General features: G+C 41.7%; 2 protein-coding genes across 3 annotated transcripts in view; both read right to left on the bottom strand.

Moving 5' to 3' along the window:
* The window catches only part of MFSD4B (major facilitator superfamily domain containing 4B), a 12,294-nt gene extending 8,060 nt beyond the window's left edge, over window positions 1–4,234 (bottom strand). Inside the window, exons 1-2 of one of the 2 annotated variants that reach the window (XM_074948248.1) lie at window positions 4,001–4,234; window positions 1,407–1,575 (exon numbers count right to left, since the gene is read on the bottom strand). In XM_074948248.1, coding sequence (XP_074804349.1) covers window positions 1,407–1,575; window positions 4,001–4,228 — 397 coding nt within the window. In that variant the 5' untranslated portion in view covers window positions 4,229–4,234. The remainder of the gene's footprint in view (window positions 1–1,406; window positions 1,576–4,000) is intronic. The other variant, XM_074948249.1, reaches the window with a different exon arrangement.
* A 13,905-nt stretch (window positions 4,235–18,139) lies between these two features.
* On the bottom strand, window positions 18,140–71,837 carry LOC141984830 (monocarboxylate transporter 10-like). The gene is made up of 4 exons (XM_074948246.1): window positions 71,506–71,837; window positions 39,748–39,891; window positions 28,230–28,458; window positions 18,140–24,100 (listed from the first exon to the last, which is right to left on the bottom strand). The coding sequence occupies exons 1-4, from the start codon at window positions 71,710–71,712 to the stop codon at window positions 23,865–23,867; spliced, it is 816 nt and encodes a 271-aa protein (XP_074804347.1). The 5' UTR covers window positions 71,713–71,837; the 3' UTR covers window positions 18,140–23,864.
* Between the last annotated feature and the right edge of the window lie 252 nt (window positions 71,838–72,089).

Genomic DNA, 72,089 nt, shown 5'->3' with positions numbered 1-72,089 from the left:
GAACAAAGCTCATTTTAGATTGGAAGATTTCAAAATTGAGTTTCATTTCAATTCTAAACAAATTCAAATTTTCAAATGTCAAATTCTTCACAAAACTGAAATGTCATCCTCTGACCAGCTCTAGTGATCACACTAGGCAGTCCTCAACTAAACTATGTTCTCCACTTACTCTCAATGCACAAGTTTAGCTTCCATTAACATTAGTAAGTTATAGGCCACATCATAAATAGGCTCTTAATTCATTGTAGAGTTTCAAAAAGAATAAGCTCTGTTAACAGAATTTATTAATTTAAACTTAATAACCTATGAGATGTGATCTTTTCTCCATTGCTTATCCAACTGAGAATTGAAGGCATGAGAATTATTTCTCAAATTGACAATACATGAAAAATTAAGACAAAACCTAGGAAACAGTTCTACAGCTAACTGTGTTTAGAGCTTGCCATCAGTTCACCTTACTTTTGAATATGATAAGCATGACAGATTTTGCTTTATTAGTTCAGGAATCTCTGTTTCAGGTTTCAGATAAATGTGTCTTCAGTTTACTTACTTGCCTCATGTCTGACAGATAAATGAGAATCAATGAGAAGCAGAAGATTAGTAATAGATTTTATTCATAAATTTTGTGCATGTCAGGGTTTAATGGAACAGATGAACAAGCGGGTGCAGTGTATTTTAACAGAGGTTGAGTTTGCAACTTCTTTTTTTTGTAAAGTTGTAACTCAATTGTGTGAAATGGTATCACTGACAGCAATACAGATGATCAGATGTGAACCTCAGCTGAGCTTCTCTCATTTTTCTCATGGAGCTTGTGATGTGGCCATTATCAAATTTGATTTGTTTTACATAAATATAGAAAAACAAAAATCCAACTCTGCTTCTTTTTGTTTGAGCAAAAAGGCATCTTTTATTCAGTTCTGATAGTCATAGATATGGTCCTTTGCAATTCAAGAGCAGCTATCCTATTAGACTTTCCAATAGACTATTGCTTCTACACAGAAAATATCATCAAATTGTATATCAAATCACTAGAAGCACAAATATATAAAAGGAGACAGGAATGAAACTGACAAATAGAAACAGAATTTCATCATTTTTAATTACATCACTCCTGCAGCAGTGTACAATGTTCTTTAAAGGAGTATGACAATACTGATGATAGCATACATGCAACTTTCATCCTACAAGGCTGCAGGGTAAAGGCCAACAGGATACTTGCAGGACACCCCAAGGTAAGGGAGGTGAAAGCTGGCTTGAGATATATTTTTGAATACAACTTTCACATTTTGTTACTATACCAACCCCTCTGGAAAAAGTGAAGTTTATCACACTTTAAAAAGATATTAAAGATTCATCAAGCTATACATTTGTCACATACAAAAGATTATTATTTTGAGTACACTTACCCAAGAGGAGATGAGGGTTCATGCAGTCAAAGATAATCCCTCCAATCACTGAACCACCAAGGTACCCCAGAGAACGACCCATGAAAATGTAGTAAATATCACTGACATTTTTATTCACATTTGCAGCCAAATCTTGAAATGTAGGTCCCAGGATAGCAATGCTCATACCCTGAAAAACAGTGGGGATCTTTTGTTTGTTCATTTTAGAGAGCGGATGGTAAACAAAATAAACTCTCACCAGCAGCAAGAAATGACATATGTTACTAAGACTTTGTCTGCAAACAAAAATTGTACCATCTTAATTAAGTCACTTTAGAAACTGATTTAGTTAAACAATGCAATCTAATGTTGGGGGCACCCTTATTTTGGTTTTAAAGTGCCAGTTTTCAATTTAACTTATAAGTTGGTAATGAATTTCACGTAAGACAAGGCTGAAATAAGTTGGCAGGTTACTTAGGGTATGTCTACACTACCCACTTTACAGCGCGGCCACAGCAGCACTGTGAGGTGGGCAGTGTAGTCATGCTTTATGGTCGGGGGGGGGGGGGGGGAAGACCTCTCTCAGTGATAAAAAATAACCACCCTGAACGAGGGGCAGTAGCTTTATCACCAGGAGCGTGGCTCCCGGCGATAAAGCGCCTGTCTACACTGGCGCTTTTCAGAGCTAAACCTTTTGTCACTCAGGGGGGTGTTTTTTCACACCCCTGAATGACTAAAGTTTTAGCGCTGAAAGTGGCAGTATAGACAGTGCCTTACATCGTAAACTCTTCAAGGCAGGGACAGTCTTTTTGTCTGTTTTTGTATAGCACTAAGCACAATTGAGTTCTAGTCCTGGACTACGGCTCCTAGGTGCCATGGTAATACTGATGATGAATAAGGCTACAATTTAGTCACGGAGGTCGTAGAAGTCACAGAATCCATGACTTCCAGCAACCTCTGTGACTTCAGCAGTTGGGAGCTCCAGGGTCCCCCACCACCCATGGGGCCAGGAGCTGTGGAGTACCCCCACCGCCTCTGGTGGCCACCGCAGGCAGAGGGGAACCCCGAGCTCAGGGGCAGTGGAGGCCGCATGGGAATTCCCGGCCGCAGTGGGGGAAACCCCGGGGTCCCAGCTCACCATGAGCCCCTGGCCCCCATGGGTGTACCCCACAGCTCCTGGCTGACATGGGAGCCGGGAGCACCCCACAGCTCCCAGCCCGCACAGGCAGCAGACAACCGCCAGAGCTGCAGGCGGTAGGGGTATCCTGCAGCCTCCAGCTCCTTCAGGCGGCTCCTAGCCCCTGTGCAGCTGCCCCACTTCAGGCGGTGTGGGGATGCACAGATCCCCATTTTGTCCCAGATATTTTTAGTAAAAGTCAGGGACAAGTCATGGCTTCCGTTAATTTTTCTTTTATAACTGTGACCTGTCCCTGACTTTTACTAAAAATATCCAGGACACAAAATCTTAGCCTTACTAATGAATAATAAATATTAAATATCACTTGATGTAATCCAAATCTGTTCTACCAAGATCATCTCTAACTTTACATACACATTTTCTTTTAACGGTGTGAAAAGCACCAAGTGCAAAGTGAAATTTAAGTTTTACTTGCAGTCACCTTTGGAATAAGCTTGTGGAGCACCCAAGTGAGTTTCAGGCAGGGAATACTAAGTACCTCATTGTGAGAATAAGACCAAAGGAAAACTTGGCTGTATGGAGTACTTGTGGCACCTTAGAGACTAACCAATTTATTTGAGCATGAGCTTTCGTGAGCTCACTTCATCGGAGCTCATGCTCAAATAAACTGGTTAGTCTCTAAGGTGCCACAAGTACTCCTTTTCTTTTTGCGAATACAGACTAACACGGCTGTTACTCTGAAACTTGGCTGTATGGGACATTCATCATTTCAGTACCAGCAATGTGCTCAGTACTATGCAAAATTAAAGGTTCTTATACAATCCAGTGCTATAGAAACATTACTCCTCAAGCAGCTGAGCACCTGGGATACTTTCACCTGCCTGTGTGACAAACCAAGCCCAAAATACTATCTAGAAATTACCAGGACGCCAACTTGGCTGAGCTCAGCCCTAGGGCTCTATCAATGCGCTCTGTGGTGCCTCATTAGTTTATTACTATCTGAATGGTGTGGAGAGAATGAATAAAGCAGTGTTATTTATCCCTCTACGTAACACAAGAACCAGGGGTCACCCAATGAAATTAATTGATAGCAGGTTTAAAACAAACATAAGGCAGTATTTCTTCACACAGCCCACAGTTAACCTGTGGAAGATGTTGCAAAGGCCCGAACTATAACTGGGATTTTAAAAGATATGGGGCTAGAGGAACCATTGCTTTGCCCCAGTATTGCAGGCCTTGTTCTCACTAGCCCCGCACAGGGACCTGCCCCCGGCGAGAAAGGGTCTGCATATGGCCCTCCCCAACCGCACCGAAGAAGGGGCTGCGCCAAATCACCACCTGCACCAGGTCCGCGCCCCGGCACAGGCGCTGCCGCTCGGGGGCGGCTCCTGGGACAGCGCTGCCCGGGCGGCTTTGCCAGGGAGTCGCTGCCCGCCAGGCGGGAGGGGAGATCCAGGCCCGGCCCACCCCCGCTCACCAGGCCCAGGAAGCCCGCGCACAGCACCCCGGAGATGCACCATCGCAGCAGCAGCGCCGCTCCCGCCCCGCCCCGGCGCCTGCCGCCGCCGGCTACGATCACCTCAGGCCGCGGCGCGGGCTCCGGGAGGAGACTCGGCTCCGCCGCCGGCCCCTCACCGCCCCGCAGCGTCTCCTCCGCCTCCGGCCGGGCGAAGCGAACCTGCTTCTTCCTGCCGGCGCCGGCCATGGCTCCGAGTGCGGGGAGCGGCCCGGCCCCGCCCCCGCGGCGGCCACCGAGACACCGGCGCCTCCACGAACGTGACGCGCGGAACGAGCCAGGGACTACAACTCCCAGCGTGCACCGCGCCTCCCCGCGCACTCGCCCCGTAGCTGTGGGACCTAGCCGCCCCGCCTACCCCGGTGCACGCCGGGAGCTGAGCGGCGGGCTCGCAGTCGCGGCCCGCGTGTAGACGTTGCCTGGCAGCCGGGGGACCCAGGAGGCCGCTTGGCCCAGGTACAAAATGGCGGCAGATTCGCCTTCTCCTCCCTAGTCACCAACCTCGTTGTCGCTTCGTGGGCACGTGAGCGCGCAGCACCGAGCACAGCGGCCGGGCGCGGCGCACGTGGAATGTAAACCTGGCCGCCTTGGCAAGCCCTGGGGGTTACAGCTCACTTCAGACTGCAGGCCGTGGAAAATACAGGGGGGAGATTTACACAGAACATGAAACAATGGGTGTTACCATACAAACTGTAACCAGAGTGATCAGGAAAGATGAGCTATTCCCAGCAGGAGAGAAAAAAGACCCTTTTGTAGTGATAATCAAGGTGGGCCATTTCCAGCAGTTGACAAGAACGTCTGAGGAACGCGGGGGGGGGAATAACACACTCCCAGTCTTTATTCAAGCCTAATTTAATGGTGTCCAGTTTGCAAATTAATTCCACCTGTAATTGTTGAGAGGTACTGGCCCATTGAGCAGCCCTGCTCCAGGCTCTGTTCCTAACTCTGCCACAAACTTCCTTTGGGAACCTGTTTGAGCAAGTCACTGACAGGCAGAAGTTTTCCAAAGGCACGCACTCATTGTGTGTGCCTAATTCACGACACCTAGGACCAGTTTTTATCAGTAATGAGCACTCACTAGTAGTTAAAATAATGGAGAGTTGCAGCTTCTCAGTGCTTCAGACACAGCTGGTGAGGCACTGAGAGGCATCACTGCAACAGAGCTCTTAAACAATAAAGCAACCAAAATTCGTGAACACTTTCAAAAATGTTAGCAGTACCAGCTCAGTGCCTTTCTTACCTTACCCATAAATGGGAATAAGGAGGCAGTTTCACTGAAAGGGTGTCCAGCAGACACATTCAGTAAAGCTCCACTTCCACAAAGTCCACTAGCACCTGATTAACTGCTCATCACACTGTTTCAAGTCCCCTTAAAGTCAATAGGGTTTTAGTTAAGTACCACTTCAATGCTTTGATGATTAGGAATAAACTTAAATATGCATTTACATAGCTGCCACATCAGCTCTGTGTAAGCTGGAAAGCTTGTCTCTCTCACCAATGGAAGCTCGTCCAATAAAAAAATATTACTTCACTCACCTTGTCTCTCTGCTATACTGTAACATGGCTACAGCAACACTGCATGCAAGATCTATGACATGTTCAGATAGTTTGATCTCCAAAGGCTCATAGCCCAGTAAATTAAAACCATCTTTTTTTCATCAAAACCCTTAAAAGCCTTTAGGGCTGCCAATTTCCATGCCTAATTTCAACTCTTGGTTCTCAGCTATCAAGTTATTTACAAAAAAATGAGATCATGTTTTATAATGGGGAAAGTATCTTTTTTCACTCTAATCTCACTCAAAAACAGATTAAACATTTTCCCCCCTCAGACTTTCTAGAATTATTTACCCTTTGATTAAAGGCCATGTTTGGAAAATTTCAGCCTGAAAGGTGTACATTTCAGACAGTTGTATGGCTGGAAATGGAGTTATAATGGAAACTATTATAGAACAGAACCATAAGGGGTTGTGAACAGAGACTACTGGAGGGAAAAAAATCAACATTTTTCTGACTGAATTATTACTGAATACTTTGAAAGCCACTGTTTACAATAGAATTACATTCAGTTTATAAGGAAAGATTACAAGTGATGTAGTTACTTGGCTGTGTTGTATTCCAGTGGCTGGCATATACCATTTGTGAGCTAAAGTAAATATAACATCTCCCCCTTTCAGGTGCTCACCCTGATTAACCTAGCAAATGCCATTTTGGACCACACTGTACCTACAGTTATTCTGAGTACAACTCTGCATTCCAAAGTCTTAAACTTCATATTAGGAACTAAACACCCTAACTCTCTACGAGAACATGCACACACAGAGATATTATATAGTGTATATTTACAGAAAGGGAGGTTCCTACACTCGCTCAGATTTGGAAACACCTAGCCCTAATCTAAACTGCCAGAATTTTATATATATTTTACCTGTACAGAGAGTGAGCTTTTGAATAACAGTGTCTGAAAGATTTTGTGGGTCTCTTAGGGTTTGTGTACATGGGGAAATTGACTGGCATAGCTGTTCCTAAATAAGTACAGTTTTCCATTATAGCTATAGAATAATTTATAGTAGAATAACTTCCATAATAAGGCTTCAGAGTAGCACCCGTGTTAGTCTGTATTCGCAAAAAGAAAAGGAGTACTTGTGGTACCTTAGAGACTAACCAATTTATTTGAGCATAAGCTTTTGTGAGCTACAGCTCACTTCATCGGATGCATTCAGTGGAAAATACAGGGAGGAGATTTATATACACACAGAACATGAAAAAATGGGTGTTATACACACTGTAAGGAGAGTGATCACTTAAGATGAGCTATTACTGGATACAATTAACTTAGGCTTGAATAGAGACTGGGAGTGGATGGGTCATTACACAAAGTAAAACTATTTCCCCATGTTTATTCCCCCCACACACACACAAACACTGTTCCTCACACGTTCTTGTTAACTGCTGGAAATGGCCCACCTTGATTATCACTACAAAAGGTTTTCTTTCCCCGCTCTCCTGCTGGTAATAGCTCATCTTAAGTGATCACTCTCCTTACAGTGTATATGATAACACCCATTTTTTCATGTTCTGTGTGTACATAAATCTCCTCCCTGTATTTTCGACTGAATGCATCCGATGAAGTGAGCTGTAGCTCAGGAAAGCTTATGCTCAAATAAATTGGTTAGTCTCTAAGGTGCCACAAGTACTCCTTTTCTTTTTCCGTAGTAAGAGTCCACACAGGGAGTTCTTCCAGCATAGCGATAGTGTTTTAAATGATCATCATACCTTATTCCTGAATAACTTCCTCTTAGGCAATGGTATTATGTTTGAATATAACATAGGACATTAAAGGCCTGATTTTCACAACTATAGATGCTAACATAGCATAGCACATTATGCATATGATTATCCATGATTGTGTGCAAACTGAGTACTTGCAAATAAGCAAATATGAAATCCTGTGTAGAAATACTCTACTAGCAATCTCGCTAGTTCATTCAATTTAGATGTGATTGTCTGGACAGTTTTGAAAATCAAGCCTTAACAGTACAGCAATTTATAGCTTTATGTTTCTTAGAGGGGCTGAGCATCCACAGCTTCATATGAAGTCTGAGGAAGCTGCAGGTGCCACCATTTCTGAAAAAAGGCCTTCTAATCTTCAAAACAAAGTTCCTTAAAATTTTCCCTCATTTTCTTTCCTCAATAGGAGTGTCCAAAATCCAGGTAACCTGAAGTGAACGTGGCAGAATATCTTTCAGATTCAAATACTTTAGTTGTGTGGTTTTATTTTATTGTATTGACTTTTTGAACAATAGCTTATCATATTCAGCTAATTTGTACTTGCAATATTATTGTATGCAAACTGGAATGGAGACAAAAAAGGTTACAGTTTAGTTTGTTAAGCTGTTGTGCTAATAACAACTTGATAAATGACTCTTGTACTCAGTCTCAGATTACTTAACAAACCGAACTTTGTTTCCTATGTTGAGTGTCATATTATGTTTCTGGTGGCTGCTAAGATGCATACCCCTGCCAGGTCCTTCTTTTATTCTGTCCTAGAGCCAAATTCCAATAAAATAACCCCACCCAATACATTTAGCTTTCCCATTACCAAATCCTTCCAGAATGTATTTGAGGAGCTCAAATGTATTTGCTCAAATGTATTTGAGCAATATTATTTATTGCTCACCTGGTTCTATAGGAGCTTTCCTTACAATTTTTATTTTCTAGCAGGGGCAGTGGCAGTACAGGCTTCTCTATACCATCCAGTGTGCCTCATCTCTGTTCTGCATGAGAGAGAGCTCTTCCTCCTTATTCATTCAGTCCTTGACTGGCAGTCCAGACTGCCAAAGGTCACAGGGCTGTCCATAAATTATATAACTTTTTTTTAAAAAAATTTCAAGATGCTCCCACCCCTTCTAACACTTTGTAACAATGAACCAAATTCACAAGATTAAAGACCCACCCCAAATGAGTTACATAATTTATGGACAGCCCCATAGATCAAATTTGATACAATAAAACTTGTCTGAGACCAACCTTTTTAGCCAGTATCCTATCTTGAGACCACCAGAAAGTATTCCCAGTGTATTGTAGTACAGTTTTGTGCCACCTTTACCAATAAGCTACCGACCCTTGTGACTATTCAAGACAGTTTTTTCTATATCTTATTGTAAAGCTAGAGGAAATTACCTTTTGAATCACCTCCACGTTATGCTATAACCACCACCAATGCCCTTTGTAAATCAGGGCATTACATTACTTCTCTAGCAGGACCTCTTATGTTTGGATATTTTTGTAGTTCTTTTTTATGTTCTGCTGGTGAGTACCTGCAGGGTTGTGCCTTTCCTCAGCTTACTCCTCTTTACACCATACGTTTTAGTGCCTCAGTGTTACAGCTGTTTACTACATCTATTATCTGTTGTCTTGTATTTGGATCACAAGCTCTTCAGGGCAAGGACAGCAACTTTGCTGTAAGTTTTTACAGCATCTAGCACAGTGAGGCTGGGGCCTGTAGGTACAAGCACAATACAAATAAATACAATATAATGATTTCTTCAAACACATCTCACCTATGTTAAAAGAACGTAAAGGTTGCAAAGTCAAGCTCTCAAAAGTTAGTTTTGGCATTTCCTATTTATGTAACTTTAATCCAGCCTCTTCTGTACATAGGTGTTATAATTTTGACAAACATCAGTCAGTGTTAAGAGGTAGAAGTACAACCCCTCTTCTGAGACACAGTCCAGTGTTAGGCACAAGAAAATGTCCCTTCTCATCTTGCAACCTTCTGTCTCATTCACTGTCTGGCCTGGACACTGCATAAGATAGAGAAGTATTATAGAATAAACAATATGTGCTCATGTAATTAAAGTCTGCATACATAAGGGGCTCAAAGTAAGATTGCACAGGCTACCTTAAGTTGGCATTTCTGAACTTCTGAGAGCTTGACTACAGGTTGAATGTTCTAATGGTTCTCTTCTGTAGCTTCTGTGCATCCCCCTGTTTGGGCTACTTGGACCCTCTCTATTTGAGAGCTTCCCTGCAATGCCCCAGATTGAGGTAGCCCCTCTTCCAGAGTGGATCACTCAGTCTGCCACATCATTCAGCTCCTTTGGCCTCAAAATAGGCTTTGCCCACTCAACAGCCTCACCTGCTGAGGCAGGTTGGACTTGCCTTCCTCAGCTGTAGGCTCCCATGGGTAGAACCTTCAAGAACTGGTCTAGAACCACCTGGTCTGTGATTTTCTCTATGGAACTAGTGTCTGGGCATAACCCAGACCACCAGGCAGCGAGGTCCCATAGTCTCTGAGCAACTACTTGTGGTTATGCTCTCTGTGGGAAGAGTTCATCCCAGAAATGGTGCTGGCATGCTTCAGAGACAGTTTCAGTCTATCCAAGAGATCAACCTTCACCACAGGCTATGAGTTTGCCTGCTTGTTGCTCACCACTTGTTGCTCACCAACAGAGCCACCCAAGTAGACTCTTCCCAATACACTGACCATTCATTCAAAGATACAGAGGAAGGCCTCCTGGGCATTCTCCGGCTCCAACGTTACCAGTCCGGGGACCAGCCAGCTTGAGCTACCCTCTCCAATACCCTCTCTGAAGTCCCCGGAGCTTTTTAGCCCAGCTGCTTCCGCAGCCACTCCTGTTGCTGGGCATCCTACTACCACTGTTGAGCAGTAAATTGTGCTGCTTGCTGTTTTTGCAGGCTTTCCATCAATTACAGGAGCAAGGTTTGAGTGTGTTGCTGCTGCATCATCACCAGCAGACAGGTCACCTCCTCCATCTTTCCAAGTTACTCAAAGTGGGTGAAGCGTCAGTCAATACTCACTGGCTTCAATTTCCCCTCAATTCCAGTGGCCAATTGCCTGCCCATATTCTCCACCATGTTTTACGGCATGTTGTTACCAGACCACCCCATTTCTGGCATTATGTGGTGCAGCAGCCACTCAGTCTGTTTCCCTGCTGGTCTTCACTGCTTCACCCCACCTCCACTGTATTCTGGGTTGCACAGACAACTCTCCATCTTGGTAATTTACAGTTCTACCTGTTCCAGGCACTCAAAGTTCAAAATAAGAAGGAAGCAACATAAACAAATGCTTCCTTTTCCTCCAGGAGATTTGCTAGGCAAAGTCTGATTCTGGCCAGCCTTCTGTCCTACAGTGAGAGTTCCACATTTGCTCTCTTTCTTCTGGATTACTGGCCTAGCGGATAGGGAGGAAGCAATAGACATGATATACCTTGATTTTAGTAAGATTTTTGACATAGTTCCACATGACGTCCTCATAAGCAAACTGGAGAAATGTGGTCTAGATGAACGTATGACAAGGTAGATGCACAACTCGTTGAAAGACTGTAATCAAAGAGGAGTTATCAATGGTTCGCTGTCAAACTGGGAGGGCATAGCTAGTGGGCTTCCGCCAGGGTCCGTCCTGGTTCTGGTACTTTTCAATATTTTCATTCATGACTTGGAGAATGGCATGAACCATATGCTTATAAAATCTACAGACGGCACCACGCTGGGAGGGGTTGCAAGCACTTTGAAGGACAGGATTAAAATTTCAAACAAATCACCTTGACAAATTAGAGAAGTGGTATGAAATTAACAAGATGAAATTCAATAAAAACAAGTGCAAAGTCTAAACTGGGTGGATCACAAATTGAATATATGAGTCAACAATGTGATGCAGTCACAAAAAAGGCTAATATCATTCTGGGGTGTATTAAAAGGAACGTCACAGGTAAGACAGGAGGTAATTGTCCAGCTTTCCTCACCACTGCTGAGGCCTTAGCTGGAGTACTGTATATAATTCCAGGTGCCACGCTTTAAAAGAAGATATGGACAAATTATAGAGAGTCCAGAGAAGAGCAACAAAAATGATAAAAGGTTTTGAAAACCAGACCTATGAGGAAAGGTGGAAAAACTGGGCACGTTTAATCTTGACAAAAGACAACTGAAGGAGGACCAGGTAACAGTCTTCAAATATGATAAGGGCTGTTACAAAGAGGGCAGTGACCAGTTGTTCTCCTTGTCTTCTGAAGCTAGGACAAGAAGGAATGGGGTTAATCTGCATCAAGAGAGATTTGGGTTAGATTTTAGGATAAACTTTCTAACTATATGGGTAGTTAAATTCTGGAATAGGCTTCTAAGGAATGTTGTGGAATCCCCACCATTAGAGGTTTTTAAGAACAGGTTAGCCAAACATTTGTCAGGGATGGTCCAAGTTTACTTGGGCTTGATGACCTCTTCAGGTCCCTTCCAGCCCTACATTCTTATGGTTCTTTTTAAACCCCTCCCCGAAAGCTTGCTTCCTACTCTAAGTGTCTTAATGTGGGCTAATTGAGCCTTCTGTAACCAATTAATCCCCTTCCTGCCTTGCATGGAGGCTTGTGTGCCCCATTATACAGCCCTTATCAGTCTATTAAACAGATGAGTCCCATCATATTTTCACAAACATAGGAGATGTCGCTTTTATCCAAGTTACTCCCTTTATTCCCAGCCAGAGAGCAATAAATGGAAGATGGGTGCCTGGAACAAGCAAGCCTTTGATTTCTGGACTTCCATCCTGTGATGGGTTCTCCCTGGTGCCATCTGGAACTGGGGTACCAGTGAGCCCTTTGACCCACCAGCCTGGGCTCCCTCTCACACTGTACTGCCGTGACAAGTTGCAAAGCCCTCCAAGCTTGCACTTTCACCAGCATTCACACAGGTAGGGACACACCCAGCTGCAGTCACATGCAGAATCTCTAACCACCAGCCTCCCTGCCTAGGACCCCAGAGCAGTACCATCCTGCCCTGGTCAAATCTGGCCAGTATATGGGTTTAATACCCGGTCCACGTCTCCCTCAATGTGAAGAGGACCATGCACACTTGGGTTTGGATTAAAACATAAAATAAGTTTATGAACTACAAAAGGATAGATTTTAAGTGATGGCAAACAGATCAAAGCAGATTACCTAGTAAATAAACAAAAATGCAAACTGAGTTTAACATACTAGACAAGTGGGATATGAATTAGCAAATTTTCACCCTGAGTGATAAACAGGCTGACAGATTCTTAAGGCACAAGCTGCCTTGGCTTCACAGCTTGGATTTTCCCTGGATTTCATACACAAGCTAGCAATCCCTTAGCCTGAGTCCATCACTTCCCCCCGTTCAGTCTTTATTCCTCAGGTATTTCCAAAGGTGGTGTTTTAGGGAGAGTGAGGTCATCCCATAATGTCATTTTCCCCCTTTTATATCTTCTTCCCACTTGGTGGAAAGCTCTTTTGCTGTGAATTGGGTCAAACGGTTCCGTTTGTGTAGTGCTATCTCAGAGGTTTCTATTGTACACAGTTCCTGGGGTAATCCTTCTGCTTGTGTCAGAGGGGTAGCCGTGTTAGTCTGTATCAGTAAAAACGAGTCTTTGTGGCACCTTAGAGACTAACACATATATTTGGGCATAAACTTTCATGGGATAGAACCCACTTCATCAGATGCATGGAGTGGAAAATACAGTAAGCAGGTATAAATATACAGCACATGAAAAGATGGGAGTTGCCTTACTAAGTGGGGAGTCAGTTACAATTCCTGATGTCTGATTTGTGTCCGTTTATTCTTTTGCATAGAGACGGTCCGGTTTGGCCGATGTACATGGCAGAGGGGCACATGATGGCATATATCACATTGGTGGATGTGCAAGTGAATGAGCCCTTGATGTGGTTAGGTCCTATGATGGTGTCCCTTGAATAGATATCGGACAGAGTTGGTAACGGGGTTTGTTACAGGGGTTGGTTCCTGGGTTAGTGTTTCTGTTGTGTGGTGTGTAGTTGCTGGTATTTACTTCAGGTTGGGGGGCTGTCTATAAGTGTGGACTGGCCTGTCTCCCAAGGTTCACCTGCACATCTACCAATGTGATATATGCCATCATGTGTCAGCAGTGCCTGTCTGCCATGTACATTGGCCAAACCGGACAGTCTCTATGCAAAAGAATAAATGGACACAAATCAGACATCAAGAATTGTAACATTCAAAAACCAGTAGGAGAGCACTTCAATCTGCCTGGACACTTAACAACAGACTTAAAAGTCGCCATTCTTCAACAAAAAAACTGCAAAAACAGACTCCAACGAGAAACTGCGGAACTGGAATTAATTTGCAAACTTGACACCATCAAATTAGACCTGAATAAAGACTTGGAGTGGCTGGGTCACTACAAAAAGTAATTTTCCTTCTGTTGATATTCACCCCTTCTTGTCAACTGTTGGGAATGGGCCACATCCTCCCTAATTGAATTGGCCTCGTTAGCACTGACCCCCCACTTGGTAAGTCAACTCCCTTCTTTTCATGTGCTGTATATTTATACCTGCTTACTGTATTTTCCACTCCATGCATCTGATGAAGTAGGTTCTATCCCAGGAAAGCTTATGCCCAAATAAATTTGTTAGTCTCTAAGGTGCCACAAGGACTCAATAAGCCATTAACATTGTTTGGCCTTTTTACTGTTGTACCTAAAAGGCTGATTGTTGGTGTTTTCAACCTCACAACATGTTTCAGTAACACATATAAGCCAAACTTCACATATGATGATAGCACATCAAATCCAACAAAATGTTAATGTCTAGCAGATCAAGACTTCTAGAATATACCTCATAAGGCATACATTACACAAAACATATCCTAATTACATGATAGTGGTGAATATTGGGGTGCCAGGGTGTCTCATATCCCATGCCACAGGTATAGGTATTCTAATTAGAACACATTTTACCTTTTTAGGTTACCTATCAGCATATCTGACCACTGGTAACATGGTATTTATAATTAGCATATTTTACTCTATTTGTTCTTTAATGTTTAAGAATCCTATTCTGCAGGGTTTGTGCCATTCTCCTTTCTCAGTTATATATCCTAAAGGGAACTAAAGGAAAAAATAAAAATAAAGGTTGAAGAATACTTTTTCATATCTACAATGATTAGGGGACATTCTCCGACATAAGAATTACTTAATTCCTTTATTAAATGACATCCATTGTATCTTCCTTAATATTACTCATACACTTCATTTCCCATTTGTTTACATAATTTCATAAATATTCCCAGTTACTGTTTCTGATCATTCTACAATTTATATATACATTGGACTAGTACAGTCAGAGGCAAATCTTCATCCTATTGAAGACAATGGCAAAACTCCCATTCAATTCAATGGATGCAGGATTGGGTCAAGGAGTCCCAAGATCATAGAAAATGTTCTGCTTATCTGTTGGCAATATGCTGACTATAAAGGGAGGAAAAGATATCAGTTCAGACAAGCAGTTATTAGATTGCATAAAGGTTACAGCATAGTCATGCTATTCCTATTCACATTCAGAGTCAGGAGGAAAAGTATGGACTGCTTTGGGTGGGGAATGTGTGCCATATGGCATGGTTAACAAACTTTTTTTTTATTAAAAGTGACCTAGAAAGGAAAAATAAAATTAGGTGTGCACTTGTTTGTTTCTCTATATTGTGTAAAAGTCAGACAGGTTTTTCTTGTTGATTATTTGTTGTTTTGTTTTTACATTTAAAATCCACATCCATTCTAAGATGGAAAACTTGTGGAAACTGGAGAACTAGGGAAATAAGACAAGTCAGCAGAGTGTAAGCTGAGAGAGAAGGAAAGTTTTAGTCAGATTGTTTGAACTTTGTGGCCCAGATCCACAAAAGATATTTAGGTGCTCAAACTCCAGACTTGGGCACGTAGGTCCCAGTTTTGGCTCTGTTGTGACCCACAAAACTCTTGCTGAACCAGGTAGGTGCCAAAACTCAGTGCCTATGTTTTCTGGTTAAAAGTTCCCTTAGTGTCTATGTTTCTGCCTCTGAGCATTTTAGGCATCCAGACACCTATCTCCCACTTAATCCCCAGAGTGATTCACAAATAGGGAGAAGATAGGCATTCAGATGCCTAACTTGCAGGCAGGGCCTGATCTGGCAAGTGTGCTCAGAGGCCACCTACCAGAGGGAGAGAAAGAGGGTATGACTCCATATTCCAGTGATCAGAGCACCCATCCTCACCCCCAGCAGTTTTGACTTTGATTCTGAATTTATGAAATGATGAGCCAATGACATTCTTTGGCTCAGTGTTCTACTCAGGATATGCTACCCTCCCTCTATAAGGCTATAGTTCAGTATGCTGTGTTCAGTTTTAAATTACCACTTTATGCTTCTTGTGTAGAGTATTATTCGTCTATTTGAATTTCATTTTCTGAGGAATTTTAAATATAGACATATATAACCACACAAGTGTATGAAGTTTGCATTAAAATTTTATTGCAATTTTTTCGGGGGGGGGGAGGGGGAGGAGAGGTTTCACATTGTAGGAGTCTGTCAACCCAAAATGGTTAAAACAGTTCATTTTGCTGAAGTGATTTATTTCTCCTACATTCCACTACATATTACAAAATGGATAACGTAAGAATCATGGCCTTAAAAACTTAATAAAATGCACTAAAATGTAAAGAGGAAAATTCTAAAATACCAAGTAAGATCAAGAGCAGTGATATCACTCAGCACAGAAATCTACATTTGAATATTTATGCCAGTACCTTCATATTCTGGAGAAAGAAAAGCAGAGCCAGAGTTTGGGTGTACAGCACACTCTGAATGTACATGTGCTCTCCCAAAACAAACATTTTCCTTTCTAATTTTTGAGGATAAAAAAGAAATAAAGAATAATTCAGCTCTCAGATATAAGTAATATCAAAATGTTCATGTCTCTGATAGCCACTATGACTTCAGTGTTATACCATTTACACTGAAAATAAAACCAAAGCCATTGTCCTATTCAGTAATATTGTCAATTTGTTTTATATCAAATGTACCCTTTTGGATACATAATAAAGGAATATGAAAATACATTTTTACATATACTGGAGATGTATACCTGACAGTTCATATTATACAGATGTTTAAACAAGACAAAATTTTATCTCAACACTGACAATTGCATTTAAAAATGGAACTATCTTCAAATTAAGGTTGTTTGATTTCTAAAGGGTCCATTCATCCTTCCAGGTACACATAAATTTCACTCATAAATGATGAGGTGCGCCCATATGCATGGAGGGAAGAAAAGATTAACAGGTTATCAAAAGATTTTGAACTTACCTCCATGGTCTTATACATGCAGTTAGCATATGTGAATATACTTATGCGGTTTTAACATTAAGTACTTTAATTGGTTAAAAGTCATAAGATATTAAATGATTTAATGATGGAGTTTGAGAGCTAGATTTTCAAAAGATTCATCTAATTGTTGTTAAAAATAATGTACAATACAAATTAGATTTTATTAGAACCCTATGTATTAACCTTCTTGTTAATCAGCTTGCATGATAAATTCAAGTATAAAAATTACTTACTGAAAGAAATACCAGGGAAATGATACAAGAAGTAGGTTGTATGGGTTTCTTGCATTTGGGGAACTTTTATTTATTTTCATTTTATCTTCTTTGAACTTTTAAAAAATAAGTGTTTTATGTAGTTCTGCATGAAATTGGTTATCATGAAAATGAGGGACCTGAGTGCTGGCTTTGAGCCAGACCTAGTGTGGTTAGACACTGTACAAGCTTTACCACACAGCTCTGTCAAGACAACTCATGTCTGTCCTGCTGTTCCAAAGGGTATACAACAATCTTTTGAATTGGTCCCTTTTGAAACTTCTTTTAGCACACTACATCACTATTTATGATGTAGTCCATAATTGATAATATACATAGAAACTGTAATTTTCAATGGTTTTCCAATTTTACAACTGTCTAGTAGTACAATATTTTTATATTGTAGAAATAAGAATGAAATTTAAGTTTAGCAATTGTCATCAAGCAATGTCATATATAACTACTGAAAGCATTACTGCCCACTGCAATATTGAAAAATAGATTTAAAAATTTTTATAAATATATAGGAGTTGAAATTGCATAAGCTATTTAAATAAGATATCTTTCATATTTTACAGATCTTTGGCTGAATACAAAGTTAAATAAATTTCCACATTCTTTCTTTATATAACTGGTTTATAATGTCAAAATATTGGACAGGGACTATTCTGGAGTTTACCATAAATCTGTGCATCAGAAGGGATAAGATGAATGTATAGCATTAATCCAAAGCATGTGGATGTGCAATGTTTAGTGGCTGGGATTTAGCTTAAAGGATATTTCAATTCAAGTTTTAAAACACAGACATGAGGAGGTCTGGTCAAAGTTTCAGAAAAATGCAGCACAATTTGAATGTGGTTTGCACTATATTGTACCAGAAAGCATCAGCCTCTACCAATGGTTACTTACACCGGAATTATTCAAATTCATGATAAGTGCACTACTGAAGAGCCTCAGCACAATTCATGTTCATGATGCTCACACTTCTGGTACTCACAGTCACTGCCAATCCACAGGCTTGGGGTATGGGACATGAGCATCTGAAATTCTACAATGTGTCAAAAAGAAAAAAGAAAAGGAGTACTAGTGGCACCTTAGAGACTAACCAATTTGTTTGAGCATAAGCTTTCGTGAGCTACAGCGGTTAGTCTCTAAGGTGCCACTAGTACTCCTTTTCTTTTTGTGAATACAGACTAACACGGCTGCTACTCTGAAACCTGTCAAAAAGAAAAGACTCTCTTCCCCAGATCCTTCCTGGGGATAATAGAACTACTAATGGAGAAGAGAAATGCTCTTTGGTATCAAAAGGTTTGAGGCTTTCCTCTGAAAAGCAATGAAACAAAACCAAGCATACAGAATAAAATCTACTTAACAGCAAAGTGTTTGGACTCTGCTGCAGACTAGAAATTCTGTAGTACCTTCATTTAAATTAAAAATGGAGATGATGTTAAAATAAATATTATGACTATCATGATCAGTAGATTATCCCCTGCTAATTATTTTGATATTAAAATGTACATTGTCTCTACACTATCGTTTTGCAGTATGCTAGAGATTTTTGTATCCATAATATATAAGCTGCGTCTTAGAAACTGAAAGGCAGAAGATGGAGATTTGGTATCTGGGTATGGAATAGTTGGGGCTTTTGGTATCATGTAGTTCAGGATTGTGTATAAGAAAATTAGCTAGATATTTCAGTGACATGGAGGAAATGCTGACACTGAAATGGTAATAGGCTTCAGTCACTGAGATACACGGGGCAGTTCACATTGCTTAGAATTATTGTTTCAGGTCATCTGCAGAGTCAGGAAGACAACAGTACTTTGGTTTACACTCAGTTCACATCTACAGTGTTCTCTTTGTAATCATAAGAAGTAGAAACAATTTTTTTAAATAAAAGTTTAGATTATGGACCATAACTGGGGACAAAGACATGGAATTGTTATATTCACATTACCTTGCTTGTACTGCTACTGAACGCTGTTAAGGGACATTTTTCATCCCATGTGATGTTAGTTCTCATTAGTTCATTTTAATCTTCCACCAACCCTATCACTGTGATTGAGGTGGAGGGTAAGGGGAAAGGGTTCCAGTTAATTTGTCTTCCCCAATTGGAAAAAGAGAGGATCTGGCAATGCCAATGACACCTAGTGTTAGCTCTTGGTGCATCAATGGTGATAATCCCACTTCACGTGGTACATGTAAGTGGAGAGTGCTGCTTTGATTAATGTCTCACTGCCTGGGAGTTTTAAAAGAAGCCAGTAAAAAATTCAAAAATGTGCCTAGCGATTTAGGAGCCTATGTCCCATTGCACTTTTGAAAATTTTACACTTGGAGATTAGGTTGCTATCAGGCTGGGAAAATAGGAAGATTCCTTCAGTCCAGGTGACAACACTAGCATGACTGCAGAATAGATTTTTCCTTTTATCTTCAAGAGCAGTGTTTGTTAAGGTGAAAATTTATATCCCTAATACTGAGGAAAGGCCTAAATTAATTTCTATGATTTATTAAAAGTTATTCATGAGGAAATATTTTCTCTTTTGTACTGCCAAAGCCAGCCAAGATTAAAGTACTGGTTGGGTGATAAACTGTCAAAGTACTGTTTAAGTTTATCAGCAGCTTTAATGTATGCATCAAAATGTGCAGAAATCCTAAAAATGTTAGGGAAGGTTATTCCATCATAATTTGCTAGTTTACAAGAGTGTCTCCCCTAGTCTAATTTTACTTGTCTCTTTTTTACATATAACCTTTCCATCATATAGCTGGTATGTTTTGTAAAACCCTGTTAAATCATAAGAGGGAAAATATTGATAGTGGGTAAAAAAAAAAAAAAAAAGTGCCTAAGTGAAAGTCAATGATTTAAGCTCCTAAACCATTCAGGTGATTTTAAAATGTACCTAGTGGGATTAAAGTGAGTCAGGTTGCACCATGTATTAATTTAAAATTAAATATAAATCCAAGTTAAATGGAGCATATCTAATCAGAATACTATTGTAAATAGGTAAATAAGCTATACTTTTTTTTTCTATACACAAATGCAAACATATGAGACAGGAGTATATCAGATGAAAACATAAGGTGGTCTACAACGATACCCATGATACTAAATAGGGCCACTTATGAACTACAGTTACACTACTTTATTCTGAGTAATTGAGATTTTGATTACAATTATTTTAGCACCATGAACAACAGGAAACATTCAATCCTTATGTTTCTAATGAATCAGATTTAGAAAGCATGGAGTTAATGCTAGCAATATGAATGTTAACTGGTGTCAAAATAATACACAAAATACAATGTTTACAAATACAGTCAACCACTTGTCAGTGTCTTCAATATTAGCACGCACAGTAGTATAAAATATAGCCAGTCTAAGATTACTATACACAATTCTGAAATTCTTAAAAATGTTTGACACCTTTCATATATAAGAATAAAAGGCATATTGAAAATGTCAGCCAAGTTTACACTAATAAAAACATTATGTGGAATTATAAAGGTGCTATACTTATGTCATTATTAAAAAATAAGGACCTAAATTAAATTTCCTCAACTACTGGGTGTTCAGACAAAAATTTGCTTTTGAAAATGGTTCTTCTACGCTCCATTGCATACATCCTGTGTTTGATTCTGGAACCAAAGCCATAAATCTATTACAGTTAGATTCTTATACCTTGCCTATCATTGTAGTATCTGAGTGCCTAATGAGCAAACCGATTTCTATAAGCCAAAGCTACAACATTCAAGTACTGAGTGCATCGGCCGTCTGATATCCAGAATCTCTGTTGGGAATTTCAAAATCTATATGCCCAGATCATGTGCAACAGTGAATACATGTGAAAGGGAGAAGATTGCTATTGTTTATCTTGCCAGAGATTGGATAAGCTTTCAAAAGAAATTGATTCCATGGCTATCTAAGTAGCTTTTCCCATTTTTTAACTTTCTTTTTAAAATGCGAACACCAGAATTGGATACAGTATTCCCACAATGATCAATCTAATGCTATCCACATAACTAATGCCACCTCCCTATTTTTACTCAATATTCCCATTTATATATTCCAAGACGATTTTAGCTCTTAGTCACCACATTTCACATTCAGTTCATCATAACTCTCAAGTCCTTTCTTTCCAAACGGCTGTAAACTCATCCTGTAATTGTGACACACATTCTTTGTTCCTAGATGTATGACTTTGCGTTTGCTTGTATTAAAACACGTTTTTCAAATGGGCCCACTTTGCAGAGTGATCTGGATCACTCTTTATCATTATTTACCATTACCCCACTTTTGTGTCATCTGCAAAATTTTTGCAGCAATAGTATTATATTTTCTTCCAGATAATTTATAAAGATATTGAACAACATTGGACCAAGTACAGATCCCTGCAGGATCCCATGGCTCCATCTTCTGTTCAATTCTTGACCATTTCAAATAGAATTTGTGCTAGATGGTTATTCTTAGCTTTTTGCAAACAAGTTCTTGAAATTGTCAGCACTGTGATAAATATTAATTTTTCATTTCAAAAGTCAACTGAAATAAATACAGTCGTTTCCACATAGGTTTCTATGCATTATCAGTGTGTATTGTAATGATAATATGCAATATTGAACAACATTACTTGGAAGGAAACACAAGAACAACGTGATTGCTAATGTAATTTCTGTAATTAAAGAATCGTGGGAATTTGAACTAGCAACATTACTTACAATGAAAGGAGATTTTCAGAAGTACATGAGAGATTTAGGAGCCCAAGTCCCATTAAGAGTCTTAAATTTCTTAGGCATTTCTGAAAATCTTTCCCAAGGGGTGGCCAATCTGAGCCAGAATTTACCAATGTACATTGCCAAAGAGCCACAGTAATATGTCAGCAGCCCCCATCAGCTCCCCTGCCCCGCTCCCAGTGCCTCCCACCCACTGGCAGCCCCGAGGATCAACGCCTTCCCCTCTTTCCCCGAGCACCTCCTGATCAGCTGTTCTGTGGCATGCAGGAGATTGGGGGGGAGGGAGGCAGGAGCAAGGGCACAGCAGGCTCAGGGGAGGGGACAGGAAGGGGTGGATTGGGGGAAGGGCCGGTGGCAGAGCCTGGGGTTTAGCAGCGAGCACCCCCCGCCCCAGCATATTGGAAAGTTGGCGCTTATAGCTCCAACCCCAGAGTCGGTGTCTATACAAGGAGCTGCATATTAACTTCTGAAGAGCTGAATGTGGTTCCGGAGCCACAAGTTGGCCACCCCTGCCAAGGGGTATAAATATCACTTTACCATTTCCCATTTTAATGCCAGATTCTGACAGCCTTGCTCATGTTGAGTAGAAACTGAAATGAATCAATAATACTATGCAATTGTGAATAAGGGTTACAAAATCTGGCTCTTAATAATTAGGATACTTACGTAATTACTTTCAATGGAATTTTTTTGTAATATTTTCAACAGATAACACTTAACAGCTTGTTTGCTAAGTCATACCTAACACAGGAAAACTAAAATAGATGGCGATGAGTGCGCCTGGGTAATGAATATCTATTTCAGTGTTACATTGCATTGTCAATGCAAATCCAAACAGAGGCAATATATTTGCAAGTGTAATCATGATAAACTAAAAAGCACTCTGTTTTGTTTAGATTTTTTAAAAGTAACTTTCAGAAGAATAGGTTTTTCAGAAGTATGGGTTTGACAAACTATATATAATACCTAGGAGTACACAAGTAATAAGAGATATGTTAAGGATAAGTAATAAGAGATATGTTAAGGATAAGTAATCGTGCATGCAAAAATTCTCTACTATTTCTTGAAAAGATGGAGTTGTATCACATGTGCAAATTTTAAAGGCCTATAATAAAGCTGCATATTCAGTTAGTGCAAAATCTCTTCCCAATGTGTTTAATGTTGCTTTAATAGCTCTTATGTATAGAGAGCTATTTCCATTTATTGGTATGAACAATTGCTTCTTATTGCACACTTAAAATGTATCCCTTAAAGATGTCTTTTTGTTGTTTTTTGAAGAGTCAAATCCTGAAAAAAAACACAGAAATTCAGAATTTGGCTTTGTCTAACTCATGGTATTGTACCCAAGTATTGCACTTTGTATGGTTTTAAGACTAAGAGCTATTCCGAAGTTTACCTGAAAAAGAACTAGATTCACTGGAGCACTGGGGGACAAAGGATGATGTAATAATGGTTTAACAGCCTTAATTCTGAATTTATTTGCCTGTGTGAGTTCATACCCTTCACTTTTTGAGTGTTTACTATATGTATTATCACAAACTTATCCTAAAATGTTCTATGTTCAGGCTACTGAGAAATAAACGTAGAAGTGGTCCAGAGTAGGTTTAAGCAAATGGAGCAGGTTGGAGTATTAAGAGAAAGTAAAGCTGAGGATCTGTTAAATAATTTAGCTCCCAAAGCAAAATAATTTCAGCAAGGATTAGAGTTTAGAGGATCAAAAAAAGATCACTATTCATTATCATAATAAAGAGTTTTAAAAAGTGTTAAAATGGCATAAGAAATTAAAACAAAAGTCAGTCATAAGAGGTACTAGAAATTCCAGGAAAACAACACAAGAATTTGCCTCTACTTGATGGACTAAAATTATTGAAGCCATCCTGGAAGGGTCAATGAATCAAACTAAACAGGTTTCACACTTCCAGAAGCATGCTGTGATCGATTAGAACAATAATCTCCTTAAACACAGAATCACTAGCAGGTGCACACTGATACTATAAAACCTCAAATGCCATAAAAATACGGATTGAAACTAGACTCAGGGACTCCTAAGAAAGCTACTCAGTGGTACAAAAGATTCTTAGCTCTTAGCAGTTTTGTTCTGCAATCTGAACACACGTTCCATTAAAAATAATATAATATTTTCAACTCAAAGCCAGAATTATTATCTAGCTCCTGTGAAAATGAATTCAGTCCAGTGGAAAGATAAAACATCAAACAACAGATTCAGATTCTTTACTGGGCTTTTCTGATGTGCCTGAGACTGAAGTGCTTTCATTTTCCAGCATTTTCTTAGTTGTTTCTTCATCAACAGCTTTTTCTTTCTCTTTTGGCTTCTTCTTTTCGTGAACCCATGGGATGAAAGATAATATAATTCCTCCAATAATGGGGGGAACTCCAGCCAGGTAAAATGCTACATCATAGGTACCTAGGTAGTCACGCAGTATACCTGGGGGAATAGAGAATTATCACTAATATGTAATGTAGCAGCTGTGGTTTTATTCAAAGTATGCTTATTCATAGATTCAGAGAGTTTAAGGCTAGAAGGAACTATTTATGATCATCTAGTCTGGCCTCCAGCATAACACAGGTTGTATACAATTTCACCTAATGATTTATTTATCTAGTCCAATAATGGGTGGCTGAACTAGGGCATATCTTTTAGAACGAGATCCAGTCTTGATTTAAAGACTCCAAGTGATGAAGAATTTACCCTTGAAAATCTGTTCTAATGAATGAAAATCTTACCCTCACTGTTAAAAACCTTATTTCCATTTTGAACTTGTGATTGAAACTTCTAGCTACTGAATCTTGTTATGTCTTTGATAAATTAAATAAGATACCGTCTCCCTCTGCAGGTAATAATAGTCTTTGATCAAGCTGGCTCTCAAACATTACATTACATATGCTAAAGAGATTGCACTCCTTCATAGTTTCTCTTTGTAAAATGTGCTTTCCAGATGACAAATCATGCTTGTGGCTCTTTTGTGAATCCTCTCAAACTATTCAACATCCTATTAAAGGGTTGACACCAGACCTGGATACATTATTTCAGCAGTGGTATAACAATGCCATATAAATTTGGGCATGGCTACACTTGCAGATGTAGAGCGCTGGGAGTTAAACCAACCTTCGGAGATCACAGCAGGGAAAACGCTGCCGTGTTTTTACACTGTCAGCTGCAAGCGCACTGGCGTGGCCACATTAGCAGCTCTTGCAATGCCACAAAGAGCAGTGCATTGTGGTAGCTATCCCAGTGTGCAAGTGGCTGCAACGTGCTTTTCAAAGGGGGGTGGAGTGTGACAGGGAGTGTGTTTTGGGGGGCTGAGAGTGTGTCAGCATGCTGTCTTGGAAGTTCAAACAGCAGCAGACCCCCCTGCCCTTCACACACACTCACAACAGCAGCATTCCACAGTAATGGCTTGCTTTGTCCCGGAGCAGATAAGCATGCCAGCTGTCAGAAATGGAGCTTTGAAAGGGTAGCCGATTTCAAAACAATGAGAAGAGTGGCCACTTGACTTCAAGGGATTATGGGACATTTGCAGAGACCCATCACAGTGCAGTAATGCAACACCTCATTCACACTGACGCCTGGGCATTTCAGCCGGGGCGCAGCAAGCTTTATGCTTCTCGTGGAGGTAGATTACTAGGAGCGCTCCAACGGCAGAGTCCAGGCACTCTACGTGCCTTGCCAGTGTGGACACATCGGGAGTTAGGGCGCCTGGGGCTGCTTTAACGAGCTCTAACTTGCAAGTGTAGCCAGCCCAAAGAGTTAATATCCCCTTCCTACTGCCGCTCAGTATTTCCATACTGTTACATCCAAAGATCAGGTTAGCAGAGCACCACATTTGGAGCTCACAATCAGCTGGTTATCAGCAGTGGCCCTGTGATCCTTGTCATGGTCAATGCTTTCTAAGGTGTACTCCTTCAATTATGTAAATATTGCCTAAATTCTTTGTTCCTAGGTGTATTGCTTGCATTTGGCTATATTAATATGCATTTGGTTGCATGCAATTTACCAAGCAATCTAGATCAGTCTGTACCACTGCCTTTATCATTATTTGGCAGCTCACCAATCTGTATCATCTGCAAACTATCAACAGTGATTTTATATTTTCTTCCAGATATAAAAATTGTAAACAACCTTTGGCTGAGAACCAATTGCTGTGGGAGCCCACTAGAAATTCTCCAAATTCTGGCTTAAGCGACTTGTCCAACATCCTATAGGATATCTGTGACAAAGCACAGGACAAGATTCTAGGTCTCCTGCAGCTCAGTGCCTTAAGTCACAGGATAACCTTTTTCTTCTGGGCTATCTGTTTGCTCTTAGGCTAAACCTGGGAACTTAGACATGCAAACCATGTGCCCTCTGAGCGACAAACCCTTTCCCAAAGATTGAGTGTCATGTTCAAGTTGTGTATCACGGGAAAAACACTGAAGTTTGTTGTCCTGCTTTACTCACTTAATGGGCTATAATTTAGAAATAGAAAGATTAAAATAAGTTGACTTCTCTCTAGGGAGCAAACCTTCACCCTAAAAGTCATAATCTTTAACTTTCACAAAGAAACAAATAAATGATGAACTTGTAAGAGTGAATATTAAAAAGTATAATGAACGTTTTGTTTATTAGTACATTTTACTACACAAAAGCTAACATTTTAATCTTGAAAAATATGTCCAAGTGTAAAATCATATTTGGCTTCTTTTGACCTTAGAACGAGGTATCTTGCGTTACAATTGATGTCATTTCTGTCATAAATGTAAACTAAAATTATTAACCCAGGCAAAGATTTAAAAAACATATGTAGTAATACAATGACGTTAGCGGGCCACATAAGGCCTGGTCTACACTGGGCGGGGGATGGGAGGGGAATAGACGAGCCAAGTCGGTCTAAGTTATGCAACTTCAGCTACGAAAATAGCATAGCTGAAGTCGACATACTTAGAGCTACTTACCATGGTGTCTTCACTGTGGTAGGTCGACTGCTGACGCTCCCCTGTCGACTCCGCCTGTGCTTCTCACTCTGGTGGAGTACCGGAGTCGACGGGAAAGCGCTCAGCAGTCAATTTATCGCGTCTTCACTAAACGCGATAAATCGACCCCCGCTGGATCAATCGCTCTGGAGGTAAGTATAGACATGCCAAAAATATCAATGATAGTTAATTAAAGTAATTTGAGCAAGTTTTTAATTTAGTCTAGTTTAAATTTTTGTTTAATTATTATCCTACAATAGTTCTCAATTAAATTACATCCTACTAGTCTTCCCTTTTTAATTATTATTAAATATTTATATTATGGTAGCATACAAAGGCCCCAATCAGACTGAGTGCAAGCAAAATGCATGAATGCTAAAGACGGTATAAAAAGGAGCAACAACATTTTATTTTTCTGGGGAACTTGTGTTCCTTTCAGACCTATCCAGCCTAAACAACATTACCCTTATTATACCACACACAAACTTTAAAACCCTATCTGCAAGGATGTGCATTATGCCAACCATTCTACTATCCAGGAACTGGACTCTTTGGGTATGTCTACACTGCAGTAAAACACCCACAGCTGGCCCATGTCAGTTGACATGGGCCAGTTTTGAGTATTTTATTGCAGTGTAGATATACCCTTTGGAGCCAATTCTTTTGTTTTTAAGAAGCAATTAAGTGAACTGCAGCCTCTCTCCTCACATATGCATGTGGTAATTTCGGAACCCAGTGAAAATTGCTTATAGTTTCTAAAAGTATGTCTACACTGCACCCTCCTTTCAGCAGTGTGTAGAGTACATACATAACATGCCCCTCTAGCACACATATAAGCAGCAGTGTAGATTGTGAGGCACAGCTTAGGTGGGTACAATAAAGCCACACCTGAACCCTTTGAGTATGTATCCAACTCACTCAAGCAGTGCCTCCTCCTGTCTATAATGCTATTTTTAGCAGGGTAGTGACCCACTGCTTCCCCACTGCTGGAGCCTATTGCCGGAGCCTTTCCTTGTCACAATGAAAGACTCCAGCAGAGGGGAAAGATTCTGGCAGTTCCCCACTGCAAAACCTTTCCCCACTGCTTCCCCCCACCAAAGCCTTTCATTGACACATATAGCTACCCATCGCAATGTGGATGGAGCCTGTCTTTCACTGCCGCAGGTAGTTATACATATCCTACATGCTGCTGCCAATGGCGTGCAGTGAAGACGCAGTCAAAGTTGGTTGTACATACGATCAGAGGACTACAGGTTACGGCCTGTACACTCAGAAATGGGGAAAATACCAGATCATTAAACCCAACCTGAAAGCCTGTGTTTCCTTTTGGGAGGGCAAACTGTTATACCTGTGTGTTTGAAGACACCAAGGACAAATAAGAATTCAAGGACAAAAGTAAACTAGGAAAACTAAAGGTAAATCAATAATCCAGGGAAAGAAGATACCCTACCAAACAAAATGGCACACAACTAACCTTCAGCATTTGTCTTATCTTAAAAGCTTGTGTCTCATCTTGAATTCAGAATATGAATATTTGAAAAATCAAATTTAATGTAAATAGATCTATGTTAGATAAACAGACTACAGACTGTCCCAACATTTACCTGCAATGGGTGGACCAACTATCATAGGTACTGACATGAGTCCTAACAGGAATCCTATGGCCTGGGAGACATCCTGTGCACCGACTAGCTCAAAGGCAATAGGAGCCATGATACAAATGAAGCAGCCATCGAATAGACCCATGAAGAGGCAGACAGCAATGAGACTTCCCAAGGCATGGCACAGTGGAATCATCATGGACATCAGGCCAATTAAGAAGAATGAGATCACCTAGACAATGTCAAAAAAATAAAAAAAACACATCAAATCAATGAGAGTTCTAAAATAGGGAGTAAATGCAGGCTTCATAACAACTGTGAGGAATTAAATTGGCTGCCTATATTAATTGTATTAAAAAAACCCAAAAAAACAAAAAGAACCACAAAAAAGTTCCTTGCTTCCTGCCAAAGTTTCTACTACTTACTCCACAGTAATGATGGATGACCCAGTTTCCATGTACATCAACATTTAAAAAAAATTTGCAGCTGCTGGGAACTATCCAGCTCCTCCTCCCCATCCTGGCAGTGTCTCCTATTTGCGAGCTGGGCTCTGCCAGGTCCAGCAGCCCTAGTAGCAGCTAGCAGCTCTGCAACCCATTTGTGTGGAGGGAAAAGGAAATTCTGCATAGAACATTAATTTCTGTGCAAATTCTGCATTGCGCAGTAGTGCAGAATTCCACCAGGAGTATAAACCGCTTTCAGGCATTGTAACATGATGTAGCATATTCAGGGAATCGGGGTGTTGTGAATTATCTGCAGAGATCAGTACTTTTCATAGGAATGCCAGGACAGAGGAAAGGGTTTTTCATGGGGGAGGATTTCCCAAGCCTGTTATGTACCATTAAGAGGAAGTTACTCCCTTGTGCAGTAACGATGGTTCTTTGAGATGTGTGTCCCTATGGGTGCTCCACTGTAGGTGTATGTGTGCCCCTGCGCCCCTGATCAGAGATTTTTGGTAGCAGTGTCCCGTTGAGCCCGCGCATGTGCCCTCCCTCCCTTGTGGTCTGCCTTGAGGCTATTTAGCACTGCACGGGTGAACACCCCCCCCGCCCCCCCCCCCACACTTCCTTCTCTACCACAGAGCCCTATGGAGAACTCCGAAGTAGAGGAGAGGAGGTTGAGTTGTGGAGCACCCATAGGAACACACATCTCGAAAAACCATCATTACTGCACAAGCTGAGTAACTTCCTCTTCTTCTTTGAGTAGTGTCCCTATGGGTGCTCCACTGTAGGTGACTCCCGAGCAGTACCCACCACTGGAGGCTGGGTCTTCGGAGTGGAGTGTTTTACTACAGAGAGTACTGTGGAGTCGAAGATGGTGTGAGCGTCCAAATCTTCAGTGATCGCATAATGTTCTGCGAAAGTATGGGCAGAGGCTCAAGTCGTTGCTCTATCAATTATTGAGATAGGGGTATCCCTACGGAATATGATTGAAGTAAAAACTGACCTTGTGGAGTGCATATGGACTCTGGACGGAAGCAAGCTGCGCCCTTGATAAGTGATTAATATAACCAGAGACCCATTTGGATGGTCTTTGAGCCGATATCACAGAGCTTTTGGATCTTTCTGTGGACAAAAGGAAACGTTTAGGGGATTTCCTGAAGTCCTTAGTCCTGTCCAAGTAGAATGCTAATGTCCTTCTAATATCTAGCACATGCACAATTGTCTCCCAGTTGTCACAATGTGGTTTTGGGAAAAAACAGGGAGACGGATCTGTTGATTCACATGGAAAGTGCAGAGAAAGTAGGGAGAAACTTGGGATATGGCCTTGGAGTTACTTTGTCTTTTTTTAAAAGAAGTCAGTGAACGACGGATATGCCATCAGGGCTGCTATTTCTCCTACGTGCCTAGCTGAGGTGATGGCAATTAGTAATGCTGTCTTCATGGACAGGTGTAAGAGAGAACAAGTTGCCCTGGACTCGGAGGGCAGTCTAGTCAAAGCCCTGAGAACTAGGTTAAAGTCCCAGATGCGGTGGTGTCAGATGCGGGAAGAGATTCCCAATACCCTTAAAGAATCTATGCATTAGTGGGTGAGTAAACACCAAGTGGGAAGCCAATTTCGCTGCGAGATGAACCTTAAGGAAGCTGAGTGAGAGTTTAAAATGTAGTGCAAAATCAGAGAGAGGAAAGATGAGGTTGGGTCTGTGTGTTTGACATGACACAAACTTGGAGTCATTTCCATTTTGTAGATAAGTATGTCGAGTGGTCAACTTTTGGTTGTGTTGCAACACATCTTTCAGCTTGTCAGAGCATTCTGCCTCTAAGCCTTGGAACTAAGAAGGAGTCAAGCCTGGAGGTGGAGGACCCATGAGTTGGGGTGAAGGGTCAGCCCATTGTTTTGAGAGAGTGGGTGAGGGATGGGCTGAAGAGAAACAGGGCGGCATACTGCCATCTGTGTCAGGTAAGGGAGCCAGACTAGTCATGGTCAAGAGGGGCAATCAGAATAACTCTCGCTTTGTCTCTGAATTTTCAACAGAATCTTGGATAGAGTAGGAAACTGCGAAGAGACATACAAGTGGGCCCTGTCCCATGGGAAGATGAGGGCAACTGCCAGTGAATGTTTCCAGAGGCGGGCCCTGGAGCAGTAACAAGGACCTTTCTTGTTCCGTTAAGTAATGAAGAGATCCACAGTCAGGGTTCCCCAAACGGCGGATATATCTTGAAGTACCTCTGAATTCAGTACACACTCATTGTGGTGAGAAAACTGCAACTGAGACGGTCGGCTGTGACATTCTGTATCCCTGGCAGATAGACAGCTGAGATGAGCACATTGTGATGGGTGCATCAATTCCAAAGTTTGAGTGCTGTCTTGTAGAGGGAGGGAGATCGGGCAGCTCCTTGGCGGTTTATACAAAACATACAGGTCACATTAAGTCCATCATGACCTTTGTGTGTTGTTTTTGATGAAAGACAGAAAGTGTGCACAGGCACTCCTGACAGCCCTTAGCCCCAAAACAGTGATATGGAAGGTCATTTCTGTGGAAGGCCATTTGTCTTGAACCTTGTGGTTGTGTAGATGATCTCCCCAGTGTATTAGGGAGACGTGTCCCAGGGTGGTGAACGTGGGTAGCGAGAGGAATGCTCTTGCTTGTACTGCATCAAGGTTGGTACTAAGGTTAGTATGCCGCTACAATGAAGAGAGCCTTGGAGAATACCCTGTGTGGAGCAGTCTGTACTGAAAATCATCCTGCCCCAAAGGTAAGCAGTAGGAAATCTCCTGTATGATGGTGGTATTGAGATACGGAAGCAGAAACCCTGTATGTTCAGGGCTAGAAATCAATCTCCTTGCTTTAGAGCTGGTCCTAACTGCTGTGAAGTAGGGCAAGGTGACTTCTGAGAGGCGTGACAGGTGTATAGATGGCAGCTGGTGCTGTAAGGTATCATTGTTCAGGCCCTCAACTAGCTCATCAAAAGTGCTTATAAGAGGCAGTTTGAGAGGTCACGAACTGGGGTGCAGACTGTTCCCACTTTTGAGCCCTGGGCCTCTTACGCTGTGGCTCATAACAGCACTGAGATGGTGGGTATTGAGAAGATTGTGATCTGTGGTGTGGTTGAGAGGTATATCTTCTCTTCTGTCCCACAGTGTAGATTCCTAAGGAGTGTAACGTGGTCCGAGAATCCTTCAGTATGTGGAGAAAAATCTGTCTTCTCCGCAGTCTGGCCCTTCAAACTGGAAGTCTGTAGCTCTTTGGGCAATCTAGAGAGGTGTAGCCCAAAAAACAAAAACAACACAACCCGCCTCAGTTCCACTGTCATGGAGACTGGGCGGGCAGCTGTAACAGCTACATCCAGTGCTGTCTCTAGGCCCAATCTGGCTATTAACTGACCATCTCTAAGAATGGCCTGAATCTGTTCTTTTTGTGTTTCTGTTGGATCATATTAAAGAAGTTCTGTATTAAAATCACAAATGAGTTTGATTCCCCATAGTTTAAATTCCAGGGTATTACTAATTAAGAGGTCTCTTGGTTTTTGGTACTGTTTCTCTCCCTCTGTGTGTGAAACTTGCAAGCTGCTAATTGTGTTAGTACATTCTAAGACAGAGTCTTGCTCTCAAAGCAATTCTTTGTAACAATAACTACTCACACAGAGAGAGACTCAAAGCAATACTCTGTAACAACAGAAACAGCACCCAGAGACTCCCCGCCCTTTTGTTGTATTCATCTCGCTTTGTTAACAATTGTGATTAAAATAGAGATAGAGGATGTATGCTTGGTGTGGATAATAACTGAATGATCAGGGAGGTGCCAGCCTAAGAATCCAGTGTCCATCGGCTGAAGAAGGCGTCAAGTGGAAATAACCAGAGGACCCCCAGAGGGCAGACTGGAATCCACCCAACAGCCTCAAGGATGGGAGAACCAAAGAACAAGATAACATCTGGCAGCACGGAGCCGTCAGGAATGTGCTATCTGCTGATTGATTCAGCAACAGCATGATGAAGCAATTCCCATAGACTAGCATAGGAAGAAATTCCTATAAAAATGGACTCTAGAAAGTGAGAACTTTGGGGTCTGATTCTGCAAACCAACTTCCAGGAGCATCAGATGTGCATCTGACGAGGCCCTGCTCCCTCCTCACGTCCAGGCCACCTGGCCAGTGGCTTGGCATGAGCAACTCTAAGGCTGGTAACTATGATAACAACCTTGCAGAACCTGTGTGTGTGTGTGTGTGTGTGTGTGAATAAATATGAGATTGAATGGAATGTTATAGCTATAACTAACTGTTTACTATGATTCTTTCTGTATTCACAATAAATGTGGTATTTTGCCTTTTCCCCTTTAATAAGATACTGCTGGTTTTTATTTTATTGGTATAACATTTCCAGTAATGTTCCAGAAACACACTGGGTTGCCCATAATTAATAAAATTTTATTTGGCCATGTCAGTTTGATAATTTATGACTCTAAACAGTAATGTTGTCGACAAATATGCCATCTGGCCAAGCCTGATCATATGGAGTTGACTTGGCATCATGTTGCTTGCTTCGTGCATTAACCACATCCACTATGATGGAGTTGGGTTGCAGATGCTGAAAACAAAGTCTGCCTCTTTGGGTAGGGTTTTTTTTTTGTTGTTTTTTTGTTTGTTTACACTCTGTTGCTGGATGGTGCGATGGAGGCTGATGTCTGCCAGATGACTTTGGTAAGATCTAGAATCGCCTCATTAATTGGGAGGACAATTCTAGATGAGAAGGTGGTATGCAGAATTTCCACCAACTTGTGATGTGTATCTGCCACCTCCTGAGGGAATCTGCAGCTTGTCTGCCAGCCTCTTGGTAAGATCCAGAAAGTTCTTAAAATCTTCACCTAGTGATGAGGGGTGGGCAGCACAGCCTCATCTGGGAGAGATGAGAAGTGTGCTGGAGGGGGAGTTCTCTCTTCAGGTTCTTTTTCCTGTTCTGAAAAAGCTTCCTCCTGCGCTGACTCAGGTGTTCTGGACAGCCAGGCTGTAGCAAACCACCTGGTGGACTCTCCCTGAGAGACACCGGGGATGGTCACGACATGTGTGTGTACATCGCCCAAGAATTATAATATGACCTTTTTGGGGCAAGGGAGGAAGGCAGGCATGGGTGGTGGGCTTACCTCAGGGGGCCCATACCGAGATTGTAGGTTGGCTTGATGGAATTGGGGAGGGCCCTTGTAGTTTGACGGTGGGCCACGATGAGGGCCAGGGAAATAATCTCCTCCTGGCCAGTGTCAGATTCTTCATTGGGTAAGGGTGGCGCTGACTGGGGTATTGGCAGTATACAGCCCGGTGCCAAGAGCGATTCTCGGTGCCAGGATGTGCTCGATACCGGGGTCCTGGTACGAAGTAATGGGGATTGCGGTTCTTCCCCAATCATCAGGTCTCCAGGGTACCAGAGCTCATGCAGTACCATGGGTTCATTTGGTACCACAGAGGTATGTCTAAGGTACGTTGTCAGTACCGATAGTTGGGCGGAGCACTCCCTAAATGAGAGTTTGTTGTGCCCAGTACAGAAAGTTTGTTGGTGCCATTATTTTAGAGATGTTTCAGAGTAGCAGCCGTGTTAGTCTGCATCCGCAAAAAGAAAAGGAGTACTTGTGGCACGGTAATTGTCTGTCCTTGGGTACTGAGGCCACAGGTCTCCAGAGTACCACAGCACATGTGTTACCATGGACTCATGTGGTACCACAGAGGAATGTCTGTAGTATGTTGTCAGTATCAATGGTTGGGAAGGTGCAGAACACTTCCTAGATGGGAGTTTTGTTACACCTGGTACCAAAGGGTTTCTCTGTGCCGCTCTTTTACAGATGGTACGGTAATTGTCCCCTCACCTTAGGGGGCGGTACCATTGCCTGACAGCGAAGCCCCTCGGTGTGGTGGGGATGGTGTGCATGGTGTGGCAGCAGCGCTCACAGGAGGGTAGAGCTGACAGCAGGAGATCCCTTCTTGGGTGCCTGCTTCAGAGCTGCCACGGTGCCACAGCAGAACTCACAGCAGGGGCCCCCTTATTGGTGCTGTCATCCCACCGAGGTGGCCGCTCTGGGGAGCTCCACTGGCTGGCCAGCTACTCGGAATGCATATGTTGGGATCGGTGCGGAGATGGCGGCACTGGGGAACCCCTCTGGCCAGCCAATTGCTCAGAGGAGCTCTTTTTATGAGCCTTTCCAGGGGGAGTCTGCTGGTGGCTTTCCCCCCCCACCCGACCCCTTTTGAAGTGAAGGCTCCGGGGATGGTCCAGGATCAGCACCCACCGGAGTCCCCTGCAGACTGAAGTGTTTTCTCCATAGGGAGGAATTTTTACTTCAGCTCCCAGCTCCTGTGAGGCTGCCATTTTAGCTGTGGCAGGTAAAGCACTTCTGTGCAGGTCTCCCAGGCACAGTGAGTGTCTGGCCATTACAGGAACTGACTCCTGACAGGAGAGGCACCGCTTGGAGCAGAGAGAGCCAGGCATGCCCCTGGGCAGGGGTTTGTCATCCTCTAGCAGGGAGGAATGCAGAAGAACATCGTCTTTACTTTTTTTTAAACTGAATATAAAAAATGATGAGTCTACAGATGCCTGGGGGAAGGGGGAAGGAGGCTTTTCCTTTCTCTCTCTCTTTTTTAACCCAAAGGAATAAAATTAAAGAATTTTGCTAATTTTGTTTGTTTACAATTGCTGTGCTAATGACACAGATAAGGAAGGGACAACTGCTCATTCCATCTGAGGCCAAAGGTAGTAGAGAAGGAAGTGTGTGGGGGGTTTCCTCCAGTGCAGTGCTAAATAGCCTGGAGGCAGACCACGAGGGAGGGCACATGCGTGGGCTCAACGGGACACTGTTACCAAAAATCTCTGATTAGAGGCGCAGGGCCACACACACCTGCAGTGGAACACCTATAGAGACACTACTCAAAGAAGAACCACAGAAGACTTTTTAGGCAGTGTTTACACTAGGGAAATTTACAAAAGAATTCCCACTAGTTCTAATGTGACTTCTGCAGAACTCTTGGGAGCCAAAGTATAGACAAGACATTGCCAGCCAGATTAATTTTTGCCACCGCTTCAATTAGACTTGTTTTTCAGAAGGTTTAACTAAAACAGTGGCAGAAATAGGTCTGGCTATCAGAGACTTGCCTATATTACAGTTTCCACAAATTCTAGTACTAGATCACCTCTCTAGGAGATAGAATCATGGCTGAGTGTAAGCAGAGGACTGCTGATGTAGTCCAATATTGTTCTTCTAAAAGCAGTACAATTTTGCTCCTATAAAAGCAAAATCTCTGTGGTGACATAAAAACATTGTCAATAATTGTCCCTTCCTCCAGTTGTGTTCCAAAGCAACTTCCACTGGGCAAGGAAAAACCAGTGACCATTTTAGACAAAGTGGTGGTGACCATTTTAGACAAAGTTCAGATTAACCAATCATTCAAGTATAGACAAAGATGAATCAACCTTATCCGTGACATTTAATAGTTAAATAGTAAAAGGCTGAGAAAGACAGAATATGATAAGAATCCCTTGATCACAATCACTGTTAATTGGAAAAGTCGTAACGTGGAAATACATTTTACATAGAGCCAAGAGCAAATAACTAGCCCATGGAGGAAAGATAGATTCAGAAAGCTTTATATCTCTTCTTTTTGTCTCCCACTATCCAGAATAGACCTCAAGTTCTAGGTGTCTTCCCCCCCCCAAAAAAAATAAAGAACAAAACCATAAACACACACACACTGATTGATCTTACAGTTAGGGTTGTACTCAAGTGCATTTTGTTTGCTGTGGTTAAAGCAGAAGTGAAAATAAAACGCTAACCCTGATAGGCTAAAAGACTCAGGTGGCATTGTCGTGGAACCAAACAACTTGTTTAGGAAGCAAGTGTCTACAAAACAAAGCAACTTTCCAAAGAAGGATAAAGAAAATGTAGCAGATAGCTAAAAAATTGCAAAGGAGAATCCTTGTAAATCATTTCACTACAAGCTGGTAGAATCTTAGTGGGAAGTAGATATCTAGTTGCATTAGTCAGCCATTTAATTCATAACTAGAGTTGCTGAAGATGTTAGATACTGGCACATTGTGGATAATACTGTTGTAAAATACTGCCCATCTTTCTGTAGCCAAAGAAATCTCACTTACCATGATTATCCACATCTACTCTCTCAATTAAGATATATAAATGTGAAGGATGAAGGAACGCTGAATTTACTGTTGGACTGTTTCAAAAACTACCAAACCACTTTGGAGAGATGGTGAATACTCACTTCCCCTCTTAAAAGTGCTGCTTTGAGGCAGAAGAGACAGATGCAGGAGACTGGCTTAATAAGACAGAGAGAGCACACATGTCTCCTCTCTTTAAATTAGTTGAAACAGAAGAGCCTTAGTCATTTAATTAGTAAAATCTATGTTCTGGAAGAGAAAGTCAGAGTTTTTACCCTAGCCATCTAAGGAAATTGATGCTTCAAAATAAATGATGCAGCCACAGAACTTAATGAGTATTATTGCAAGTTTGACAACTATCAGATGAAGAGATAAGATTGTGGTGGCTTTTAAACTACGTGCAACTTCTCTTTTCTGCCTATTTGCAATTGGTCATAGCAATAATAAAATCTCCTAAGTGTTACAGTAGGTTATAAATCAGCCCAAAAGTATGTTCGGTGTTCCTTCATCCTCCCCATTTGAATCTCTTAAATGTGAGTAAGCGTACATAGCCATGGTAACAAAGATTTGTCCATCTAGCAGAACTGTCCATTGAATGCAGTACAATTAAAATCCATTAGATGTCTCTCTTGTTATTTCTGAATGACTTTCTCTTCCCATTCTTTTTTGAAGTGGTTAATATTACCTAAAAACCCTTCAGAACTAGAGCTGTGCAAAATATTTGCATTAAACCTCAAACCTACTCATATTTTCCAAAGCTTTCACAAAACTATGTTCATGAATATGAAACAAAATTGTTTGCACAGCTGGGAAACTTGTGAGCCTCCACTCTCCCCCCAAATTTAGGTGTCTTTGTAGGCTTGGGGGCAGTAATATGCTTCCTTGTCCTTTCTGCATGGGCCAAGTAGCTCCTTTTGCCGCTTCCCTGGGGTTTAAGGGGATGACAAACAGCCACTTCCTCCATCGGGATCTTTAAGATACATATCTAACATTCACAAGGTCTTATTAGCATAGGAACAGAACATTAAGGAATAGGGAAAACATAACTTGCTGCCAAATGACACTAGTTGACTCGGGTCAAGAAAAGCCCTAAAATCTTTAGTGCAGTATCACCAGGAAACCATTCTTTAGCATCCATACCCTAGGTATTATAGGGTATGTTTTCTAGCATGTAGTTGTTAGGGAACCCCAAAACAGTTCTCTAGCTACTATGCTACATAGATTACAGCATGTCTCTGAACTTCAGCTCAACAGAACCAGCTGGCAACAGAAGAGTTTTCTCGCTATTGAAAGCAAGGGTCCTTAGCACATCCTGTTCCCTCAGAAACCTTCATCAAAGGGCTCACAAAGGCATCTGTTCCCATAACTACTGCTCCCTGAGCACATTACTGGGAAGGAAGAAGTCACCTAAAACCTCCAAAGAGCATGGGATCTATGGCCACCTGCCTCTAGGAGGAAAGAGTGAGGTAGATCACCAGCTCCTCCTCCTTGAAAAACAAAGGTAAAAAGGAGTTCTAAGATTTAGAGAGTCATGCACTTAGTCCTGGAGGGCCCTGGTATTGGTAACTGCATATACATTCTGCCTAAAGGTTTGAATTTTAAAAACTTAAAGGAATTCTGTTCACTTCCAGTTCCTGCAGACCAAATTTTAGGGTTTAGTTCATAAACTCCCTTGCAAACCAAACTCCCAAGGGTTTGAATGGTTTAATCTATATAAAAGGATTCCAGGAATATCATTCCGAAGCCTGGAATGTTATTCTGAAGCCTAAAATGTCAGTATAGAGGGCTGGGTAGGGAAGGCTGTGCCTCCCCAAACAGCCTGGACCCTGCCCCCTATCTGCCCCCTCCCACTTCCTGCCCCTAACTGCCTCCCTCAGACCCCCACAACCCATCCAACCCCCCCCCGCCCCTTGTCCCCTGACCACCCCCTCCCGGGACCCCCACCCCTAACCATCCCACGGGACCCCACCACCTATCCAACCCCCCTGCTCCCTGTCCCTTGACTGCCCTGCCTCCATCCACTCCCATGCCTCTCCAACCCCCCCGTTCCCCATCCCCTGACTGCCCCCGCCAGAACCTCCGCCCCATCCAACCGCTCCCTGTCCCCTGACTACCCCCTGCCCCTTATTCAACCCCCCCGCTCCCCATCCCCTTACCATGCCACTCAGAGCGGCAGGAGCTCGCAGCCCTGCCGCCTGGCTGGAGCCAGCCACACTGCCGGTGTGGCAGCATGGCTGCGGGGGAAGGGGGACGGCAGGGGAGGAGCTGGGGGCTCAAGGGCTGGGCAGGACGGTCCCGTGGGCAGGATGTGGCCCATGGGCCGTAGTTTGCACACCTCTGATCTAGACAAATGCATTTTCCTGTAAGTATAATGCCTTCTTCTAGTTGGCAGGGCAGACAAGCTGCCTGCTTTGAAATGTTCTCTAACTCAGAGGAAAAGTAATGCACATAGAAGGATGATGATATACCAAAAACAGTGACATTTGCCTCAAAAAAGTAAAGTTTCATGCAATCACACAAGTTATTTTGAGGGGCACACAACTTCACACGTTGCCACTAGAGTTGTACTCAAAAAATGCTGGTGAAACTAGTGGACAATTCTGGTTTCAGGAAGGCAAAAATCACAGTCATTTTGCTTCCCATTTTTCCCAATGAAATTGAAAGTCAGTTTTGGAATGCACAAAAGTCTTGCTATGTCACAGAAAAAGAAGCATTTTTTCTCTGAAATTTCTCATGAGAATTACAGTTCTCAATAGGGCAAGTCTGCAATTTTCCTGCAGCAAAAATTTCCAACATTTGTTAGTAGCAGCAAACATGTGCACCTCATTTGTGCATTGCACACATACTGCCAAAAATATTAACTAGCAGAATAAGAAAAGGTACACAAAGCTGACTGTTAGCCTACTGAATCATCATGCAGAAGCTGTACCTGTAAATAAACTTTTTTTGCACCAGGAATATAATCTGCAACTCTGCCGAAGATCAATCGTCCGACTCCTGAAGTGATGCCAAGACACAGCAGAAGCACCTCTTCTTGTACATTTTCACCAAGCCTCTCTTTTACATGTTTCATCTGTTTAAAAAAATAAAAATAAAAAGAGGGGATGGGCAGAGAAAATGATGTGGAAATAGAATAGTAGGAATAAGAAATCTTTGAAAAACAATTTATAATCCACCCGCCCCACCCCCCGCTTTCAACAATGTTTTAATTCTCAAAAAGTTCACCAATTCTGTTTTGGAGGGGTTATAAAAAAATAATTTTTTAAACTGTTTGATCGATGCCACATGAGATACTGACAATAGAAACTATTTAAAAGGGTGCTGGTCAATTCTATTCTATTCGCAGTTATTCAATGACAAGGCTTGCTTGACCCAACAAAGCAAAAGGTGGACTTGGGGATCCAGGACCTCTACTCCCAAAGAACTCACTTCCCTGGTCAGTATTGCTCACACTGTCAGGTCTGAAGGTAAAACACAGTTGGTGAGTATCACCACAATAATCTTTTCTCTAAGACAGGAGATGTCCTTGCCAATTGGCTGAGAGCAGAGTGGAGATTATAGACATAAGAGACGCCTGCTGTATTAGCAGTATTGCTAATTCCAACCCTTTCAAAAGTCATGAGTCAATGTGACACTGGCAGACCAGGTGCCAGCTTGTACCAGAGCCCCAGGCCAATTCACTTGTGTATTAGTATATAGATCAAAGTGATTGTTAAAGGTATAAGAGTATCTGGTGTTTAAACTTCATGAAAACTGGTGGGATGTTACTTGCATTGTTTTCACTTATCCGTATCCCATTATAACACAGTAGCAAACCTTTACATTGTATACAGCCCTGTAACTAAATAACCCATCAAATGAGAAAGAAGCCTTGTGGAATGCAAATGAAGAACTTTAACAGAAAAATGCTAATTTTGAAGCAAGTGGTCCTCATGTGTGATGACTGGAGGTCAAAGACTCAAAATTCATTCCTCATGCCACCATCAAAAGAAAAGTCCACATAGGTAGTGACACTGTCAGCTTGTTTTCAGTGAGAAGCTACAATTATGGATTCAAGGAAAGATCCTGCATCTCTGTACTGACTGGACCCTTATAGGGAAGTGTACCTGATACAAAGTGGAGATCCCCAGAGACAATCTGCATACCTTGAAAAGACTTTGGAGAAACTGGCAGTTTATTACATAATTTCCACCATTTGGAATTACAAACTGTGACTCACCTGTGCATATATTTTACCTGCTTTAACCTCTCAATAACTCTCATTTCCTTTTCTTAGCTAATAAACCTTTACTTAGGCCTGGTCTACACGGGGGGGGGGGGGGGGATCGATCTAAGATACACAACTTCAGCTACGAGAATAGCGTAGCTGAAGTCGACATACCTTAGATCGACTTAGAATCACTTACTTCGCATCCTCATGGCATGGGATCGACAGCCGCCGCTCCCCCGTCGACTCTGCTTCCGCCTCTTGCAGTGGTGGAGTTCCAGAGTCAACATCAGAGCGATCGGGGATCGATTTATCGTGTCTACACTAGACATGATAAATCGATCCCCGATAGATCGATCACTACCCACCGATCCAGCGGGTAGTGTAGACGTGGCCTTAGCTGACTATAGAACTGGCTACCAGCATTGTCTTTGGTGTAAGATCTAGAGCAGGGGTTCTCAAACTTCATTGTGCCGTGACCCCCTTCTGACAACAAAAATTACTGCATGACCCCAGGACGGAGGACTGAAGCCTGAGCCTGCTCAAGCCCCACTGCCCTCGGGGGTGGAGCCAAAGCCAAAGCCCCACCACCCCGGGTGTGGGGGGGAAACCCTGAGCCCCACCACCCTGGGCAGGAGGGGACAAAGTCAAAGCCAGGCAGGGGGCCTGTAACCTGAGTCCTGCTGCCCAGGGCTGAAGCCCTTTGGCTTTGGCCCCAGGTGGTGGGGCTCGAGCTTCGGTCCTGGACAGTGGGGTTCTGGTTTTGGCTTAGGCTCCAGTACCCAGCAAATCTAAGCCCACCCTGGGAACCCCATTAATATGGGGTCACGACCCACAGTTTGTGAACCGCTGATCTAGCGTACCAATTGATCTGGGGTAAGTGACTGATTTCTTGGGACTGGAAGCAACCTAAATGTGATGTCATTTTTGGTGTAAGTAACCATTTTATCACAAAGTTCAGTTTGTCTGGGTGGCAAGATGGACTGGAGCGTCTAAAGGGACTGTCTGTGGCTCCATGGTAAGATTATTACAGTGATCCAGGAGTTCACTTTTGTCACTGGCTTGGTGAAATCTAATTATAAAACACACCACCATTTTGGGATGTTTGCCCTGAGGTAGACGGCGTGACAATCAGAACTTAAAAAAAAATCAAGAGATTGGCTTAAAAATAAGTTTGGGGTTCTTTTTATTTACCTTCTGGTATCTGAACCTTCACAGTATGCTCTGGTCACAGTTTCAAGCTTTATTTCTCAATCATGAGGCTAGAAACTTACTTAAAGGTGAGATTTTCACATAATGACTTGCCTCAAGGAGCTGGGGCTTTAAGAAAAAATGCCATGTATCACGAGTTTTTCAAAAATATCACAAGAGTTGGCAACACTGATTAGTCAGAGTGGGGTACCCTGCAGCAAGTGGGGTGAGAGGATCCAGAAAGACCACTCATCTACTGTGCAGGAGACACAAGAGGCACTCTCTGTCCCCAGACTTCTGCAGCAACAGTAAAATCCTACTGGATTGAAGATAATTTCTGAATGGGAAGAATGGAACAAAATGGAGAATAGTATAGAGAAGATGGAATGAACATGGATTAAGGATGGACACACACGAGGAAAAGCATGGATAGAAAAAAAAGTTGTGGTCTCAATACAGGCCTAGGAATCAGCAACTGTGAACATGGTTCTGACACCAACTTGTTTCTTGGATAATAATCTGACATTGGAAAATGCCTCAGTTTTCCCATCTGTAAAATGAGAATACTACCTACTTCTCAAGGATGTTAGGAAAATTAAATTTGCCACTCTCAACAGCAAATTGAAAAACAGACCATATAAATTCTAAAAATTAGTGTTAAAGAAAATATACAGGAGAAGGGGAGAGACGAAAACCAGAATGAAAGAATATAAATATACACACAAAGTAGAGTGAACATTTAAATAAAAAATAAGTTGATGAGTCTGTGATGGAATACACCCATGTTCACACCCTATACACCATTGTAATAATCGTTATACAAAGTATATATCATTTGAAAACTCATAATTGGCTGGTCAGTATTGTCCTGATAAAACGTGTGTGACAACACTATGTGAAGTTATAAGATTCCCCTATATGATGTTATTAGCACATGCTCCAAACCCTACAGCCCTGCCCAAGCAGAAGTCGGTAAACAGGTCTGTCTTAAACAAAGGAATGTGTGCTTGCTTTAATTTGCATTTAAGCAGTAAACAGAGTCATCAAGCAGGAAGGGAAAACAAAAGAAGTTCAAACAGGTTAAAAAAAAACAGCAAGGGAATATCTTCCACATAGACTCTCTGTCTCCTGGTTCTCAGCTGGAAATGTTTTTCAAGAAGGGGACTGAAACTATAAAAAGGATGGACAAACACACCAAGTTACCCCTCTCTTTCTCCTTACCCACCTCATTCTCCTCACCCGAGAAGACAAAAATAAACAGCCATTGGACTCTGAGGGAGAGGTCTTTACTGGAAAGTTTGGTCAGTAATCTGCTGGAGCATGTGGTGAGAAACTTTGCTTGAATCTAATATAGTTTGTTAAGTTAGGCACTAGTAAGCATTTTATCTTTATTTTTCTTGTAACCATTTCTGACTTTTATGCCTTATTATTTGTACTCAAAATCTCTCTCTTTGTAGTTAAACTTTTTTTTACCTTTTTATCTAATCCAGCGTGTTTAAACTGAAGTGTCTTGATAACTATTTAAGATAACAAACTGGCATATTACTCTCTTAAAGGAATAATGGACTTAATATATTTGTAGTGTTCAGGAGAGGGCTGAACAGTACAGGACATACATTCCTGGTAGAAGATCTGGGACTGTGGTGTTGTTGGGGTCATCCTGCAGTATAACCAAGGTTGGCAAGAGCCAGGATGTAGCTGGCAGGCTGCAGTTACACACAGATATTCAGGGTGTGGCTTGCATGCTGGAAGGCTGTTTGTGAGTGTCCCAGATGGGACCTACTATAGCAAGACATTGTAAGGCACCCAAAGTTGCAGGGCAGGGATGACAATGCCCCTCTCACTAGTCTGGATTGTGCCCCAGTATGTCAGAGTCAGAAAAAGTTCTTGAAGAGAAATGAGTGATCAGAAGAATAATCTGGAGGGAAAACTAAGAATTTTAGAAACTATTAAATTATTAGAAAAATTAGACTAAAACAAAAGTTGAAACAGAAAGCAAAATTTACACGACGATATACACAAAAAGGAATGGAACAATGAGTTAAGGGATGGAAATGGGGGAAAATAGGATCATAAGGGGACATGTAATACATTTAAAAAAATATTTTACAAAGTTTGCTGCCAACATGTTACAACATAAAACACATGAAAATTAAACATTTACAGTCCGTGTCATGGGACAAGACTGTAGGAGATGACAGAGTACTGGGGAAACCTGATTGTGGCAGAAGACAGCCACAATCAGAAGACACAATGGAGTATCACCATCCAGTTGGTGTATATCTAGTGGGGATCTACTGAAACAATGGTCAGTTCTTGGCACAACGTTATTCAATATTTTTATCAAATGATAGGAAAGAAATTAAAATCCATGCTGGCAAAGTTTGCAGAGGACATAAAAATTGGAGGAGCGGTAAATAATAAGGAAAAGTCAGTTCTACAGAGTAATCTGGATCACATGGTAAACTAGGCTCACTCGGACAATGTATTTTAATATAGCTAAATGCAAGGTCTACTATTTAGGAACAAAGAACGCAGGTTATGTTTACAAGATGGCACCCTAATTTGGAAAGCAGTCACTCAGAAAAGGACTTAGGGGTCCTGGTGGATAGCCAATTGAACTTGAGCTCCTAACACGATGCAGTGGCTAAGAGAGCAAATATGATCCTTGGCTGTATAAGCAAGATAACATTGAGTAGAAGTAGGGAGGTGTTAATACCACTGTATATAGCATTAAGAGACCTTTATTGAAATACACTGTTAAGTTGTTGTGTCCACACTTCAAAAAGGATGTTGACATATTAAAAAGGGTTCAGAAAAAGAGCTACAAGAATCATAGAAATGTGGGGCTGGAAGGGACCCTAAGAGGTCATCTAATCCATCCGCACCCACCCCATCCACACACACTGAGGCAGGAACAAGTGTACCTAGACCATCCCTGATAGATGTTTGTCTACACTCTTCTTAAAAACCTAAATGACTTGAGATCAGAAAAATGGAGGTTACTTACCTGTAACTGGAGGTTCTTCAATGTCTGTGATCTCAATCTGAACTCCACACATCTTTCCTTGGGCGACACATATGCATCATGTGCCTGAGATCAGAAATCTTGCAAGCAGCATCCACTGGTCCATGCCTGTGCCCTGGAGCTTCTCGTGTTCAGCACAAAGGATATGAAGTGAAGTGTGGACTGGTCTCTCTGGTTGCTTCTCTACTGCAAATCCAATCATGATCTGAAGCAGAGGGGAAGGAGGGCAGGTAGTGGAATACAGACAAGGACCACACATCTCAAAGAGCATCCAGTGACAGGTAAGTAATTTCCATTTCTTCTTTGAGTGCTGGTCCCTAGGTGTGTTCCACACTTAGCTGACTGGTAAGCAGTAGACAAATAGCAGGGAGGAGTGAGGATGCAGATGGTATAGATGTCAGTAGTATTGCCATTCCAAAGGCTGCATCTGCAGAATAGGCTTGGACTAAAGTGTAATGCTTTGTGAAGGTGTGGATAGAACTCCAGGCTGTCGCCTTACAGACATCCAGCATAGGCACTTCTCATGGAGATACTACTGAGCTAAACTGTGCTGTAGTGGAATGGGCCCTCAGCACATCTTGGGGAGAGAGATGTGCCAACCAACAGCAAAGGAATATACAGCCAGAAATCTGCTTAGAGAGTCTCTCAGCAAATATCGCTTGTCCCTGAGTTTGTACTACTAAGGCAACAAATAATCTAGGCATTTTTCTAATTGCTTTTGTCTGTCACAGATAGAATGCCAAAGCTCATCTGACATCAAGAGAATGAAACCTCCTCTCCTCACAAGAGGCATGAGGTTTTGGAAACAAAACTGGTAACTGAATTGATTGCTTCATATGAGACTCTGAAATTACCTCAGGGATAAGTTTCAGGTAGAACTGAAGGGATACGTTCTTTTTATGAAAAGTAGTGTATGGTGGATCATTTATAGGTGCCAGCAACTCATACACCCTCCTGACTGATGTGATCGCAATGCAGAAGGCGGGACACTGAACTTATGGTCAGTATTTCAATGGGTGGCTTGGTTAAGTATTGAGAGTACGAAATTGAGGCCCCACTACATTGCCTTCATCATTGTGGGAAGATCCTAGTGAAGCCCTTAAGGAATTTAGTTATCAGGTGTGTAAAAACAGAATAAATAGCCCTCTACCCGAGGGTGAAAGGTTCTAATTGCTGCTAGATGGACCCACAGCAAGCTAACAGAAAGACCTGATGTCTTGAGAATGAGGAGGTAGTTTAGAATAACAGGAATACCTGCTGTCTCTGGGTATAACTGGTTTTGTTGTGTCCAGGTGGAGAAATGCCTCCATTTAGCGAAGTAGCATTTTCTGGTGGAGTCTTTTCTGCTGTGATTGAGAATAATTTGAATGGCCCTCGACATGAATGCTCTAATTCTGAATCCATCCAAATACCAGGCCATGAGGTAAAAGAGTCAGGATTGAGATGTCTGATCCACTATTCTACTGAGTTAGTAGATCGGGGAAGGGTTGGATGCCTACAGGAGAACAGGCTGACATTTTTAGGAGGTCCGGAAACCAGAACTGTCAAGGCCATTTGGGTGCAATGAGAATGGCTCGCGCTTTGTCATGACAAATCTTCTGCAGGATCTGGAGTACCAGTGGATGGGAGAAAAAGCATAGCTCAGGTGGTCTGTCCAGGACAGCAGAAGAACATTGCTCTTGGAGTCCTGATTTAGTGCTGCTGTGGAGCAGTAGATGTTGAACATCTTGTTCATCACTGAGGCGAACAAGTCCCAAGATAGTGTTTCCAATGAGTGAAGATTTCGTTTAGCACTGAATTGTGCATCTGCCACTCATGGTCAGTAAAAAAGTGCCTACTGAGAGATTATCCACTAGCGAGTTTTATGCACCTGGGAGGTATGTTCCTAAGTGTGTGATGTGGCTCCAGATACACCAGTTCCATAACTGAATCATCTCTACATAGAGAGGAAGAGATTTCAGTCCTCATTTGTTTGTTTATACAGAAGACAGCCATAATGTTCTCTGATGTTATTTGGACATGTCAGGACGATATAAGAGAGGAATCCATTGCAGGCTCAATAACTGCTCTCAGTTCCAAGAGACTGCTATGCATCGTGGCCTCCTGAGGTGTCCATACACCTTGTGTTGTGTGGTCACCCATGTGGGCTCCCCAACATATGAAGGATGCACTCATAGTTATAGCTGTGTTGGGTGCACACAGGAGGATAGGGACTCTGGCATGAACGTGCTTCATGTTTGTCCATCAGGCAAGGAAGATAGGACACTGGCAGAGATTGGCACCTCGGTATTCATGCTGTCTGTCTGGCAAGTAAACAGATTGAAACCAGGACTGTAGACAATGGAGGTGTGACACTGAGCCAGAAGGAGTGAAGCATAGCCGGCTAACTAACTCACATTCAACCTTTAGAGACATATAAGTAGATAATGATTGTATTTTTTGTGTTTACATATATACCTCTACCCCGATATAACGCAACCTGATGTAACACGAATTTGGATATAACGCAGTAAGGCAGTGCTCCGGTGGGGCGGGGCAGCATGCTCCGGTGGATCAAAGCAAGTTCGCTATAACGCAGTACGATTTTTTGGCTCCCAAGGACAGCGTTATATCGGGGTAGAGGTGTATATCATTAGAGGCTGACAGTGTAACCAAATGGTTCCTGTCTGTCGCTATATTCTGTTAATTCAGAGATAAATAGGAGATGTTAACATTTAGATTAACTGTAAATGTAATAATTGTGACGTTGCACTCCATGTGTTTTACGAAAATACGCTAATGAGTAAATATAATGTAGCTGGAATATGCTTTATGCAAAAGGTCTCTTGTAAGGTATCATTACAAAGCTTATAATGACTGTGTTCATCCTATTTGTATGAATGTATCATTCTTGTACCTAAAACTAGAAATGTGAAGTATTACTCTGAGGTCCTACTGTAATTATGCAAAGTGTGGACCATTAATGGTGGCTTAGGATCTTGATGGCTCCCATTAACTAAAACAAGGCTCTGTTTACTTGCAAGCCTTTCTGTGTTCGTGTGAATCAGGACAGAAAGAATGGAGGCTGGGGGTCTCACATGACATGTGACCATGTCACCTGGTACTGGAATCCATCTTAAATCTGGTGCTTTTCCATTTAGAAGGAGGGGCGGGGAGGGACCCAGAGAAACAAAAGATTCCCGCGTTGGGCCAAAGCTATAAAAGAGGATGGAACACAACAAAGGAGGCTGCCAGTCATGAGAAATCCCTAGTTACCACCTGAGCTGGAACTAACAAGAACTGTACCGGGGAAAGGATTGGGCCCAGACTAAGGAGTCATCTAGTCTGTGAAAGAAGCTTATTGGAACATCTCTGAGGGTGAGATTTACCTGTATTCAGTTTCTTAATGTATTAGGCTTAGACTTGCATGTGTTTTTTTATTTTGCTTGGTAACTTACTTTGTTCTGACTGTTATTACTTGAAACCACTTAAATCCTACTTTTATACTAAATAAAATCACTTTGGTTTATTAGTAAACCCAGAGTAAGTGATTAATACCTGGGGGAGCAAACAGCTGTGCATCTCTCTCCATCAGTGTTACAGAGGGCGAACAATTTATGAGTTTACCCTGTATATGCTTTATATAAAGTAAAACAGATTTATTTGGGGTTTGGATCCCATTAGGATCTGGGTGTCTGGGTGCTGGAGATAGGTAACTTGCTGAGCAGTTTTTGGTTAAAGTCTGCAGCTTTAAGGGCGTGGACCAGACCTGGGTCTGTGTTGCAGGAGACTAGTGTGTCTGGCTCAACAAGGCAGGGTTCTGGAGCCCCAGGCTGGCAGTGGAAAATTGGCTCAGAGGTAATTCCAGCACATCAGGTGACAGTCCCAAGGGGGTCTCTGTGACCAAACCCATCACAATAATATCATCGTCTTTATTTCTCTTTGAAGTATGTAGTAAATTACCTGTAAATGGAAGGAGATAGGCAGTTGCCTTATGCTAATCTATGCAGCTAATTACCAGTGGTGCTTAGGAAATAGAAGGTCTTACTTCAAAGCCACAATGATCACCTATTGTTCACCCAAGGAATATCTGCGGTCAAGAGGCTGTCAATAGCCTGCTAGAGATCTATACAAGAATTCTAGGGCCCTGATTCTGTTCTCTTAGATCTGTTTAAGCTTCATAGGGGAAGTTTGAGTAGCAAGAATGAGGTCTCCAGCTCCAGCCTGGATCACCCTGATATTGGATTTTGGATTATAACCTAATTCTGAAAGAACTTTTTGCAATTCTAAAGCTCATCTACTATAAAACTGACCTAAGAATTTTATTAATGTCTGTATGTATAATGTTCTTTTAATCAATATATTTAGTTTAATAATTAATAAGAATTGGCTGTAAGAGTGTATTTGGGTAAGATCTGAAATATTCATTGCCCTGGTGGGTAATGTTTCTGATTCTTTGGGACTGGTAGAGCTTTATATGTGATGAACAAGATTTTCAGTAATCCTCATCATATTTAACTTGGCTGCCTGAGTGGGAGCCCAAGACTGAGTTGCTTTAAGGGAGCTGTATTTTTGGCTTCTGGGTAACCAGTAAGGTATTGTAGAAGCTGTTTTGTTGCTGGATTGGTGAATCTAATTATTAGAAATAACCACCAGTTTTGGGGATTGTCTGCCCCATCTTTGCAGTTTGCCCTAATTGAGTAAACTCAGTGTGGCCCCCTTAGGACCTCAGTCACAGGAGGTGAAACCTGGTGAACAGCATTAAGTAAGAGAGGATGTGGCCTAGCAGGAAAAGACAGATCTTGACTGTAGTTTGAGGTCTGCAGAGGACTTGTCTTATCAGGCTGTTCCTAGCCTGGAATCTGTTCTAGGGAGGTAGGCCCTTGCTGAGGTTGAGTCTAGGGTTACTCCTATAAAGTCTATGGTCTGCATGGGAGTCAAAGTAGCCTTCTCCATGTTTATGTAGAGATTCTCAAAGATGCCAGAAGGTGAGGCAGATAAGATTCCCAATGGCTGGATTTGCCTGTTAGGAGACAGGCATCCAGATACAGCAAGACAACGTTTCATCTCAAATGTGCTGCCACCACTGACACCTCCTTTATGAAGGCCTGTGGTGATGCTGCAAGACCGAATGGGAGGACTCTGAGCATGTAGTGTTCCTGGCCTACCAGAAAGGTCAGGAACATTCTGTGGGACATGAAAGTAAGCAACTTCAATGTTGAGAGCAACGAACCATGTGTCTTTTTCCATGGAGGGAATTATTGATTCCAATGTAACCATGCAGAATTTTAATTTGAGAATAAAAATATTTAGCTGACTTTAAAAAGCTCCCATCTCCCTTTTTCTTGGGAAACTATGAAATATTGGGAGTAGAACTCTTTCCCTTGATGCTGATATGGCATTCACTCTACAGCCCCTCATTGGAGGGGAGAGTCCAACTCCTGACAGAGGATCTCCTTGCAAGAGTGGTCCTTGAAGAGGAGCTAGGAAAGGGGTTTGTGGGGAGCTGGGTAAAGAAACTCGACAGTGTAGCCGAAGAGGATGATACCTACTTGTCCATTGTTACAGCCATCCATTTGTGGAGGAAATATAGCAGGCAGCCACCAAAGATTCAGAAAGCAGTTGGGAATGCATCAGTGATGGTTTGCAACTCTTGTGCATCCTGTCAAAAGTAACCATTGAGTGGTGAATGAGGTTGGCTGGTAGATGTTGAGGTGGACAAGGCTGCATACCTCGGTCTTTGAAACTTCTGATGCTTGCACAGTGGTTTGTATGGTTGTTGGTGGAAGAAAGGCTGTGGGAGAGGCCTTCATTTGTACACCTGTCTGTGATATTTCCTCTTTTGGGCCCAGGGTATAATGGCCCAGGAAGTGAAAAGTTGTCCTAGAGTCTTTTAATGAATGCAAAGATTCATCTGTATTCTCATTAAAAGAATCAGTCTTGTCAAAGGGCAAATCCTCTATAGTGTTCTGAACCTCTCTGGGGACCCCTGAAGAGCAAAGCCACAATTCATATTGCATTACTATGGTGGTTGCTATTGCTTGACATATGGCGTTGGCTGTGTCCACTGCAGCTTGGAGCAAAGTTTTGGCCACAAGTATACCCTTTTCATAAGATCTTGGAATTGAGCCCTAACCTTCTAAGGAATTTTATCTTTAAACTCCAAGAACTTGGACTAGTTCAGAAAATAATACTTAGCTAACAGGACTAATTTATTATTCTAAACTGGAGCATAGTGGATGAGAATAATTTCCTCGCCAGCAGGTTAAGGTGTTTAGAACACTTGTCTGCAGCTGTGGTCTTATGGAGTTGTTGCTGGATGTTTTATTGGCTGCTTGTACTACTAGGGATTTGGGGGCAGGGTGTGTGAACAAAACTTCAGCACTTTTCACAAGCACAAGGTATCGTGTCTCAGTCCTTTTGAGGGTAGGGATGTGTTGGGCTGAAGGATGTCCAGAAGCTTATGTTGCATTATCATGGACCTCCTCAAGCAGGATCTGGAATTTAGTTGCCAGCCTCCGCAAGAGTTCTTGGCATTGCCTGTGGTCAGCAGGTGGGGATGGAGAAGATGGGGTGCTTGCCTCATCACGAGGATGATAAGCCTGTAGATACTGTCGGTACCGAAGGATCCAGCTAAATGTCTTCCTCCTCCGCATACTCTGGCAGAGCTGTTTGCTGTTATCTAGGCAAAGAGGGCTGGTGAGACTCTCACACAGATCCAGGGTGCCATACATAGGGATCCCGTGGGCCCCAATAGTACCAGTATGATGAAAACTGGTTGTGGAGAGGGGCACTCCAGTGGTTCCACAGATGATAATCCTGTTTAGGCAGAGGACAGGTCTAAGACAGTCTAGAAATCCAGTCCAACTAACCTCCCATTGTGACTGTGATGGTATGTCCTGGACATCTGATTCAGCCGAGGAAAAGGTCGGATCTCGTTCCATAGGTAGTACTGTTAATGCCGGTGGATGGAGACTCCAACTCATGGATGGAGAAGGGGAGTAGCTCTTTCTCCTCAAGGTGGATTCCTCCTCTGGTGTTGAAATGCCCCTCAGAAGGACTGGACCCGAAAGCAGAGGAGATTGTTGGTATGGCAGGGCAAAGATTTCCTCCAAAGAGGTATACGTCTTAGTCTGTCTTGGAGTGTGAGGGGGTCACTACCATCAAATCTGGTGCTTCCATGGACTTAGCTGTCAGTAGGTCCTTACAGGATCAAACCAGTACCACTGAGAGAAAGAATGCTGCCTCAGGGAGGAAATGCTACATTTGGGAGCAGTCCGCTGTAGGGACCTGCTCTTATGCCCACGAGGTGTTTTTTATTCTCATACTGGGACTTGTCCTTGGTACCATCGGGGCATGCACGGTGCTGTAGAGGGAGTCTCCCAGGCCTGGATCAGAGTTTGTCCTTGGTCTCATGGCTTTCTCCATGTAGCTTCTTCCATGAGGCAGTGTTTGCAGGCATCCTGGGTGCGGAGCAGAAAGGACTTGCCGATGGAGCAGTGAGCCATGATGTGTGCCTTGCCAACCCTGTAGAGGCACTGTTGGTGCTTGTCATTCACAGAGAATGAGCACAGGTAAGAGACAGTTTTTAAAACCTGGGATGTGGGGCATAGGCCCTGGGGCAAAGGGGGAAGATACAGGCCCCCACACAGGGAAAGGAAACTATACTAACTTAGCTAGCTAACACTAGAGAAGACTATATACAACAATATAGATTGAAGCAGAAGTCACTCACTCTCAGGAAAAACTAAGAGCATGAAGGAACAGAGGGTTCTGACTCAGGCCATGCAGCAGCAAAAGAGAACTGGAGAGTTATCAACTCGCACTACCTATTATACCCTCAGCTGCGAGCAAGAGGAGACACACTATGCACATGCGGGTCAATGGAAACTGGTAAGAAACACTTCTGGACTTGAGTGCATGGCACGCATGCACACCCACATGTGGAATACACATAGGGACCACCACTCAAAGAAGAATCGAAAGTTATTGGGTTTGATACAGGAATTGCTGTGTGAAATTACATGGCCTGTGTTATGCCAGAGATCACATTTATCTCTTTTGTAACCACAATTAATCTTTTCTATGTAGGTGAACATAATGGCAGACAACTAGCTTGATAAAAGAAGTTAACTTGGCACTAGTTTAGGGTTCGATTCATTTTCCTGCATTGCTTCTAGGCCAGGAAAATGGTGCACTGTTATTTCCTCTAATTCCCACAGATTCTTCCCTCTTCAGTATGAAACCAACCTCACAGCTTTTCTTCTGTTGTGTGCTTTATTTTGCTGAGCACTCTTTTGGGTATTCATATCTGACAGTTCTACATCCTCCTCCTTTTATGAGAATTTAGTTACTTAGGGCTTGTCTACACAAGGCTTTAGTTCACTGTAAGATGGGGTGTAAATCTATCCCACACTAGTCAGTTGCACACTAAGTGTCCATGCTGATGTGCAATAACACTACGTTAGTGTGCTTTGATTTATTCCATTTTGAAATGGGACTACATCAAAACACATTAAGGAACTGTTACTGCATTTCAACAGGATCTACACAGTCAGTCAGTCAGTATGGCAGGCTGGTATAAGGCAGATTCACACCCCAGCTTGCTGCAAACTACATATTTGTGTTGACAAGCCCATAGGTTGTTTGCAAACAAGGTTCATCCAAAACATGTAATCCTGTCCATTTGTAATATTTCATTGCTTGCAGTAATTTCTGAAGTTTATGCTCTACATTTTTAATCTTTGGTTTTATGTTGTACATTCCTTTTTTGTAAGAGGAATTTTGAAGACTTTCTACCACCTATATTTGTGGAATGAGTCTGCACTTTCCTAATCAATCTGATCAATTTATTGTTACACTTGTATAGCCGTTCAAGGAGAAGAACGATGGTCCAATGCTTAGGGCACTAGCTTCAGACTTCAGAGGTCTGGGTTCAGGCCCCTGCTCCACCATACACTTCCTGTGCAACCCTGAGCAAGTCACTTAGTCTCTCTGAGCCTCAGTTCCCTGTCTGTAAAATGAGAATAACAGTACTTCTCCAACTCACAAGAGTGTAGTGAGGCTACATTAAAGATTGTGAGGTGGTCTGATACTATGTAATAAGGGCCATATGAGTACCTAAGACAGACAAATCATAGATAGTGTGATGAGGTGTTCACACCACAGTAGCTTTGAAAGGGTTAATGAGGCTGAGGGGAATCACGTAGCATAAATAATCTCCTGAATGATGATGGGAGCCAGCTGAGAAGGAACAGGCTAGGCTAGTATAAAGCCAGGAAGCTGGCAGCAGAAAGGGGCTGGAGGGAGGTCTGGAGTTATTCTCTCTGAGGCTAGGGAGAGAAGGGAACTTGGCCCAGAGGGAAGAGCATTTTCAGAGAAGAGTGGAGAAGGAGCCTGTTAGAGGCAACATAGGAGGCACTCCAGAGAAAGAGCAGCAAGGTGTGAGATAGTGTAGACCCTAGCCGCTGGTTGTAGGGTACCTGGGGTGGAACCCATAGAAGAGGGTGGGCCCGGATTTCCCTACCAGCCACTGGGGGAAGCGGCACAGTCTGGAGTCCAGATGGGAAGACTGCTGGAGATAGTGTGTATGGAGAGACTGTGATACCCCGGAAGGGGAGGACTTTAGTGACCTGGCCAGAAGGATAAGCCACAAAAAGAGCACCCTGAGTTGCAGAGAGAGAGAGTGCGAGCAAGAGAGAGGTGGCTGGATGAGTGGCAGAAAGGGGATGTTGGACCTGGAAAGAGCTAATCACCAGACCAGACAGGAGGAGGCACCACAGCAGTGAGTGGAACCCACAACAGATGGGCAAACCTATTTGACTAAAATAAAATAAAAACTGACCCAGACCTTGAACCAAATCTTAACCACCTCCCTTTTCATCTCCTATTATATTTTTAATTTCCACACAGCTCTGCACTTTCAAGCTCCCACTGGAACCAGAACCAAAGTGCCATATACTGGTGAAAAGGATGTTCTTGTGAGATTTCTGACCCAATCAGAAGTAGAAAGATATTACAGGGAATCTTGTTCTTATGAGATTTCAAGACTAATGTTACATAACTCAAGAGATTTATATCGTTTGGAGAAGCAAACTGTGTGCTTTTCAGAACAAAATCAAATCTCTGAACCTTTAGAAATTTCTCCATCATTACTTAATATGCTACTACTTAGTTTTCCACATGAATTATCACACTAAACTGAAATCAGCACAAATGTCCACCACAATAGTATCATTTTTGTTCCTTATTCCTGTAAAAGGCTGTGCCCAAAAAACCTTGATAAGCACCAGAAACAAGCCCGAAGTCAATAATGATCTAAGCTCAATTTTGGCAATGACAATAATCTAATTATGTATGAAGATAAAAGAAGACAAGTCAGCTGTGCTTTCCAGTTTTCAAAGTCTCGTGAGGTGGAAATAAGGGAAGGAAAAATCTTTTAAAAAATGTAATACTTTGCATTCACACATCATAAGACCAAAAAAGTATAAGAAAATGCAAATATCAGCTTTTTCATAAAATCTTATTTTGCCAACTTCCACATGGGCTATTTCTCTCTCTCTCTCTCTCTCTGTTTTGTTTATTAAAGATGTGAAAATTGTTCATATTAAGCATCCAAAATCCTAAATTAGAGCTGATACTTTTTGTCAGTGACACTACTGATTTCCTGAAAAAACTACAATGCATTGGTGATCTTCCAGAAAACACCATCCTAGCCACCATGGATGTAGAGGCTTTCTACACAAACATCCCACACACAGATGGAATACAAGCTGTCAGGAACAGTATCCCTGATGATGCCACAGCATAACTGGCTCCCGAGCTCTGTGACTTTATCCTCATGCACAATTATTTCAAATTTGGTGACAATATATACCTCCAGACCAGTGGCACAGCTATGGGCACTGGCATGGCCCCACAATATGCCAACATTTTTATGGCTGACCTGGAACAACGCTTCCTCAGCTCTCATTCACTCACGCCCCTTCTCTACCTACGCTACATCGATGACATCCTTCTTCATCTGGACCCATGGGAAGGAAACCCTGGAAGAATTCCACCACAATTTCAATAGCTTCCACCCCACCATCAACCTCAGCCTGGACCAATCTACATGGGAGGTCCACTTCCTAGACACCACGGTGCAAATAAGTGACGGTCACGTTAACACCACCCTATACCAAAAACCCACCAACCACTATGCCTACCTTCATGCCTACAACTTCCATCCCGGACACACCACATGATCCATTGTCTACAGCCAAGCGCTGAGGTACAACCGCATTTGCTCCAACCCCTCACACAGAGACCAACAGCTACAAGATCTTCACCAAGCATTCTCAAAACTACAATACCCACACGAGGAAGTAAGGAAACAGATCAACAGAGCCAAACGCGTACCCAGAAGCCTCCTGCTGCAAGACAAGCCCAAGAAAGAAACCAACAGAACTCCACTGGCCATCACATACAGTCCTTAGCTAAAACTGCTCCAACGCATCATCAGTGATCTACAACCCATCCTGGACAACGATCCCGCACTTTCACAGGCCTTGGGAGGCAGGCCAGTCCTCGCCCACGGACAACCCACCAACCTGAAGCATATTCTCAGCAGCAACTACACACCGCACCATAGTAACTCTAACTCAGGAACCAACCCATGCAACAAACCTCAGTGCCAACTCTGCCCATATATCTACACAAGCGACACTATCACAGGACCTAACCAGATCAGCCACACCATCACCAGTTCATTCACCTGCATGTCCACCAACGTAATCTAAGCCACCATGTGCCAGCAATGCCCCTCTGCTATGTACATTGGCCAAACTGGACAGTCCCTACGTAAAAGGATAAATGAATGGACACAAATCAGATATTAGGAATGGCAATATACAAAAACCTGTAGGAGAACACTTCAACCTCCCTGGACACACAATAGAGATTTAAAGGTAGCCATTCTGCAGCAAAAAAACTTCAGGACTTCAAAGAGAAACTGCTGAGCTTCAGTTCATTTGCAAATTTGACGCCATCAGCTCAGGATTAAACAAAGACTGTGAACGGCTAGCCAACTACAAAAGCAGTTTCTCCTCCCTTGGTGTTCACAACTCAACTGCTAGAAGAGGGCCTCATCCTCCCTGATTGAACTAACCTCGTTATCCCTAGCCTGATTCTTGCTTGCTTATTTATACCTGCCTCTGGAAATTTCCACTACATGCATCCGACGAAGTGGGTATTCACCCACAAAAGCTTATGCTCCGATACATCTGTTAATCTATAAGGTGCCACAGGACTCTTTGCCACTTTTTGTATAGTATTTTGTGAAAAATAAGAGCACACACTTTTACACTTTAGTTCCAGGTCTTGAAATTGTATACACCGCTTGCTCATCAATCTTCTATCAGTGGCTCATATTATCAAAACATTTTTAAAAAGTATGTGGTCAGAGAAACCTTAATAAATGAAATTACAATACATTAACTTCAGTATGTCTGGTTCCACAGCAGTGAAATGGTTGATAATTAACAGAACTGACACCTTCTGACTTGTTGATCCTGTACTCCTGATGAAGATGAATTTACTCTTATCCTTAGACATCTGCTTATTTTATACACCTGGGTACATCCACAACCTAAAATAAATGGTTACTTCTTTCAACTGACTTTTGTTTACTTCCACTTTTGTATTATCCAATCATTGGATTTACCTTTGAGTTTTATACTTTTTTCATTTGTGACTTTTCTTCCCTTCTGTTACTTGTACAGAGACTATAGTTTAACTATACTTTCATCAAAATTACTAATATAGAGGAAATATTTTGTAGGAACTGAATTTTCTTCCTTTGGTTTTTCTTCTCCACCTTAATAAAATACAGAGAATGTGTGACTTTCAAAAGAAAAGTAGCCAAACTAACCAAGAACAAACATTGCCAGGTCAACACTGATGAATACTGGGGCAGGAGTAAGTTGTGCAGGATATTTACAGAACTGGACAAAGGGGGTAAATTTCACTAACCTGGGCAATCAAATTGGAGCAGATGTTGAAATCTGAAGGGAGATAAATCAAAGATTAGAAAAGCAAGTAAAGCATAGGAGCCGTTGAAGATCTGGTCCATTAGAAATATCCATATAACCATATTGGAACTGTACAACACTAGAGCCCTTGTCAGAACTTTCTGTGCGACTGAAATGTGGTAGATAAAGCAGATGAGAAAGAAAGAGAGAATAGCACTTATATTTGACAACCATGCTTGTGGAAAAACCTGAGTGGTTTTAACTTTTTCAAATTACCTACAATATGAAGATATAGCAGTTTAACATACAATCACCTAGGAGTACTTAACACCATTTGAAATGCATCTTCATATTGTACTTCCTAGAAAAAAGGCTGGTTGCAGCCTCTCAAAGAAAAGAAGTGGGGGGGTACCAAGAAAATGAATGACGCAGAAAAAGTAAAAAACAACAAGAAAAACAACAAAAAAACGCACAACTCCTTGAACAGGAGTCAAAGGAATGAACAGGATGACAGAGACTATGGGTTTATTCAGTATTTTTAAAAGGCAGAAATAATCTAGACAAGCCACTGAATCCATTAGAGAAAGGATATCTGATTTACCCAAAAATGTATATAGCTTCTGGATTTGTTTTAAAGTACATTTGTGAAGTAACATTTTTGGTTGACAAAAAGTCTTACACAGTGGGATTAATATTTGAGCAGCAAAGCAGTGGTAAAGGAATACTGAAAGTTGTTCTTTGGGGGGTTATTTTACAATTTTCCTTTTTCTTTAAAAAGTAGCAGTGGTGTGGAGTCAAACAACTTTTTGACAGACACCAGCTATTTTCTGGAAAACATGGAGAAGATTGATTTGTGTAAGGCAATTCTGCAGCTGCATTTAAACACTGAGTATAGCTTTTTTCTAACAGAAATGAAAAGTTAAGAGTAACGTTTTCTCTGAAATAAATTTAAAGAATAAAATTCTGAGCTCTTGTAGAACAAAGTTAACTGAACTAGGAAGGTATAGTTTAATGGCACTATTTACCAGACATTTTTACAAACCAAGTGTGCAATACAAGTCACAAACTCTACTTCAGTTTCACCTTCTGTAAAATGGAAACAAATATTTTTGAAAGTATTAATATAATGGCATTTTGAAAAATGCTTTAAGCATTATTTTAAGTATGCAGTATTTGCAGTTGAACTCTCTCAGAAATTACCCAGCCTGCATTCAAGACATGAACTGAAAAGTGTTAAACACTTTGTTGTACTAGACGGGAGAGACAGTCATTAGGAACTAAAAGCATTTATTAACAGCCAATGTTAAACTGAACCTGCAACTTCACTTGAAAATAATGGGTATCTACAGAGGTACTCTAAAAGCTTCTAGCAACGCATGTCAATATTTTAAGTAAAAAGTTGGAACCTGTGAGAGCACTATAGACAATGAAGTATTTTAACAGCAGTGTAAAGATGGCATTATCGTTAGGGCTCCGTATCTGTCACAGAGGTTGCAGAAGTCATGGATTCTGTGACTTTCCATGACCTCTGTGACTTCTCCAGTGGCCACTGTGGCTGACCCCAGGGCCACCCAAGCAGCTGGCTCTGGAGCCAGCTACTCAGGTGGCCCCAGGGACAGCCACACTGACCGCTGCTGGAGCAGCTCCTGCAGCCAGCCACACCAGCCACTGCTCAGGCGGCCCCATGTAGCTGGCCTCAGGGACCGCCCAAGCAGCGGTCCCAGGGCAGCCAGAGCAGCCACGCCCCCTCCCCCGGCAGCGGTTCCGGGGAAGCCGGAGCAGCAGCTGGCCCTGTTGTCCCCCCCAGCAGTGGCCCCCTGGCTTTCCCTCCCTGCAGCAGTGGCCCCCACATTTAGTTGGGGGTATTTATAGTATAAGTCATAGGACAGCCATGAATTTTTGTTTATTGCCTGTGACCTGTCCATGACTTTTACTAAAAATACATGACTAAATCATAGCCTTAATTATTGTGAATCTACCCTATGCTCTCTGCATTGCCTGATGGTTGCTCTGAGCACAGGCTGACACTATGGTGTGGTTGCTACTATAATGGGCCACACACCTTCACAGAAACATCTACCACATGTAATACTATCATTGAGGTCAGAAACGTTTCCCTAGAAGAATTCTAAACAGCACCTCTAAATTTATTTGAAACAGCTGGACAGAGAGAGTTGCAATACATGAGTGGGAAGCTCTGTCTATCAGGACTATTTTTAATAATTAACAGTGGCTTCATCTTGGTGCTACCTCAAAAAGTCCAGCTGCAGCATCAATTCAAAGCAATATGTTATTTCATATGACTATACCAACAACTAAAAACTAACAGCAGCATTTTATAGACAATGTAGAATGCTACATATCTGCTTTCACTGCTATTACCCCACATTTTAACTAAAGTAAGATTACAAATTATTGTTAAAAAGAGACCACAAGGATAACACCGGGTGGGGAGCTGCTCCTACCTGCTGTTTTGGGGAGGAAGAGAGATGAGAATTTTAGTGATGGACTGGCAGACTTGGAGAACAAAATCTTTTATTTATCAATAGTAGTAGTATACCACAAAGAAATGTCACAGGGATTAAACACATCTCCCCTCTGCCATTTCCACAGGTGAGAATAGTTCAGTTTCCATGCTTAATCAGTCCTTGGTCTATGCAAAGTATGCCAATAAGGAAAATCAATTAGTGCTAAGTGTAGGGCTTTTCTGATGTGGACAATTGGCTGCTGAAAATTGGACAGCTAAATGAATTTCCCATTGGGTTCTGAACAGTCATTAGATGAGAAACTGCTTTCAGTCACTATTGATTTAGGCTGTGTTTGAAATGAGAACCTAGAGGATTAAAGGTTTATTTATTCCAATAGTAATCCTTGAACGATCAATTCCCTATAAAATAGCTTGAAATAATCTTAAAGTGCATGATAACGTTTAAAAAGAATTGATATTAGTACCCCAGCCCTGTAAAAATGATATCTAGGGCTTGAAAAATCCATTTGTATATTTGATCTGGATAGAAGTGAGGTGGAGAAAGAAAAATCTCCTTCTTTTCAATAACAGGTACCTGTGTCTGTTTCAAATTCACCAGCTCTCCCAACAACAGGCTGATATAAGACATGAATTCCTGAGCAGGGACAGAAACTTTGGTAGAAATGCTAGCTAGCACATCACCTGCCTTTCACTTATTTAAGTTTAGTAGCTGGGGTAGGGATTAGACTTCTTACCATAGACTACAGATAGGCTCCCTTACCTGGCCATAGCAGTCTTTGGCTAGTAGACTTAATTCCATACCTAGAATCTTTCTGATAAACTTTTAAAGACATGGCTAAGTCTATTATTGTCTATTCTGCAATAACCTTCTGTTTTGTTTCTTATTGCTAGCTTCACACCCTGGATCCTCCTTTCTGACGAAAATGTAGAAGAAGAAAAAAACAGATATACAGCAATTCACTTTGCTAAGCAAGTGATTTTACCTGTAAGATTTGTTTTCTTGGGGCTTGTACAACTAGCAGTCTGGAGGCTACATTAGGGTTATTGCTGGCCATCTATGACAACAGAAGAAGCTCAAGAGCTTTGGCACCACTACCAGCTGTCATTTGTCCAAGTCTCAAGCCTGTATTCCAGTATAATTTTCAAAGCATATAATTTAAAAAAAAAATTGACGTTATTAATAATAGTAACAATTATATAACAAACAGAAGGCAGTATCCTCACGTTTGGTGGATATACAAACAAGATACTACTCTTTCTTGTATGCTTGTACAGTATCTTAACCTATTTAGCAATTACGTTAGGGATATGGATAAGCAAGCTGTATGATATCAAAGGTAGAGAAAAGTAAAATAGAAAAATCTGAATCTTAACTGACCTCTTTGACCAAAGAAAGCATCTGCATTATGTCTAGTAATAGAGGGCAAAACTTATACTGTTCATATGGTGCTCTCCAACACTGATCTATTAGTGTATTCTCAAATATATTTCCACAGAGACTGCCATTTTAAATAAGTTTCCTTTAGTCCATAGTTTTGCCCATCTAGCAATTGATGTTTTAAGGCTCTTATTTCTGTTTTCAAATGTTCAGTTCTTAAACCACTTTCTCTTCTTATGTAATTTAAGATTTCTTTGAGATGATGAAATTTAGAATACATATGAAGGAGAAGGCAAGCCTAATTCAAAAAAGAGGAGGTAAATTCTGAGACAAGTTTGGGAGACACATTCATGACAATCTGGGTTACAAAGAACTATCAGAATGGTTTCTCTGATTCTTAAGATCAGTCTGGCCAACAGAGCAGCAATTAGAAAGGCTACAGCCAGCTATATCATCTTGTTCTATGATCTCATCACCTCTAACAGGTTATGCATAGGCACCTTCAGTTTACGCTTTAGGATTGTATGAAGTAGTGTGGGGTCTGTGGTACTCAAAAGCCAGCACTAAACCAAAACCCCAGCATCATGTTGAGGGTAATATTGCTGGAAATGAAGTGGAAGACAGAAGGCCTGATCTATAGGAAATGTAATCTCAATCCAATCTGTCAAAGTGCCTTCCTGTCCTGTTGTTTTGGAGCCAGATGTTAAAGATTATTAAGAAATTAAACTAGGTCTCTGACATAGGATCCAATTGTTGTTGTTGAAAATGCTTGAGCAGAAGAGGAAAATAATTGATTAAATAGCCCATGCAATGAGGTAAATGATTCCAGTATCTTCCTGAAGACAGCAGACTAAACAATGCATACAATGCTATGGTATCAGTGCATCAGTAATCATGCTGATCGTCTCATTAGTTCCTTCTACTCTCTCATCTATCTGGATCCATCTGCTGTCTCTTGCCTTATAGTTGGATTATAAGCTCTTCGGGCAGGGAGAGATCAACTTTTTGTTTTGTTGGCTCAGCACCTAGCACAATGGGGTCCTGGTCCATATTTAGGGTCCTAGGCACTGTGGTAATACAAATAAATAAATGCAGCTATTTGAAATGTTGCTGCCCTCATATTAGGTCTAATCACTATGGAAAGCAAGCTCATCATCAATTACTATTCAGGAACCATCTTGAGACTTAGAAGGGAACTGCTCCCTCTCAAAGAGCCTGCCAAGTCTGAAATGAGCACAGTCCTCTATTGTCCTGTGTTCCGTAGAAATTTATATTTCTTCTCCCTTCTCTATTAATCATATTTTTTGGATTTGTATGTATGTTTCAAGCTTGCTTTCAAATCAGATGAAGTTTCTAAAATTTATTCTTTACTCTCCCTGCTCCTTGCTCTCCATAAATGAGCACTTGCTGTGGGGATCAAAGCTTTTTTTCCTCCCCTTTTTAAAATAACTGGGGAAGATCCTGCTTGTATGAGCTACCTTTTCACAAGAAAGAGCTTTAAACTTCTTATAGAAGTATGTATGCAAAAAGTTACAAGAGTAGTTTAAACCTTCCACATCATATAATTCACTACACTATGGGATATTATTTTGAAGATCCTTAGTATGGAAAATTCTTATTGGTAATGTCCATGGGGTTGTGTCTTTTGCAGGTGACCCAGAGTTTTAAACATTTTTGACCTGACATCTGAGGATTTGATATTAACCCTGAAACATGTTTTTTGATTTCCAGACAGTAATCCTAAGGAACAAGTGTTAGGCTATCATTACTTAGGAATCTGACTCCAAACGGCTCACATCTTGATACAGTTGTGTAAGCCAGTCAGAAAATATCATAATAAACTCATGACAAGAGTTCTCAAAGATAACTGCTAATGTTTCCAAGATTGCTTCAGCTAGTTCCTTAAGTACCTAGGGTGAATTTCATCAGAGCCTGCTGACTTGAATACATCTAACTTATCTAAATATTCTTCAGCCTGTTCTTTTCCTATTCTGGCTTGCATTCCTTCTCCCTGTTAATATTATTTGTGTTAAGTATCTAGTCACAATTAACCTTTTTAGTGAAAACTGAAGCAAAATAGACATTGAATACATCAACCTTCTTGGTTTTGTCTGTTATTCACTCTCCTTCCCCATTAAGCAGTGGACCTACACTTTACTTAGTCTTTCTTTTGCTCCTAATGTATTTATCGAACCTCTTCTTATTACCTTTTATGTCCCTTGCTAAGAGTAACTGATTTCACACTTTAGCCTTTCTGATTTTTTCCCTACATGCTTGTGCTATTCTTTTGTACTCATCTTTAGCAGTTTTTCCATGTTGCCACTTTTTGTAGGATTCCTTTTTGATTTTCAGGTAATGAAAGAGCTCCTGATGGAGCCATATTGGTTTCTTGCTATTCTTCCTATCTTTCCTCTGTGTCAGGAAAGATGGGAAGAATAGCTGTGCTTAAATATTGTCTCTGAGAAACTGACAGCTCTCCTGAACTCCTTTATCCCTTAGATTTTCTTCCCATGTAACCTTACCTACTAGTTGTCTAAGTTTGTTGAAGTCCATTGTCCTTATTCTACTGTTCTCATTCCTTCCTTTCCTTAGAATCATGAAGCTTGAAGATTTCAGGATCATTTTCACCCAAGTTGCCTTCTCATTCAGTTTGCTACCAATTTCTCTCTTAGTCAGAATCAAGTTAAAATGGCTGCCCTCCTGGTTTCTTCATCCACCTTCTGAAAGAAGTTGTTGTTCTCTCCCCCCCCCCCACCCCCCCAACACTTTCCATGAACATACTGAACTTTCTGTGTTTTGCTGGATTATTTTTCCAACAGATATTTTGGTAGTTAAAGTCTTCTAGGTCTTGTGTTTCAAATATTTGTTATTTTTCCTAGAATATTTGAATATTTTTCCTATTTTTCTGCTTTCCTCTTCCTGATTTGGTGGTCTCTACTAGACATCTAACATGATGTTGCCCCAGATTTTTCCCCCTTTTATTTTCACTCAGAGACATGCAACTGGCCTTTCTCTCAGCTCCTTCTGAACCTTGGAACAAGTTCATACATTCTAGTACAACGCAACACCTTCTCTCTTTTCCTCTGTCTGTCCTTCCTGAACAAGGTGTACTCCTCTATATCAACATTCCAGCCATAATATTTATCCCACCAAGCCTCTGTGGTGCCAATTAAGTCATAATTTTGCTTGTGTACTAAGAATTCCAGTTATTCCTGTTTATTCCCCATACTCTTTGCATTTGTGAATAGAGAGTAAAAGATCTTGAGCAGATTCCACACTGTTCTCCCTCTTGTTGCTTCTATGACCCTATTAAAATTTATTATTCCTCTCCACCTCAACTTCTACCCCTCTTTTATACTTACATTTGGACTTTTGTCACCACACCTCATCCTAAAGCCATGTCCCATTTAATTTAAAGACGTAAAACAGCTGTGCACTGTATTTAATTGTAACTTTAAATAGTAAGTTGGTTGACAATATAAGAGTTTAAATATAAGGGCTTGTAAACTATTAATTAAATGTATTTGACAAATTCTACTAGCATTAATGTGATGCATTTTCTGAATATAATTTTATATTTTATCATTTATAATTTTATAATAACCACAACAAACTATCAAATAAACTACCCAACAAATACCAGTGAGTTTCATCAGATAATTATGCAGTACTGTTTGACCAGCCCTACTTAATCCATCCCTTGCCTTTGTAAGAACTGCTTTGCCTGTCTTTACTTCACTTGTTTTTCGTCCTGTATTAGACAGCAACACAGATTTTCCTGCAGTCTTCTCTACTCCTCCTCTTTCCTCTTCCCTACACTGCATTCTCTATCTCCTAACATAGATTTTTCTCTCCTTTTTCCATTTCTCCCCCAACACTTATCTCAGTAACATACTTCTCATTTCTAATTTATCCCATCATCTCTACCTCGCTTGCCCAACTACCAACATGACAATGCATGCACCCAAACAAAGGGCTAGGAAATTTTACTGATACTCAATAACCAAAGGACTAACCCTACTAGCCACAGATGGATACAAAACATGGGGTGAAGCTGGGATGGAGACCCTATTCGGGGGCAACATCAAGGTAAGAAGCCAGCCTCCATATCCCTCCAACTGTTGGGAAAAGGGAAGATGCTGAGATTTGTTTCAGGGTGTTAGCCCTGCACCCTGCTTATGAACTTCCCATTTTTTGTATCAACCTCAGGCTAGAGGTTGTCAGATAATTTGAAGCCACCCTCCCCACCTCTATCTGGATGCTGGAAGGGAGATGGAGCATTTCTTCTATTTCCTACTAGCATCTCTTGGTTGCCAGAGTGTGTGGGATTCGCTGCTGCTTAACTACTCTTTTCCCCCCTCCCCCCAGGCTGTTGAGTGTGCGGGATATCCACAGGGCTCTATGCCTCTCAGTTTACGGCTGCAAGAGGGGGTTTCTGTTACTATAACCATTCCCCAAAGCATTTTTAAGTTCCTATCCCTAGTAATAATTAAGGCTGCGAGTTTGTCATGGAGGTCACGGAAATCACAGATTTTCTGTGACCTCCATGACTTCTGTAGCAGCCGGTGCGCCTGGCCCGGGGGCTGACTGAACAGCTCAGGCAGCCCCTGCACCAGCCATTAACGGGGCAGTCTCAGGCCACTGTGCCCCCCCTTCCCCAGCAGGAGTTTGGGTGGGGGGCTCAGGGCTGGTGGTTGGGGCATGGGAGGGGGTGGGGGCTCTGGGCGGTGCTTACCTTGGGGGACTCCCCTGAAGCAGCAACATCCCCCTCCCTCTGCTCCTAGGCGGAGGCGCAGCATGGCCAGCAGTCTCTGCACAATTCCCCCACCCGCAGGGGCTGCCCCCTCAGTTCCTATTGGCTCCGTTTCTCAGGGTAGAGGCAGCGCGCAGAGCTGCCTGGCCACATCGCTGCCTAGGAGCTGAGGGACAGGGATGTCACCACTTCCGGGGAGGGACAGAGCCAGATAAGGAGCCTGCCAGCCCCACCACCCCCAGCCCCAGCCCGAGTGCCAGGTCGTGTGCTACTGCCCGCACTGCCCCCCCCCCGAGCTGTAACTGAAAAATTCAATCTGCAAATCATTTTTCCTATCATTCTTACTAGCACATATTTTAAACTGATGAGTGTTTATCAGGGATTATTTAAACAGACAGATATTCATAAATTGACCATCCATTTAACTTCAGGGGGATCAGAAGATGCAGTGTGTATCTTGTGATATTACAACATTTGGATTTGGTCAAAAGAGCTTCTGCTACTGGGGATGGAGGAGTCCTTTAGGCTTATATGTAAAATAATTATCATAAAATAAATCTTTCACACATGGGTGCTCTTTCAGGTATTAAAACACTCTGCTTTCTGATCAATGATCCAAGACCAAGGTTTAAAAAAGTTTACTAGTCCTGAAAGCATATGTATTACACTGCTTTGACAATGGGTGTAGCACTGCTTGTTCACAAAACATTAATATTTTACCATTACAGTATATTTATTGCTGGCTTGCTTTCTCCTGACTTTCTTTGCTTCTGACATGACTAGAACCAGAGATTAATCTATTATGGCGTTTGAATGCCAGGTTTTCTGAAATGCTAGTGATCATCAATTGAAGTGTTTACTTCAGAACCATCAAATTCTGCATGTAGGCAAACAGATATTACATTGATAAGATTTATAAAAATACCTATATAGTAATAAGTCGCAGTTATATATGCTATACTCCTCCCTTCCCTTTCCTCCTATTGTTTGTGATTCACTGGTCACATCTTGCCTTAGATTGTAAATTCTACAGGGATGGGACTGTGTCTTTGCAAAGCACCTACTACAAATGGGGCCCTGATCCCCATTGGAGCCTCTGGGTGCTACTGTAATATAAATAATAATTTAAGATACAGATGTTTAAAGGAGAAAAGTGTAAAACAGACAGAAGACTTCCCCATTTCTTTCAGTAACAAACTGTGAAGTAAAAAAAGAAAGAATTTGTTTTGCACTGGAATGGAAGGAATGTTTCCAAGTGTTAGATGCTGTTTAGGACTGATTTTCCTTGCAGGCAAAGCAGAGTACAACAAATTGAGGATTTTATGAAAACTCTACTAAAAGAATCCTTGGTTTTTTTCTCTGGGTCATTTGTCAGTTATTGTGATAATGTAAATTCCTCAGAAATGGAGACGCTTCCCCCCACATAGAATCTCAGGGTTGGAAGGGACCTCAGGAGGTCATCTAGTCCAACCCCCTGCTCAAAGCAGGACCAATCCCCAATTTTTACCCCAGATCCCTAAATGGCCCTCTCAAGGATTGAACTCACAACCCTGGGTTTAGCAGGCCAATGCTCAAACCACTGAGCTATCCCTCCCCAACATGTGGTAGACTGAACCAATCCTATTGAAATTCATAGCATTTTAATATTACTGAGATGTTAAATTAAGGTAGGTTATGCTTCTAGATATTTGTACAAAAGATCAAAATACTAGGTTTTAGGATATCTCCTGGGAGGAAACCCTTGATATTGCCATTTCAAGATCATTTTCTAAATATTACATTTCATACCTAACTTTACATAACTCTTTTCAAGGCATCATCAGAAAGTATAATGCCATTAAAAGCAGCATAGATCACAAGTTGCTTTTATATTCTGGATCCCTATCCCTCAATTTGAGCCATAAATTACCCCTATATGATACAGAAGAGACCATATTGCAAAAGCAGAGCATCTGTATATATGAAAGCGCATAATAAACAGAATAAACTATTTTAAATCAGTAAGCTGTATTTTTTTCCCGCAACTCTACTTGTGGGTTTAATCAAATCTTGGACCCAAGCAGCACCCATTTACAAGCATTCTAACAGAGCTGAGACTCTCTTATGTGCAGCAGTACTTTTGGCTAGTTAAAAGATTGTCATAATTTTTGCCTGTATTTTGCATAACCGAATTTACCTTAGTGATGGAAGGTATATTAGATTTGTCTTTCAGAATTCTGAAGGTTAAAGGTATGTTTAGTGATTTTCATTTGTTTAGTTATTGTTAGTTCCTCACACATACAAGGAAGGCATCAAATTAGATTTTTTTTTTATTATTATTATTATTATTATTTATTTTGCTCGCCTCTTGAGCTTTGTCATTTACTGGAGCAGCTGGAGAACTTAAAGCAAACAGAAGTCCAGTGCTCACTATTTCTACTTCACGTGGTATCTAGTCTGCAATTACACTACATGGGGATTTGTTTAAAAAAGGATTTACTCACTATTTTGAAGAAATACAGTCTACATAAGAATAGTAGACTGTATTTCACACAGTAAGACCACTAATAATACAATTATAACAAAATAACCAAAAACAAGTCACAATTTTTGGTCAATCAAAAATTCAAATCATTGCCCCCCTACGGAACCCCAGACTGGCAGCGGACTGAGCGGTGCCAGCGGCCGGAACCCCAGACCAGCAGCGTGGGTGGCAGACGGAACCCCAGACTGGCAGCGGGCTGATCAGCTCAGCCGGCTGCCAGTCTGGGGCTCCGTCCGCCGGCCCCTGCCAGCCAGGGTCCTGGCCGCTGGCCCCGCTCAGTTCAGGGCCCTGGCTGGCAGCAGAATCCCACTAAAAATCAGCTCGTGTGCCGCCTTTGGCATGCGTACCACAGGTTGCCGACCCCTGCATTAATTTAATACCAGCAGTGACATCTTTCATGCAGAATCTTTTCATGTATTTGATGCATTCATTGCCAAAAAACGATACAACATCATGACATCATAATTTGTCACCCACTGTGTTGCATATAGGCATTTTTTAAAAATAAAACTGTTTTTGCATCAAGTTACTGACTTATGCCAGACAAATTAATGAAAACTGAAGTAATCCTGATTTTTTCCATAATAGATGGCAACCCTAGTAGTGGCTGCTCTTTATCAAACATTCTTAGTGTGAGTTTGCTGAAGAGGCTGTGGAATGGAATAAACAATTCATCCCTTCAGCTTCTTTTCTTTTAAGGATACGCCTACACTACAGATGCTACAGTGGCATATCTACAGCACTGAACCTATGCTGCTGTAATGCATATGGTTCCTACATCGACAGAAGGGTTCTTCCAATGTGTAGTTAATCCATCTCTTTGAGAGGCGGTAGCTATGTCAACAGAAATTTCATCGACCAACCCACGTCTCCACTAGGGGTTAGAATTTTTTCACAGCCCTGAGCCTGTCAGCTAGGTGAATCTAATTTTTAAGTGTAGAGCAGGCCTAAGTCCTTTGCTTTGCAAGTCCATCACTTCAGGCTTGACAGCCCCGGTTAGTGAGTTATTTTTGAGTAGCTTCCTAAGAAATGGGATACTTGGCCAGTTGGATGAAGTTCATGTAAGGTGCCTCCAAGTTGCACCAAATATCATTAGAGTAAGAACTTTGTAGGCGGAGAAGGTGGTGAGGGAGTAGTATTTTTTTCTGCTGTGGAGACAAAGTAACGGAAGTACATGCACAAGATGTAGATGATTGACAGCTTCTATGGCACCATAGCTCCAGGTCCTATTAGTTATTGTAGAGACAGGAACTATCCTAAGGAGAACCAACCTTGGCAGGTATAAACCCATGAAAATGGGAATGGGAATGTTACTACTGGCATTATACAAAATTCAAGATCTCCTTTTTCGTACTTATTATTATGAAATTTCAAAGGGAAAGGCAAGATATAGCCCAAATATTTTGCTTCTAACAAAACCAGTGAATAATTTATTATTAAAACATTGATTTACTAGCAGTGCAAATTTTTGGCACAGCTCTAGTTAATAATATTACTGACATATCAATCAAAATGGGAAATTAAGGATGGACTAGAAATCAACTTTTTTTCTGCAATATATTTTAATTCTTTCATTACAATCTTGGTCAAAATCTCCCTATTTTGTTATCTGCAGGAGTGTTTTTTCATAAAGTATCCAATAAGTCCAAAGCATAATATTTGTATATTCTAAAGTATATTCTCAGTACTGCTCTGAACTCTAATATGCTGCATCCACTCACTATCCTCACTCAAATGATTGATAAATATACAGTGTAAATTGGCAATGTTTACTATTCAGGGCCTAAAAATCAAACAATTTTGTTCAGTCAATAGTACAACATTCATTTGAAGTGAAACAGAATACTACGTGGAGGCTTTCTTGTACAGTTATAATATTTTTCCTTTTTCCCCTCTATACAACTTCAGGGGAGAAAATGAGGAACTAAAAATTAAATTGGCTCCAGACTAAGAGAGTGCAAAGGTTCTGGCTGACAGCTAGAATGTCTCCTAATTGCAGACATTAGAACGCAAGCCACGTGATCCTCCACAGTACAACTCTGGTGTTAGATATTCCTATTACCAGTGGTTTTCTTAGTCCAGAATATAAAGGGAATAGATTTTTTAAAAAAACTAAACATAGCACTTACCAAGTGAACATAAGGCACAAAGTATCCAAAAAGTGCAGCGGGGATTCCAAAAGCCCAGATTCGATAACCCGTAACCTTGAAAATGGAGAAACTGAAAATCTTCTTTGCAGAAGGAAATCTCAACATGCCCTTCTTTCCACCCTCTTTGTCACTTGCACTGGAAATGAGGGGTTTGTAACTGAAGCCAGCCAGGAAAAGAACAAACATAAGGATGCACAGAACCCTTAAAGTGTTGTACAGGCCAACTGAATCAATCAACACTCTCAAAAGAAAAGGCAGTGACACAGTGAACAAGCTGCTGCCGGCAGTGACAATGCCATTCACTAGTCCAAGGCGCTTCTTGAAATAGTGCCCCAGAATGACCAAGGATGGCTGGTATGCAAATGAACAACCACAGGCAAATAAGATTCCATAGGTGAAATACAGAGGTTCAATGGTGCTATATCAAAAGAAAAAAAGTTTGAAAATTGCATTAGTATGTTACATACAACCCTGTGAATGCTCATATTCAACAGTTACATATAAAAGAGTTAATCTTCCACATATGTGATTGCAGAATAAAATATTAATATAATTTATACTTA

The sequence above is a fragment of the Natator depressus genome, chromosome 3 (genome assembly GCF_965152275.1).
Source record: "Natator depressus isolate rNatDep1 chromosome 3, rNatDep2.hap1, whole genome shotgun sequence".
Taxonomy (NCBI): domain Eukaryota; kingdom Metazoa; phylum Chordata; order Testudines; family Cheloniidae; genus Natator; species Natator depressus.
Note: the sequence above shows the minus strand (reverse complement) of the source record. Positions and strands in the feature narration are given on the sequence as shown.

Coding starts and splice junctions, on each gene's coding strand:
- LOC141984830 (XM_074948246.1), bottom strand. CDS start 71,712: ATGTTTGTTCTTTTCCTGGCTGGCTTCAGTTACAAACCCCTCATTTCC. Junction 39,892..71,505: donor TTGTGCCTTATGTTCACTTG/GTAAGTGCTATG, acceptor TTTTTTAAACAG/ATGAAACATGTAAAAGAGAG. Junction 24,101..28,229: donor AGTTGGTCCACCCATTGCAG/GTAAATGTTGGG, acceptor CTATTCCCCCAG/GTATACTGCGTGACTACCTA.